Here is a 57590-nt window from a genome sequence, read left to right as displayed (position 1 = left end):
TGTATTGAAATGGCAGTGGAATTTGCTGGAAACTATTAAAGAATTGCAGTTTTGCACTTTTCTGTCATCTGCTTTTTTGTTTTATTAGGTAAAAAAAATCTGGAATGTTTTCTTCCAAGAGTGGCAAGAAACTTCTTGAAAAGGGTCGGGCAGTTTTTGAGGTGCCCCAAGTATGTCAAATCACCCACAATGTTTGTTATGAACACTTGGGCCTGGTCCCCACCCCAGATCTCTGCTATTAAAAAGCATTTCTGTGCATGGAGCTCCTCAGATGGTCCTGCTGCTTACCACTGGTTAGGGGAGGGAAGAGCAAGCCTCAATGATTAGAATCAGCTGGGAAAGTTTTACGATTCTGATCCCTAGGCTTCTCCTAAACCTAACAGATCAGAGACTCTGGGGGTGGATCCTGGGAACCTCTATGCTTAAAGTTACCCAAGTAATTTTGATCACAGGCCAGCTATGGGAGCCCCTGGTTTGGGGGTTAGAAGAAATGAATTCAGGGTTTGTAGGTCACCAAGGGATATGAATCATCATATCCCTTCAGTTAGCACTTCCTTGATTTATGAATTTATGACCTGATTCTTTGAGAACTCTAGCAAGACTACAAAGAATGTGAGCTCATCCCAGGACTCATACAATTTAAATAAGAATTAAATGAGCATTAATGCTTGACAAATCCTTTCTGATTACTTTTTTACTATTATTTAAATTTCAGGGAAGGCTTTTTCCTACTAATATTCTGTCTCTGATAGTAACTTATATTTGCTAATTATCTGGCATATAAAAGAAAAGCCAATCAAGAGACATATTAGACAATATTTCCTATACACATCACTGTTATCAGACTTTTGTCTCATAAATTCATTTAGAAAAAAATGTAAAAGGTCAGTTCACTTAAAGTTCAAAATCTGCTCCTATTTAACAGGACTTGGGGGTGTTCTGAGTTTTTGACAAGTCACTCCCCAGCCTATAGTGCACTGAGCACGCAGATGCCCAACTGCCCCCCATGCCTTGTCTTTCCTTAGTCACTTTAGCTTTTAGCACCGAAGTTTCCTTCTCACTGCTGCGCACACCTCTCCGCCTTTACACATGCTCTATGCCTGGAACACTTCCCTATCCCGTTGTTTCTCCCCATCAGACTTAAAACCACAACTCAAATGTCATGTTTGTATGAGCCCTTCCCTTAACACTAACCAGTAAATCACTCCTTCTGCTTTCAGTATTTTGTTCTTTTCTTTATATATTTCATTAAAATTATGTTTCCTTACCCATGTTAAGTCATAAAATCCTAGTGGGTGGGCAGTGTTTCATATTCAGGTCCGGACCACTGAGGCTTAGTGTGGTGTGACACAGACAAACAGATCACTGCAATATAAAACATCGTGCCTAACCCACAGCAGGGACTCAGTATTTGTTGAATGGATGGATGCTGGGTTTTAGAAATGAAGGAGCCAAATAAAGACATTTTAGCACAACAGCATGTCAGAGAACCTCTCTGAATGGGCCAGAAACATTTGTGCTTCCAAGTGAAAAGCAATAAATACAGTGTGGCAAACAAGCGTAGTAAGCTTTGGAGCTAGACTGAGTTCAAATCTTGACTCTGCCATTAGCAGTGTGGCATGGGGTAAGTTATTGGTGTCATTTGCCAACTACCAACCTATAAAACACGGGTAATAGAAGTGCCCTCCACAAAGGGCTGCTGTAAGGCATAAATGAGTCAATACACAGAAAATGCTTAGGCCGTGCCTGGCACAAAGTAAGTGCTAAACCAATGTTCACTAGTGTTATTTCTACAATGTACAAGGTACAAGTATAAGGCTGGGTTTCCACTCAAGAAACCAACAATCAAGTGGGGAGAAATGACAGGAACCCGTGAAAGCAGAAAATGTGGTATTAAATGTCAAACACTTAAGTACTGATGAAATATACAATATACTGGGACAACTATTTTCAATAAATCTACATTCATCTGTATGTTTAGGTTCAGGCATTTGTTCAAAATTAAAACCAAAAAAAGCAGGGGAGGGGAGGGGAGAGGGTAAATCTCCACCCCTCTCTTCCCTTGTATAAAATTACAGGTATTATCTGTGATTGTGACAAAAAAAGGAGACATTTATAGCCTTATTTGTTTGAGTTCAAGCCTATAGTAAAGATACTAAACTCATACTTATCACTTCGTTTTTCTATATAAATGTATTTGAGAGCCATCAACTTGCAAAAGAGCACAGCAAACTTAACTAATGTTACTCAAATTTTTCTTTAATTAAGAAAAATCAAAGGATTTATTTAACAATTTTGTACAACTATGCTCAATTGACAAAGATAATCTGTTTAGGAATATTAAGGATAGCAGAGACGTATTTTTTAAAAAAAGACAAATTCATTCTAAGACTAGAAAATGCTTAAAGATAAAAATATTATTCAATAAGAAAATATTTCATATTTCTTTTATTAGCAACTACTAATTTAATTAACTCATTTCTATATCAAGTTATGCAGCATATATTCCTGTCTCTAGTTTCTCATGCAAAAAGAGAGTTTATCTCAAAATAGCACAAGTAAGTGCTAATGGTTTTATGTCAGGACTTGGAGTCATGCTTGGCCATTTACACTCACCTGAACCCCAGCCTGATGCTTTCTCCTTTACATAGTCCTAGATCATTACCGAATGACCCTATATTCACTCAACAGATAAATTACTATACGTGTACCTAAAAATTAAAATGAAATTCAATGTGGAGGAGAGCAGCTGGAGCCTAATGACACCCTGGCAATCTCCTCACACTGTTTTTTGTGGCCTCAGCACCTCACCCCAGCAAATACATAAAAATAATACTTTAACAAAAAGTGTTCATCCTGAATATCTGCTTCCCCTAAAATGCTACCTAAGAAACTTGAGATTAAATAAAATTAGGATACAAGGAGTAATGAGTACACTTGGAAAGAGATAAGAAGTGAGGACTGCTTCCTGTAAGCCTAAGCACATTATCTCACTGGTAACTTTCAGGATAATTATTGTAAAAATACAATAAATACTATAATGGAAATATAGGGATTCATTTATTACTTTTTGGTTTACAAACAAAGGCACCCAATAATGCTTCTATTTACTTTGTATAGAAGATTATCAATTTACATTTAAAGCAAAGAGCAAAAAAACCTGAACCAGTTCCTATAGACAAACACAAAAAAGGGAAGAAATAAGATTTTTTTCTTCCCTGCTTCCAAGCTTTATTACACAGATTCAAAGAATGTTTATTAAACCATCCTCTAGTCAAAGAACGTATTGCCATGCTTCTCTGTGTTGAATTTTAGGACATATTAATGTTGCCAAGTCAAATTTAAATACAATGACGTCACAACTGATAAATGCATATGACAGAATTATAAGACTCAAGAATGAATGGGGGGGAAAATCAAATACTTTATAATACAACTTTATCAAGTGAGTTAAATGAAATATTAAGTTATTTAATAGGCTATCCTGTTAAAAACTGAGTTTGTGTAGAAAATATAATCAAACAGAACTAAAAACCATTTCTAGCAAATGACAAATGTAAATGATTCTCAAAATCTTTAAGTTCGAGTTAAGCTTGAAGCCTAGTTAGTGGGGATTAACAATCTAGGTGCACTTTATACTAATTTTAGAACCTTAAGTTCCAGAATAACATGTTAATTTATTCCTTAGCTTTCTTCTGACAACAGAATTCTGTTAAACAAACACACAAAATTAATGCAGTGGCCTCAGCACCCTCCTAGATAGTATTTCTTTCATTTCTTTAAGTTAGATTATAAGAACAATGACAGTGTATTTCACATGCCTAGCGAAGTTGTAGCTGATTCCTTTTCAAGATACAAAGACAATTCATCCAATTCTCAGTATATTTGGCAAAAGTATAAAAATCATACAAATGTGAGCATGTTCTCAGCACACTAGGGAAATGTATTTGGAAAGATGGAGCTCTCAATGTACACAGCACCTAGAGTCAATTACATGGGTCACTTAAAGGCATCATCATTCATTCCATCTTTAGACACTGTCACGGTCTCTCATACCTTATACAAGGTACGGTCCTAGACCAGAGACTTTAGTATCATTCCAAAGAATATATTTATATATTTATATATTTATATACATATTTCTTTTAAAATAATGTTTAAAAGTTTTACTACAGAAAATCTGGCTTCAACATGGAAGCATTTTTCCTTTTCAAGATTACACACCTGCATGGAAGTAGGTGATTTCCTTTACATTTAGTTTTTTCACAATAACAAAATAAACTTCTTATACATTGCATTTAAATTGACAAAGAAAATTAGGATGTAAAGTTCTATGTAACTTTTTGTATTATGAACTGACCTCATAAAACATATTCAAGATACACTGTTGATGATTTAAATATAGTACAACTTGATCAGCTAAATTAAAACATGTTATGCTGATCAATGTGTTAAATCAAATATATGTTAAAACAGTAAGGAGGGTTAACTACTATTAAGGTTTAAAGGGAATTATAATGTACATTAAAATATACATTAATTTTCTTGCTATTACTTGTTTCTATAATGCATTTCTTTCTAAAGCTAAAACCACATGCAGAAAAAATAATTGATATCTTCAAACTCATTCAACAGTTTGCTACGTTATGTGGTATGTAAATAAAGTCCTTTATTTAATTTTATACACATTATTTTATGCATTATTTTTCTTGAAGGAATTCAGTTCTCAAGGTCAAAAGTTAATATGTGTTTACACACATGTGAGAACATTTTCTTAATGTGTCTACCTGCAAATACATTCTTCCATAATAATGCACTTTCAGTTTTCATTGAAAAGACAGCATAAGCCTTTTTAAAGTCTCATTAAAAACATTTATAAAGGGAGGAGAGCACAAGTATGGTCAATCCCTCCCCAAATCTCCCCCCTCCCCCGCCCCAACCGTTTGCCAAAGTTTCAAGAATTCCTCCAGCCTCGAAACATGAACAACATCTCACAGGATTGATTTCTATTTGGTCATAATGTGGACAAGAAAAATGTGTTCTTATTTTTTTTATGCTAATAATCTTATTCAATTCATTTTAATTTTCCTTCAAAAAAGTATGTTGAGATGGATTTTCAAACCCATTTAGATCCAGTAGGATCTTTAGAACAATATACAGCCTTCTGATTATGAAAGCAACTGATTGCTGATAGGAAAATGATATGCATCAGACCTCAAATCAGAGAAAGAAAAATGAGAAGCTGTCTTTCACGGCTGAGACCACTCGATAACTTACAGGATGATGTGAAAAAAATTTGGCTATAATTTCAACCAAACTTCAACTGATGAACAAATCAAATACAGAAGAATCAAGTATCTACCAACTTAGCTAGTATTCCTATCCAAATAAATGCTTTCCATTGCACTGAATAGAAAATCAGAAATTCACTATATGTTAAGGCATATTTCAATTAATATGTTCCAGAATTGCACAGTTATACTGGTCAGTGTTCCCATATCCCCACTCCTACCCTCACCCCACCCCTTTTCCCAAGGGATCAAAATATTAAGTCATGGTTTTGGTGGCTATTGCAGATTTGAGCTGGCATACCACAGTGTGTTCACTAAGTTTTTATGAGCATAAACATTAAAATGTTACATAAAATGTACCATAATTTACTCCACACTCCAATCTAAGATGGTTTAATGTCTTGACAAAAGGTGAGATGACTTAAGTACATTTTACATTTGTGCATTCAGACCACCACATATGCATAGATGTTCTAATGCTAAATTCTTGTCTTCAGTATCTCATAGTGCTGGATGCTCGGAAGTATGACAGAAACTTGTAACACAGACTAACCACAAAGTACCAGATGTTTCTTGCCATTTGTGATCTTGCAATAAAAATGCGCCAGATCAGGATCACAAGTATAGTATTGAAACCGTAACGTATGTTCCTCAATCTGAAAGCAAATCAAGAGAAGTATTAAAAAATATTTTCTAGAATAAAATATTGTTGGATGACACATAATTAATGCTCAGTTTTTAACATAAAGTTCAACTTCATATTAATTTGAAATTTATTTAAAAACGAACTGAAAGTCCTTAAGTTAGAAAGTTAGCAGAAGTCAAACCTGACTGTGCATACTCTGGACTGCAGTCTGTCAAACAATGAATTACCTCTGTCAACAATGAATAACACAATGCTTTTTATAATAGTACATTTGGGATGCAAATTTATTCATTCGGTAGGTAATGAGCATACTTTTGTGTGCCCAATACTGTGCTAGGTAGCAAGTACACTGTACATAAAACAAACATGTCCCTTAAGTGCTTGGAGCTTTTTCCTTCTTAACTAAACTAAAAAGGCTTGTTCATTACATAAATCATCCTACAGACAAAATAAACATTTTCTGTGATATCTTCAGATGCTTACAAGTTGTCAGAAAACTGAACTTACTCCTTCCATTATAGCTGATAGTCACATGACCAAAGACCAACTGGACAAGAACTCATTCATGAATGAAGCATGGCACTAGCTCTAGATAGGAGACCCTCCCATTCTCAAAGTAACATGTACATTATCTCACTCGTTTCAAAACACCTTAAATGTTTTTTAATGGTGTTAGAAAGGAATGCAAAGCTTTAGGTATGCAGTAATGTTACATATAGTCCACTAACTTCAACAGGCAGTGTAAGATAGAACTACTATATACTAATGAACAATTGGTGTAGACAAGAGCTTTGATTTACATGCCAAATTTCACTGTTCGTTTGTTTTGCCACTTACCACATTATGACTTCTGCAAACACAACTTCCCTGAACCTCAGTTTCTCATCTTTACAACTAACTGCCCTACAAAGCCTCACAGAGTTGGAAGCATGAGAAGAATAATGGGAAAGTCCTGAAAGCTGTTATAAAAAGTGTGTTAACTAGGCCCTAGACAGGTAGCTCAGTTGGTAAGAGTGTCATCCTGACACACCAAAGTTGTAGGTTCAATCCCTGGTCAGGGCACATACAAGAATCAACCAATGAATGCAAAATAAACAGAACAAATTGATGTTTCGCTCTCTCTCAAATCAATTTTTAAAAAATTGTATTAACTAAACTACAAATAGAATAGTTTACTATTAAAATTTTAACTGCATTTCTGAATGATAGATTAATAGTGATTTTTCCTCTTCTATTTTCTGTGGTGTGATTTTTTAAACAACCCATATGTACTGCTTTTATGAAAGACTAAAGAGAGTAACTATAACTCTTTTATTATCAAAGAAAAATTCCATGTTAAATGATGTACTATCATATCTCTTTTCCTCTTCCAAAGATATATCAGAGTAGGGTAAAAAAAACAACAACAACCTTTAAATAAATAAATTACCTTCAGTTTAAAATATATTTTAATTTTCTCTTAATATCTTTAGTTCTTCAGTAGAAATATAACGGAAGATAATAGTGATTTTTAAAACTAAATTACATCTGTACATAGAGCTAAGGAAACATATATATTGATGAAGATATCAAGTTTCAACATTAGGCTAAATCAACACTACCAAAGTTCCAGTCCAAAGGTAAACACTTTTCCTAAATGCAATAGATTATTAGTAATATCTTTCATTCAATATACCAAAAAAAAACCAAACCCCCGTGTAACATTTCATAAGGAAGTCAAGAGGAAGTCAAACTCATGTAAAACTTACTTGTTCAGATGTTTCCTAGCTGCAGGAAGGCCGGACATTTCTTCATTCAAAACATATTTCTTAGTTCCCATGCAGTAGTTCTCTATGTACTCTGCCCAATGTAACTGCCTTACATCAATATTAAAGGTCTACATAAACAAAAAATTATTGGTTATTTTCTTAATTTTTTTCACTAGTCAAAAATTTATACTTTTTCTAAACGCTAATTCCAAATGACATAACAAAATGTTTACTGTATTAACTTTTAAAATCTTACTGCTATTCACAAAAAAGTTCTTATTCCTATTCCATACCTTCCAGTAAACAAAGAAACATTTGAGAAGATAATCTGAAAACTCATGTTAGCATTTAAAGAGTATATAGTGTGAGGAGAAAGAAGCCCGCACCATCCAAAAAAAAGAAAATCCCATTGTCCAAATAGACCTATGTATTCCTCACCACTCTATACACATATTAATGCATTTATTTCTAGTTTGTATCTACAGTATCTCCTCTCTTCTTGAACACCCTGCGTGCCATACAGATTAATCTTCCTAGAGAATAGTACTGACATCAGGTGAAAGAATATGTTACAGAAGCTGGCTTAGGAGTTTAGACAACAGTAACTAGGCCATCTGATGAAAAGGGTATACAAAAACAGGAAAAAAAGCCTTACAAAAATGCTATTTTGTGACAAAAGGAGAGGGCCATGCACTACTCAGTGCTCCTTCATACATTTGGATAAACAGATTATTCACTATATACATCACTTATTTGAAAACAGTAAGTTCTAGACAAAAAAATGCTACTATAAATAAATCACTAAAGTAATATCACCCTAAAGATAGAAGATATAAGATGGTCATTGGATTCCCACAGAAGAGTGAAAAAGAATGAAACAGAAGACTGGCTGGAAATCTTCCAAAATATGATGACACCAAGGCACAGATTTAAAACTCACATATACCATATGCACGTACACACATGTAAGTACTATCAGAGTAAAACTGTTCAAGGTCAGAGAAAAATTTTTAAGATGTTAGAAAAACATCATATAGACTACCTCCTCATCACTGAGGGAGGGCCTATAGAAACTGCTTAATTTAGACTTTGTTAGGTATGTGCATTAAAATATTTAAGGTAACCTCAAAAGGAACACACAGGAAGAGTTAAAGTTTTAAATTAACAGGGAGAAATGCGGCATGATAAAAAGAAAGAATATCTGAAAACCAATTTCTGAGGGAAGATTTTTCTCAAAAGTCAAAGAAAACAAAGTGTTTTGCGGGGAAAAAAATGCATAAAGAAGCTAAAGTTCTCTTTAAATCTGACATTAAAAGAGGAAAAAAATGAACATTTCAATCATATCTGCCACACCCAAGTACCTTATAAATTCTAAGGTAAAGCAATTGTACTTCATCACCAACAATTATGACTGAAGCTTTTAATAAGAGACTATATATAAATCAACGACTTTCTTATTGCATAATGATTATGAAAAGATCCAATTATTTCTCAGGTTGCTGATGGCTGTCTAATTAGTAAGTACTCATTTTCTAATATAAAACAGAAAATACTTGCCTTTTTATCTTCAGGATTTAGTTGATTCATTAACATATTGACATTGTCAGTGTTCCAAACCCAAGAATTACTTGTGAAATATTCAAGAAACATCATAGCTTTGTGAAGACGAGTTATTGTTTTCATCATCCTGTATTATAAGAAAATGACAGATTCATATTTTGCATATATTAGCAAAAAATCTCATCACCACCCACGGCACCAGTTTGTAAGCTGAGACATTAGCAGTAAAATCATAATACATAATTCAATAAGTGTACCAAACCAGCAGGTAATAAGAATATTTCTGCATCTTAGAAGACTAGTTCATAAATCCAAAATGTAAAAGAAAAAATTTTAAGCATCAACAAATAAATTTAATACTACCTAAAGTTCTGTTGATACATAAAATTAATTTTCAAAGGAAAGACAATGCTTTAAGGTCAAAATTTCTCTATATAATACTAAGCAATAATGGATTCAATTAGAATTCCCTTGCTTTTTGTTTCTTAAACCACATTTTACTAAGATTTCCTGTGAATTCATAACATATTGTATTACATTATACAGAAATATTCGTTTGCCATTTAGTCAACTCTCTCTCTATATATGTATCTTTACATAACTTTCTCTTTAACACTGGGAAACACCACTCTTGGATCATCTGGTTGTGCCATGAAATCAATGACTCATGCTGAAAACTTTCTAAAATAGATATTTACTCACTCCCCCAAATCCCTAATATCCATCCTTATAGAAATAAGGGAGTTTGATACTGTTTTGTTTGTTTCTTTTTAAAAGGGCAAGGGGCCCTAATCTTTAAATCTGTCATTGTATATATCACAGCTCACTGTAAGTCATTGATATCATAACGTTAACCCGAGCAGTAACATCTATACAATAATTACCTATAAGTAGGGAAGAAAGAACTTTTGAAAACAAAACACACACCAAAAATTCCTAACCCCTGATAAACAGAAAAATGATTTGTGAAGAAATATCAAAAAATGAAACAAAACCCAAACCCTCAATTTATAGTCCCACAATAAGGATTAGCATTATATGTAATTTAGAGTCCCAAATCATGAACTTTAGGAATAGGGGATAATTAGAACATTAGAAATGAGGAGGGGAATCAAAATAGTAATATAATTAGCTAAGCAATTCTGATGACACATTCAATACATTTAGAAAAATATCTTGAGTCCAGAATATTGGAAAAAATGAGGTAGCATGGACTATGTAAAAAAAAAACTTTAGTTCATGCAGAAAGCAATTACAAAATAAAACTTCCAATAAACATGAAATGAATTAGTGGACCTCAAAAGGCTATATTTGGACAAAAATGGTTCCTACAGATAGAAAGCACTTGGTGGAAAAAAATAAGACATGCTGCTTTTAGAAAAGAGATTAAACAATTTTTTTTCTAAAAAAAAAAACAACAAAAATATCTAAGAAATTTGTAATTAGATCAATATCAACTATCACAGCCAGTATAGTATACTTGAATCATACATATACACATATTTGGTTAACATGGTTTTCCAACATACATCATATTAAGTTTCCTTCCTAACTTCTTTTTCACTGACAATTCTCACCTAGTCTTCAGATTCATTCAAATAACAGAATTACCCTAACACCAATCACTGATTCAGCCATTCAAAAATAATCACAATAAAATACTGGAGTGGGAAAAGCAAATTTGAAAGGCTATACATGTGTAAAGTTCATACACTATTTATCAATCCTATGGGAGATAAAAAGAAACAAAACTCTGCACCATCACCCTTTGGTTAAACATGACATAAGAGGAAATGCCTGGGACTATACTGTCACATATATTCTAAGTATTAATTTATTCTTTATTATGGCAACCTGCAAAAAATAATCAATCACAATCCTTTAGAGTAGGGCAAGACCTTAATGGTCATCTAGCCCAGGGTTTCTCAACCTCAGCACTATAGACATTTTATGCCAGATAATTCTTCATGGTGGGGGCTGTCCTGTGCATTCTAAGATGCTTGGCAGCACCCTTGGTCTCTACCAACTCAATGCCAGTAGCACCTCCCCCCAAGTAGTAGTAACTGAAAATATCTCCAAATATTGTCAAATACCCCTGGGGGGGGGGGGGGGAGGCAAAATTGTCCTCTGTTGAGAGCAACACAGATTAAAAAATATTAGGTTCATAGAAGTTAAACTAGACAGAGTTAAGCTAAATAACCAAAAAAACAAGACTGTGGAATCATTTTCTAAAATGTCATTTTTAACAGTGATGAAATATCTAGTATATTTCAAGAGCTAGAGTGAATAATCTATACTGCTTCTATATGTAATACCATACATCCTAGTCCTTACAGAATATTAACCAGGAATCTGTATGATGCATACCTGAGTTATACTTATAAATTTATAATTACTGCATGTCAAGACATAAAGCAAGTCAGATTTTTAACTAGCTGACACTCAGATTAATGTAAATGGTAAAATGGACACCATGAATGATATGATTGACATTAGTTTAATATAGAAGTAGGCATTATACTAAGGCCCCAATATAAGGTATAAAGTCCAGTACCTTGTTCAGTAAACATCTGAACAAGTTAAATAATATAAATGACAAGACTTTGTATTTAACATTAATAAAATGGCCTAAATAAAAAGCCTTTGTGTCTCTTTTTGCTTTTAGACTATAAGCTCCCAGAGGTTAAAGATAATTCCTGATTTGAAAGCCTCACATAGGGAAAACCTCAAGATTCTTTATTTGATGTTTCCTATTTGAAGCAGATTTTAATTTCCAAAGGTGGATGTAATATTATCTTCCATTCTACATTCTCACTGATATCACCTTGACTATATTCCCATCAAGAGGTGAACGTAACTTATACCCAATAGAATGAGGTGGAAATAAAACTGTGATTTCTTAGTAAGAAAAAGGGAAGGGGCTTTCTGCCTTGCTTGCTGGAATACTCACCCTTGAAGCCTTCAGCTGCCATGTATGCTGTCCAACTCCCCTAGAGGCTGTGAGGAAGCCCAAACTAGCCCATCTGAGGAGACCACATGGAGAGGCTCTGAGACTACATGTAGAGAGAAAGATGCCAGGCCACTCCAGCTGCTCTGAACCCTTTCTCTCCTTTACCACTCCCTCCAGTGTACCCACTCCAGTTCCTGTCTGACTGCAAGTCCTTGAAAGACTCTGGGACGGAAACATACAGCCAAACTCTTCTAGAATACCTGGCCCAGAGAAATCATGAGATTAAAAAAAAATGATTGTTGTTTTAAGATACTAAGTTTGAGGTGATTCACCATGCAGCACAGATAACAAGAGGAGATCTTAGTGCTGGGAGTGTGGGGGTGCTATAATAAAAATCTAAAATATGTATTGGCTTTAGGATCAGGTGGTAAACAGAATCTAAAAAAGGGCTCGTGGCTCAGTGGTTGAGCGTCGACCTAGGATCCAGGCGATTGGAGTTCGATTCCCAGTCAGGGCACATGCCCAGGTTGTGGGCTGCAGCCGATCAATGACTCATTGATGTTTCTATCTCTCCCTCTCCTCTGAAATCAATAAAGATATATTTAAAATAAATAAATAAATAAATAAATAAATAAATAAAATAAAATAAAATAAAAAAGGGCTGTTGAGGAGACAACTGGTAAAATCTGGACGAACCAAGAAAATAATTTTAGTGGAAGTCTTAAAGGGCTTTAACGAACCTGTTGGTGAGGCCTTAAAGGAAAGTGACAAAAATATTGTTGGGAGATGGAAGAATAAAACTGTCACCTGTGGTAACATGAAAAATAGAAACTGCACCTAACTCAATGATCTAGTCAAGAAGATTTCCTCAAAGAGGACAAAGATGATCTTTAAAACCTGAACAATTTGAGTGGAATTTAGAGGAAATGTAAAATGCCAGCCAGCCCTGGCTGGGTAGCTCAGTTGGAGCATCGTCCTGATATGTCAAGGTTGCAGGTTCAATCCCCAGTCAGGGTACAGCAAGAAGCAACCAGTGAATGCATAAATAAGTGGAACAAATCAATGTTTATCTCTCTCTCTCAAATCATTAAGTAATATTTTTTAAAAATAAATAAATAAAATAAAATGCCAGCTGGGAATTATTTTTCCCCCATTAAGGAACTTTATTTGCACATTTGTATTACATCGCTAGAAAAAGAATCCCAGGATTTTCCCTCCTGTGTGTTTTCATCTTGCTTCTTTATAGTCCATGATGCCCACTGAGGTTGTCAGTACAATGAAACCAAGGTGGTGGGACGAAAGCAGGTTGTTGTGCCATTTTTCTAGATCTTGGAGTTGCACATCAAATCTGGGGCTGATTACTCCACACTTGTTCAACCTGCCTGTGAGGTTCATGAAAATTTCCCCAGCTCTGTGATCATCAATAATTTCAAATTTGTCAATGTAACCATGCTTCATCATTACAGTTAGAAATTGGACCATGGCTTTGGAGCACGGCCTAAGAAGAGCCTGGTGTTTGCCTCTCTTTTCGGCATTGCTGATACTCTTGAGAGCATCAGCCAGGACATTCAAGTGCACCATTATGGTAGCACAGAAAGATGGCAGAAAGAGCCGGGAATTCTTTAAAAAATGGGTTCTGGGCATAGGTCAAATCCCGAATGCAGATGTAAGATTTGTGGTTCAGACCTCAAAAAGATCTAAGGTAGTATCTGAGGAAAATAGTGAAGAAAAAAATGAAGTCACCATAGTCAAGCTGCTAAATTACGAAAATCAACGAGGTTCAAGTATGAGGGAACAATTCTATTATTTTAACTAGTCTGGGAACTTAAAATGTGAACTTTTCAGTTCTGTGCCAATGTCTGGATATATATAAATTTGTTGTGTCAATACCTGGACATACACCAGACCTCCAGACAACCCTCTGATTATCCCCCGAAAGACTCACATGTCCAGACCAACCGACATCTGACAAATAACTGTCCTGGACCAATCCTAGGGCTAAGAATGCAGGACTGACTCTTCTCAAGAATGTACTTTTTACTATAAAAATCTCTTAACTTTACTTTCTTCTTCAGAATATTCTGGGTATTGCCTAGCTGTGTTTCTGGTTTGCAAACCCTAAAACCCTTGAATAAGTCTTTATTGTTCCTTTCTAGCCAAAGCCTCCAGACTCATTTTGAGTTTGTTCAACATACCTCATAGAACCTTTCAAACAAAAGGCTTACTCCAGATCTTAGAGACATGTTTCATAGAAACCCTACTGTTTAAGAGGCAGGATCTAAGAGTCTAATCTAAGGATCTAAGATGCAAGAATCTAAGATGTAAGGGTGTTGTCCCACCTATAGTAATCTATAAAGAATCCAAGACAGAGAAGGACATGTCTCAAAGAGATCTGTGGATATGGCTTTGGTCTAATGGAGATTGTTTTAAAATAGATACATGGGAAAACTACAATTTTAAAAGGAATCATAGCAATTTACACTTAAAGGGATAGAGGCAGTACAAAATGAAAAGCTGCCTCTGGATCAAGGATTAGCAAACTAGAGCCTTGGGGCCAAATCCACCTGTTTATGCAAATAAAGTTTTATTGGAACACAGTCATGCTTATTCAATTACATACTGTCTATGGATATTGAGCTGAGTAATTGCAAGGTGGAGGTTACAATTAACAGTAGAGTTGAGAGCAGTTGCAACAGAAACAATATGCGGCCCTTTAGAGAAGCTGGTCCCTGCCCTGGGGACTCCCAACCTTTTATGGGCAGGAAGTAGGTTAAGAAGGCTACTCAGTTACCAACACAGGCAGAAAGAAATAATAAATAGTAAAATCACTGCTGTGGTTTTAAGCCACTAAATATGGGATGACTTGTTATGTAGCAACATCTACTATAAATTATTTAATTAACTTTGGTTACTCATTTTTTAAGTTTACTAAGCCCCTTTTTTTCTGTAAGTCATTGTGATATATTTAACCTGTTTTACTTTTTTGACCTAATTTTGACTTTTCTGTTCTAAATTGCAACAACTTTATTAATATCAAGAATGCAAGCAGTCATCACTCATAAATTTACATCTACTCTTTAGCCACAAAGAATGCTGCCAATGACAAATATTACACTTTTCAGGTCATTCTACAAAATTTGAAAATAACTTGGATATATTGTAGATCTTTTTTCCATTAAGTATTTCTTTACCTAAAGTTGTTCAACACCTCTCACATATTTCAATATTAAACATATAGAGTTAGAAACATAATGGAAAACTGAATCCACAGAAAATCCCTAAAAGTAACTCAGATCTTGATACACTATAACTGGCAGATACCTCACTTTTATTTTTTGAGCAGTTCCAACTCTCCAATCAAAGGCTCCATTGTAATGCCAATGGAGTTAAAAAAGTAAGTATTTTTATGGGACATTTCACTATAATTGTGGTAAAGACAGGACGACTTTATATAAGTTTGTGGGGTTTCAATAAAAAAGAAAAGAAAGCAAAAAGAAAGGCTATTAACAACTATAAGAATACAAAAAGTTTTATTATTAACTTCTTAAAAAATATGATATTCTCAACCTGGAAATTAGTCAAAAACTGTAATTAATGTATTATAAGCTGAATGGGCAGCTGAGATAATTCAAGCAATTTTCTAGAAGCATCCTATGTTTTTCATATAAAACTGCACAATCTACATAAAGCAAAACATTTTAACCTTAATCTTCTACAAAACTACCCTATGTTTTTAAGGGGAAGAGAAGAGCTCAATTTCAGCTTATAATAGCAATGACAACCTTGATGTTGGACATTTCCTATATTATGGGATTTTGGAGGATCAATGGCCCAATAAGCTGAGACCACAGTTAGTCTCTCAAATATCCCCAATATCTAAGAAATGTCATGGCATCCTGATTGTGATTGTGATTAATCAGGTTAGTAATTCTAAAGGTAAAGCTCATGCTAGTGACTTTTTGTCTCTCCAGCAAGCTTCCACCACCTTACCAATACATAGTGTATTTACTGCTATTCTTCTTACCGCGGTTTCTGACCTGTCAACCTGAGTGCAAGATCGTGCAATAATGCAGGTACTGTATGTCTGACACCCCTCCAATAATGAAGCAATAAGTTGTTGGAATACAACTTAATATTGGGGCGCCTGAATACTTGGTTTAAAGGATTCATCTTGAAGAAATGATTTATATAATATCCTGTAGGGAAAATAAGCATCAAAGCATTTTGAATGTTATTTGTTATTCAGAAAAAATACCTAAAGTTAGACCTAGAATTCAGCACATGACAATAACTTATCACCCAAACTTCAGAATAAATTAAGAGTGAATTACAACACTACCTTTGCTTTTCTGACAAAGTCTTAAATTCGAGAGTCTTCTCATTCATGAAAGGCCATTAAGCCTTATCATAAGCATAAACAAATACAGAGTTAATATGCATTTTTAGTGTAAGCACGGGTTGTTTAACAGTCAGAGGAACAGATAAGACAGAGCTAGTCACCATTACCTTGGGCTTCTTCCAGTCATCCTGAGGTAGATATCATACAGGAATGCTGGGGCCTTATGGCTTACAGCAATCCAGTAATGATATAAAAGGTGATTGGAGGTTAGATTTACATTGGGCCGTCTGAAGGCCTGTTCGAGAGGATTCCTCTTGAAAGTGGAAATTACATGGTATTCTGAGGAAGAAAAGTTGTGTAACAGCTTTGATAGTAACCATGTAATGAAGTGTTGAAAAAAAATCATGTTTTTACACAGCAAAATATTTTACCAAAGATGTCAAAGTTCGCTCATTTAAAAGACAAACTTTTCTACTCTCTAGTAGCTAAGAGAATCTCAGTATCAGACTGCTGAACTCAAGTGGTTTTAGAGCTGCCGCTGTTTATGAATTTCATTTAGATGAATGAATTTTTGTCACTCTTAAAATCCTTTTAATGTTTTACCGATGGCAGTTTACAATGTCACTTTCTCTATTTCACCTCTCACGATAGCTTCTTTCTTTCTGTTCCTCTTTTCAGATTCTTATTATTGGACTTACTTAAAAAAGAAAAGGAAAATCGTCATCCTTTGCTTATGAGTAATTAAGTTGCTCAAATTAATATACATCAACACCTTAAAACAACCCAAATTAACTTCTGTCTTAATTTATGTAGTCTATTCGATGTCAACACATTCAAATCTATAATCATCTTAATACTTTATGGAAATGTGTATTGAGATATTCACTAAAAAATGACATTCAACTTAATTTTTACTGAACTTCAGAATACAATGACAGATTACAAAAAACACCTCTCATTTTAAAGTGTTTTAAAATTATTAAAAGAGCACTATTTAAATAATTATCATAAAATTAAAATCTCCCTAGATTTTTTTTCCTTATGCTCTAACAATCAATCTTTAAATTGAAATAAAAATGCCCTAGAAAAACCTTAGAATAAAGTACATAAAAGATTTACTTTAAAATCAAAATTGATCTACAAGGATGACAAAAATTGTTTAGTTAGGGGGTAAAATAATACCTATTACTAAATCAATGCCATAAATATATTTTACTTTAAATCTGAAAACATAAACCAACAACTTAAAAATGATTCAATATCAGTAGGCTTTAAATTATACTATTCCCATTTTAGGGCAAGTAACAGCATACACACTACCTGCTGTGAATTTGTAAATTTAAATAGATTAATTAATGGGAAATATTCTAGCAAAATGTATCCATCCTACTTGCTAATTCCTTCATTTATTACTCTTTGGACCACTAGCTATTTTCTGAGATATACCAACTCTTGTAGTTGAAGTGCTATTGCCTATGGATACGCAACATCAGCACTGAGTGTGCCCATGACAGAAAAAAAGCACTGTTTCCATGCCATGGGTATCTATCGGGGCTGCTGCAAAAGGCAGCAGAAAAACCAGTAAGGGTCGGAAAAGGGTGGGACGTAGGACAGGGAGGGAATACACAGCAGGACATTTTTAAATTTGTAAAACACTATTAAGAATAAGGCAATATTGGTAGATATTCTTAAGATGGCAATTAAAATAAGAATAAATTGGTAACTCAGTGGCCTTAATGTCTCATGGGTTATTCTGACATAAGAACTCAGAGAATATTTTAAGTTCTTTAAGATTTATTCTAGCATTCAAAAACACAGGTAAAATCATACCAACTTCACCCCAGTGGAAAGGGTTAGTGCTGCCTGTTGTGCAGTTATACACCATGATGTTCCTTGGTCTGCAAAAACAAAGATCAAAGCAATGAAATATAAAGAGGCCAAACTTGTCAAATCTAAATCTTATGATTTCAAGTAGGAAAAAAAATGAGGATGGGTACCTTTGCTACATTATTTTTAAAATTATCCTTAAAAGATTAATGTTTGCATGTAAATGACTATTTATACTTTTTCCCTCCCCTGCCAACAATATTATTTATTTTAAAAACACAGACTTTTTATTTTCATATTTTTCTTCCTTGTATAAGTGTCAATTTTCAAATTAAGAAAAACAACAAATAATCTCAGCTCTTCCTATCTCCTTCCCATTTTCAGAGGCTCTAGTTGAAAATATTATGGACTGAATTCCCTTTAACCAGAAACCATATATTCATATAATCATATCCCTCCTTTTTTAAAATATAAAAAATACTGACTTCATAAATAAGAGCAGTTTATTAATTAGAAAACAAAAGTTATTGAAAAGCTTAAAGTGTAGGTGTTACCTATAAATGTCACTACCCCCTTTTAAAAGGAGGCCCATGAGTTGATTAAAACTGCTCTAGTGTAACATGTTTGATATGTGTAAGCCATTCTCTGTGAATTTTCAGCTCTTTATGCCAAGTTCATATCAAGCTTTAGTTTGGATTAAAATAATCATCGGTTGGGGGGGAGGGAGTTCATTTTTACTGCCCAATCAACTTGTCTATCCTGTAGGTAGTACATGAGAATTAATGTTAATTCGTAATTACTGCTGATAGGATCACTTGCTATTATTGCCTGTAATAAGCCAACTCTCGCAGTTGGAAGTGATAATGCCTATATATATTGGTATGGGACTATCAGGATTGAGAGATTAATATTAGTCAGTAGCTCTGTTTTTCCCTTCTCAGTTATCATATATTTAACAAGCAACACTGTCACCTCATGTACCTATTAACTCCGGAATACCAGGCTGCCGCAAGACTCGTGTTGACAACTACATCTACAGGAACAAGATCTGCAAGGGCATTGTTGGAGGCACGCATTGTTCGAAGAATTCCTTTCCCTGCCTTTGTTAAAATTAAAAACAACACCTTAAGATATGTAAGTCAGAGTGCATAAATACATATAAAGATATACAGAAAACAGAAAAAATATAGAATATTAAATAAATCAAAAGGTTTACTTACCGCAATAAAGAGACCACTTGGTCCATTAAAGTTATCAATCCATCCCTAATACCAAAAATAAAAAAAGGTAGAGAGCTTATAAATATTATGAAATTAAAGATTTATTATGTGAAATCTACAACTCCAGATATATACTTGGTAATTTTCTTCTAAAAACTAAATATTAGACTAGATTCAGGCTAGACTGTTTCTCCTGGCCCCAAATAGAAGCAGTATTTCTCTGGGATTGCAAATGGCTAAATAAAATCATTTTCAAGGGGTTACCTACTCTTCCTTTAACCCTCTGCAAGAATTTTATAAAAAGGAGTTTATACCTGTCAAATATTTTTGTTAAATAAAACCTGTTCAAATTTGATTTATGCGACTTACTGATGCACTATTCTGATTAGGGGGAAATGGTTAATTATCCTCAAAATTACTGAATAAAAATAGGAAAGCAGAATTGTCAAAGCAACAAAGGGCATGCTATCACTTACTACCATTATAGAAACCTAGGTTTTTCCTAAATCAACTTATCTGTTAGTTTATATCTATGTTTGCTCCTACTCCAAGGATTCACAAATGCCATAATGCCTTCCTTTCCTAGAGCAAATTATCATAGGAATCTCATATTCTTCTTAGCTCGTGATCTATACAGGAAGGAGTCTACCTCTTGGGAGGCTTGCCTCTTTTTGGTACTAAAGAGCAAATGAAATAAAATAAGATCCTGAATATTCTCATCTCTATTCCCTTCACTTTTTCAAGGGAAGCTAATCAGCAAATCATTTTAAAAGCCAACAAATGCTGAGGTGTCAAAAGTCCAAGCTCATCAATCACGAAGAAAACACATAGGGCAAGATCTTCTTTGATCAAGACAACATGATAGTCTTTTGATTTAATTTTCAATTAAGATCTTTAAAATGTTGATCTGCATTCCTAAACACAGCATTAAATTAGAAATAAAAATATGATGAACGTGTCCTCTTTCTATAGCCATCTTAAGCCGGCTATATTCAGTGAGGAACATCGCTTAAATCAAACAACTGCCAACTCTTTGAAAATTTTCAATTCCAATTATTTAAAATATTTCTAACAACTTACTGGAAAAGGTTCTTTCCAACTGGCACCAACAATCGATGGCCTTACAATTGCCACATTTAGTTTTGCTCCTTCTTGTTGTACAACATATTCTGCCAGTGCTTTCGTGTATATGTATGTATTAGGTCTGTCTCCTATCAATTTGGGAGTGATATCATTTACGAGGCCATCATCCATCCACCTGGGAAACAAAGAAAGCATGCAAAAATATTTTCAGATGTTTTCCTATAAAATAAAAAACCACCTACTTTGCATATTCAAACATCTATTCTCTGACCCAATGATTTGACAACTTTTGCTAAAAATATGGGAGTTAGTCTTCTTTTCATTATACATCAACTACAAGTTCACATCTCTTATACCCAATTTCTATATCCAAAAAGGTCTGAAAATCTAGAGTTCTTTCATAATCATATGGTAGGCAGCAAAGCTGATCTGAACTGATTAATGATCTTTCTTTTTTTTTAGAGAACTCACTTAGTATGACTATTCATATACTTTATTATGTGCTTGATCAGGGTTGCTACCCCAGACCTAACTGAAGTTATTTCATATTATATAGTATATAGATTCTATTCCTTTTTAAAATCCAAAAAAATTCCAAAATACAGCTGGCCCCATGGGTTTCAGATTAGGAATTATAGATGTATATATAACCACTGAACACCATATTAATTATACACATGTGCAGTGAACATAATTTACAATAGAAAAAGTCTAATATTCTCAATATTACTGGAAACAGTATGCCCTCACTAGTGAGACTAACAAAAACTAAGATGAACAATAAAATTGAACCATGCTATAAAATTTATATAGAGTATCATCACCATCTGCAGTTATTCTTTCTGGGAACTTCTCAGTCTTTTTTTGTTTTGTTTTGTTTAAATCCTCACTGGAGGATATGTTTTTGTTTTTTTTAAGTTGATTTTTAGAGAGAGAGGGAGAAGGAGAGAGAGAAACATCGATTGGTTGCCTCTTATATGCACCCTGATCAGGGGTCGATGGGGGATTGAATATGCAACCTGGTACGCTCCCTGACTGGGAATTGAACCTGTGACCCTTCAGTGCATGGGACAATGCTCCAACCAACTGAGCCACACCAGCCAGGAAACCTTCTCAGTGGTTTACATGCCTCTGGTGCAATATTTTGGTTGACACTTGTATTCATCATTTAGAAATTAGTGAGGACTGCAATTTCCTACCATCTTCCTCTACCTCGAACATGACTGCCAAGACGTGGGGTCTTAGGGATTTGGCTTTATTCCACTGCTCAGAAAACTTCCATTCCAGCCTCCTCGCTCTTTTATGCGGGAATTATGCCTTCCCACTTACCCCCCTTTTACCCTTCACAGCTTTTCAGCTGCAGTCCAAAAGTACCTGAGCAATGCCTAATATGAAGAAGATCCACCTGTGAGCTGGTTCTGTTGGTAATGTGGAAATTACAAACTCCAGGGGAGCAAAGGGGCTTTTCAATGTCGTTTGCTTTCAAAAACAGGGACTTTCTATTCTCTCTAAGGCCTTGAATTGATGTTTTCCCTCATAAAATAGTCTGATAAACTAATTTTTAAAAAGAAACGCCATTAAGTATGTTGCACTGTGGTTTACAATTACTAATGAGTTCATGCTTTATACAGGTGGCTCAGCTGGTTGGAGGGTTATCTCATACACCAAAAGGCTGTAGGTTCGATTATCAGGCAGGGCACATACCTAGGTTTTGGGTTTGATCCCCAGTCAGGGCACATAAGGGAGGCAACCGATGGATGTTTCTACAACGATGTTTCTCTTTTTCTCTCTCTAACAAATATGTGAAGATATGATGGATCCTGGAAGGTTTTTATAATAATAAAGAAAAGCTTTTTGTTTTTGCTCTGATCCTGTGTTGTTTCACCTAATAAGAGAGCACAGGCTGAATGAAGTAAATGAAATGCTGGTCATGGCATAAGCATACTTCACTTAATCCATATCCAAATATTTCTCATGCAATAGTTGTTGATAGGATCCTAGACCTCAGAAAGATGACAAATAGTAACGCTCAGAGTGTCAATTAAAGGACCATGACTCCTCTGATTCCCTAATAAAGGTACCTCTACAGATATACTTCATTGGTCAAAATAAAAAGAATAATCTTTTAATAAATTAGAAACTTGCTAGTGAATAGGCAGTCATTAGTTCCTATGGGTATCAAGTACTTATTCATTAAGACTGATTCTCTGGAAAACAGAGGCCCTAATATCATGGATCAGTCTGTTCAAAGGCCTTCTTCCAACCACCACACTTGGTCAAAAGTGAAAACTCTACACTGACTTCATCAAGTTATTTAGACATAAATCTATACAATAAAAAAAACATAGATATGCAATAATTTGTTGAATAATGGAGATAAATGTGTTTGTGTACATATACATATATATTATGTGTGTGTATCTATATATGTGTATGTGTGTGTGGGTGTATATATATTTTTATGGAGTAGAGAGAAACAGAAATTGACCAAGAGGTACATATAGATAAACTTGGATCCAAACTTTTAGGATCAGAGCAAATGCATATAAATTTCAAACCAACATACTCTAAAGAATCAATCAGTTTCTTAGGATCCACAGGGGGTGGATAGACTACTTCTTCAATATGCTTTCGGTTGCAGTAAGCATATGCTGTTGACACATGCATGAACACATCCAGATTCTTCATTTGTTGTGCAAGGAGAATAAGCTGTCGTGTAGCAATCACATTTAACTGAACAGCATCTCTGTAAAAGAAAAAGTGACAATAAAAAGTTAGGAAGTTGCCCAGCTGGCGTGGCCCAGCGGTTGAACATCGACCTATGTCCAGGAGATTGAGGTTCGATCCCTGGTCAGGGCACATGCCCACGTTGCAGGCTCGACCCCCAGTGCAGGAGACAGCGGATCAATGACTCTCATCAGTGATGTTTCTATCTCTCTCTCTTCCTCTTCTTTTCTCTCTCTGAAATCAATAAAGACATATTTTTTAAAAAAATTAGGAAGCTATGTCATTTATTTCATCTGCTAAAATAAATCTTATTTCCATTAAAGAGAGACATTTTCTTTACAACTGATCCCTTAGCTCTGATTTTGTGTATTTTATTTCAATATGAAGTACATCCATTCTATCACTCATATTTAAAAAGAAATATTTTCTGATTATAAAATAAATCTCACTAGAATTTTTAAATTGCTCAGAAATAAACATAGATCATTTCTGTGTCTCTGGCTTTTCAGTGTCCATTGTGAAGTCATGTTAGACTTCTTTTGCATCTTGACTATTAAAAGTATATTGTTTCATTATATGGCTGTATCACAAGAAGAAAATATTAGAATTGTTAATTTTATTTTATTTTTTAATATTTTTATTGATTTCAGAGAATCGTTAATTTTAAAATGCTAAAGCAGAGTCACCAATAAAACTCAGAAGCATTAAATTATATTAACATATAACCAAATATGAATGTTTATTTCCTTCTTTGTAGCAATTAGTCCAAGCCTCTTAAGATTAGTTACAAAAGGGGTATTATAATAAAAGTAGTACATATGTTACAAAACATACATGCAAGACCCCAAAGTGACCTATATATTCCCTTCTTAAAATTTATTAGAAATAATTTCACAAATACAAAGTAAATATGAAGGAAAAAAATCAATGAAGCATCATCTATTAACAGTAATAGCCTAGGGAGCCCAAATATTCACTATGAATGATTTAATAAAGTAGGTATTTTATCACAATGAAAGACTATAGCCATTAAAATAATTATGACAACTATAAAACATGGAAAATCTAGATGAATATTGAAAAAATACATACATTATGAAGTGAAGTAAGATTAAGAACAAGACTCTGGAATACGCCCTGGGTTCAATTCCTAGCTTGGGTTACCTATCAGATAGAATAGGTGATCTGGTAAAGTCACTCAAGCACTCAGGCCTCAGTTTTCTCACTTATAAATGGGAACAATAATGGAATCTATCTAATAGGATCTGTATAAAATTAAATGAAATAGATAGCTTGCTAAGTAATAGTATTTAGCAATACTAAATAATGGTATGTAGCATTATTCCTAATGCAGTCCCAAAACAGCCATTCAATAAATATTACTTAAGGTAGTAAGATGATGGATAGTTTTTGCTTTCTATTAAACTTACGTTTACAGCTTGAGGTCTGAGGGGGGGAAAGAGTTGAAATACTCAATACCAGTAATACTGTGGTAAAACTGGCATAGTAATATACTGTAGGTGACACTGATACAACTGATCCAAAAGAGCCTAGGACAAAGTACCAGAAAGTATAGAAATGATAGTTACTAATCTAGTTAACATATTAAAATTAACTTAGAGAAAAACTTGTTCTAACCCAAATTTTTCAAACAAAAAGAAATTAAAATTCCCTAAATTTGCTATACTAAGTGAACATTACATAAATTGTTATATCAACATGATGGAATATCATCACATCATGAAAATTATAACAAAGAAAAAATTAGAAATATGGAAATTGTTTCTATAAGTAAAGTAGAAATTCTATGTTTACATTTTATGTAAAACAATATATGTTCAATGACAGACCACAATAATTTTTCTTTAAACATAAAGTTTTGAGTACTTTCCAAAATTCTTACACTTTCAGTATTTAAGAAAAAAATCCAGCCACTCTTTTAAGGGGCCAGGATTGCCACAGAATCTGGTCCACTGGTCTGTAAAGCAGTGCTTTGATGTCTATCACATTTACAAAACAATGTTTGGAAGAGGTATACAGAGAATATTCTGTTACAGGTTCCTAAGGACAGGACAACAAGTTCTGGGTCACCAGGAATAAGAAATAATTCATGAAAGGAAAAACTCCTGTGCTTTATTTTTTTTTCTCTTAACTTAATAGTATGCAGGAGCCTAAGAAACATACTAGAAGTTAATTTTTTTAAAACGAAGTAACTGGATTGGGGTCTTACAATCATGAGTGTATCTTTTTTCTTCCTTATCTCAACTGAGGGGGAAATGTGTTCAAATGGAAATCTGGCAGCAAAGACATTTCACAGAGAGGATACTATCCGCTAGACTGTAAGGCAATGTGCTATCTTCTTTTGCATTTGCAAAACAATAGGGGTAAGGACAGTAACGTTTTTTGGGAGCAGAACACAAAGGATATTCTGTTACGGGATCCTGAGGATGGTGACAGAGTTTCTGGGTCACTGAAAACAAGAAATAACTAGAGAGGAAACACTCTTGTGCCTTTCTACCCCTTCCCGCCCTTCTGTACCTGAGAGCTCAAACCTAAAGGCATTTTGTGCCAACATAAGTAACTCTTAGTATCGTTGCCAGGCTAGTAACCTCACTCTATTTTACCACCATCCAATTTCTACTCCACTGAAATTCAGGCTAAGACCCTGACATGTTAGATGAGAAAGTATTTAATACTAAACAAAAATAATGTTCTCATTATGTTTTGGTTATCTAGAGTCATAAATGCATACTAAATAATAGTGGCTTTGGGGTAGGGGTGGGGGAAATTAACAAATCTTTGTAATTATGATCCATCATTAATACAGACATAGAAACAAACCACTTTAAAAAAAAGAAAAGAAAACCTGAGCTGTCAGTAAATGTTCTTGTTCACCTGTCTTCTACAGACATGCTGGGTTGTTCAAAATCTATGTTGATACTTCTAAGACTTTAAACCAGAGATCTCATACTTGGCATGACAGACACCTGAGTTTATTAAAAATGCAGATTGCTGGACCTCAACCTCAGACACTTTTTAATGTCTGAAGTGAAGACTCTGAAACTGCATTTTAAGTAAGTTCCCCTAGTCATTCTGATCTCTCATTCCCCTCTTCCCCACCTCTGAGAAAATACTATCTAGATGAGACCTCATCAATATTGCTGATTTTTAAAAACTTAATAAAGCTATAAACACAGATGTCTAAGAACCAATTAATCAATCTTAGGGTAGGGGACCCAGACACCTGTAATTTAAATCACATCCAATGCTCTTGCTAAAAATGAGTAGTCTCTGGGTATCATCCCAAAACTAAAGGATCTAAATTTGGCATGCACAGTCCAAGACTGTGCCTTTTTAATACATCTTCCAATTCTTAAGATTCAGAATACATTCTAAAGTTTGAGAATCAATGCCCTTAAATGCAACAGTTTCTAGATCTTTTCTAACCACCAATCTTTACTTGCACTTCTTTCTTAACACCTACTCACAGTCACTAATGTATACTTTTCAGAAACTCCTTATTTTCTATCCTATATTATGGTTATTTAAGCATATTCCTACTCCTCTATTAGACTGTATGGACTTAGCAAATAGGATCTGTGGGCAATTTCTCTTGGTTTTTCCCAAAATAATGAGCACAATGTGCCATTTTTTATTTGTGGGTTAACTTAAAAAGTAGTTATAAAGAGTAACTGTTTTGTGAGTAGTTATTATATGCCAACCCACAGTATTTTAGAATGTCTGGCCCAAATCTAATGTAGTATCACCATTAAATGTGCTTCACAGAAAACAATAATTTTAATGATGAGGCTTTGGTCTGCAAACCTGCATGCCTTGACCAGGAAGAACAATAAATTTTCTTGTTCACCTATCTACCACCCCCTCTATGGTATCTCTAGTACAGAAGAAAGGATAATAATGAAAAGATTTCTCTTTCATTAATGGTAGCCTTGCTTACCCCAGGGGAACAGAGAGAGAGAGAAGGCACCCTGAAAGCACTGTACTTTGATGAGTTTCACCCTAATTACTGTTGCCTGTTCCAAGGACTATACATACCACAATTACCTACATCTATATACTTTTTTCTTGAAAACAGTTTCTTAAGGCTGTGTGAACTCTTTCTTTTGGTTATGAAAAAAGTAATAAAATATAATAAAAGCTAGAACTGTGGAGGAAAAATATCCGTTAGATTGACTATTTCATACTAAAAACCTACCTGTAATTGCACTATTCAAATATAATTGGCAAATATCTAAAGACATGTCTATAAATACACATATATACATTTTATGAAAATGTGATTATACAATAGTTCTAACAAGATTCTTTTGTCACTTTTCAATCATGAATACCTAATAGCTGCATAAAAAGAAATAAAAAGTAAATAATTGGTTATTATTACCCAGTAATAAAGTCAAGATTAGAATTAAGGTATGTAATTCCAAAGCTCATCAGCTTTCTATTACACAGTGCTGCTTCAACTTCCTCAAGTATAAACTAGATTTGCCCATACTACTACAGTGGGTAATGTTAGCATGGAATAAAATATTGGATGAGAAAATACCCTAAAAACGATAAAAGACTATTACATGAATATAAGGGACTATTTATAGTGCCCTCACCTAGAATATAGGCAAAACACATTGTGATGCTTTGGCACTGAACTCTCACATTATAGAATGTCGATTAAGGTTTACACTTTCATATTGAAGGCAATATGGGGAATAATCTCAATTTAATTAATCAGAATTTAATTTAAAAGCATTTTAAGAAAAGGGCCTTCATGTAATTGTGAAACCTAAAGAAGTCTGTACCAATTTAACTGGCATAGACAGTACAATTAGATTAACATTATAAAATTGTATTTTGAACATACCATCAAAAAGAATGCTCTGAATTAAATGCCATTATTTGAAATGCATATTTGTTCATTTTTTAAAATAGCGAACATCAGAATGGTTTTTTTTCTTGAAAGAGGCATCTTGAATTAAGTCCAAATTATTTTTTAAATTAAAATTATATCCAGTGTACCTTGCCCCTAACACAGCTAACAAAGTTTTAAAACAAAAACAAGGTATGACTTAAATTTGTAAGCTGCTTTATCTTCCTCTGCAAATCTGAGCTGGTTTTAAATTTTCAGATGGATATATGTGAGTAGAAAAATAAAGCTGCTGAGTTATAGGCTTCTCAAAGGATGGAGATAAGAAGAAACAGACACTATTGGTTGTTAAGGCTAACACTCCTACCCAAGGTGAATTTTCCTTTCTTCTACTCTCTAACTCCTATTTCTTGGCTTTCCCCTGTCCCATATTAACATGCATGGCAACTTCTACTAAATATACACTAGCTATCCAATGTTTTTAAACTGATAACAAGAAAAAGGAAATTCTTTTCACACTGTGTAGGACATTGAAAGCTACAAGCAACTGTTTCAAATCACTTTCAAAACAACTTGACTGAAAAGTAGAATTCAAATTAGATCTTTTAACCATGTTGAAGTTCAAATATCAGAAAAATATCTTTACTTACCTTAAATTTTCATTAAACCTGACTGTCGCTGCACAGTGAAATATAATATTGGTAGAATCTATGATGACCTCTTTATCTTCTTCACTAAGAGCCAGCTTAGGCTGGGTAAGTTCACTGTTGATTGCTATAATTTTCTCCCTAAAATCTGGATTTTCATCTCTCAATCTGTCAAAGAGCTATTAAAGGGGGGAAAAAATAGTTTAGGGCAGCATTTTTCAACTTTTAAAACCCATGATCATCTCCCTCTTCCCCACGGCGGATCACTATTTTTAAAACTTCGACTATGCAAATCCTAAGGTTGCTATTCTTAACTGTTATCATTCCATAGAGAAAACACCTTATGAGGCCCACAGTATTATCTTCATTTCACAGGTGAGGAACCTGAGGAATCGGGGAGGTTAAGTAACTTGCCCAAGATACAGAGCTGGTAGTTTGCAGTTAAATTTGAACTGTCCATGCCTTTGTTGATTAGATGATATTATCCCTCAGAATAGACTTAAGCAGAACAAATATCAGCACAATGTTTAAAATGGCCATTCAGATTTCTAAAATCCAGACTTTAATTTACAAGGAAAAACTAGATAAGTAAACAGACGATTAAAATATAGTGTTATAAGTAATAAAATAGGGGTAATATTACAGTGCTATGGGCTGCACAGGAAGAAACAACTAACTCAGCTTGAGAAAGACCTGAGATTATAAAGTAGAAGAAAAGTGTTCCAGGCCGAGGAGCAGTGTGTGTAACCATTAGAAATGAAAGAGGATTGATATATTTGAGACATTAAAAATAACTCAGCAAGGCCTGGCCAATGACTGGGTGTGAGGGTTAAGGAATATAAAGTCCATGAGGACAGGGGTCGCATCTGTTTGCTCAGTATGTGGGCCCTAAATATAAACAGCAGAGTGCTGGGTGAGACAGACATGATAACCATTTGTTAGGGAAATAAGTTCAGTAGGTAGAAAACACTGGAAGTGAAAGTAGTACAGTTACAAAGATACAAGTTTGCAAAGGTTTTTCAAAAACTGTTTTGTGACTGTTGAGTATAAAGTGCCTATGTGACCCCAGAAGACAGGTCTAGTGGCGGTCACTGGCTCTGCGGGTATGGAGTTCAGAGAAGGGAGCGCCAGACTGACACAGATTTTACCAACCACACCCCGGTAACAGCAGTGCTGGGTAACCACGGTCCAGGCCACATGAAGCTTTTTCCAAATCTAATTTGAAGCACAGCTATTCATCTAACATAAAACAGACAGTGCCGAGTAATCACCTAACTGGACCTAGTAAGAAGAGATCAAGCCTAGAACCAAACTTTGAAGAGTATCAATATTTAAGGGGCAAGCAGAGAAAAAGAACCTGAGGAGTGACCAAAAAAGTACTTAACACCTTGAATACATACTTTTTTATTTCACATTTTTTCATTCTCTCAGATTGCTAATAATCTTTAATTCCCTTTCATATGATATATCTCCAACCAAGACATGACCATGCTGCTTCACAAGTTACATCACAAACACGATACTCTTCCCTCCTCTAGCCACCATCTCTATTCAATACTCCTTTCCCCCACTGGTACCCCAATTAGTTCCTACTTTATTACATTCACTAATGAATGCCCTCTTTAATATACTTTACTCCCCCTTCCAGAATTTATTTCATGGTCAACTATTTTAATTTAGTGGAGTTTCTTTTCCCAGAGACATTCCTATAAATTAGCGGTTCTCAACTTGGTGCCATTTTTGCCTCCAGGGAACATTTGCTGATGTCTGTAGACATTTTTGGTTGTCACAACTGGGAGGGTGAGGGAAGGAAGCAGCTGGCATCTAGTGGGTAGAAGCCAGGAATGCTGCCGTCATCCTACGATGCACAGGACAGCTTCCCATAACAAAGAATTATCTGGCCCAAAATGTTAATTGTGCTGAAATCGAGAAACTCTACTATAACACAATGTCCCATTATGGTGTATGCTTTTTGCCTATGTTCTTTACATCTGCTTGAAAATCACTGTAGGCTTACCTATAAGTTTCTTACTAACTTTAAGTGTACATTCACTGCTACCTGCCATAAAAACTACTCATTTACTGACTCGCCAGTAACGCTATACATAATGGAGCATGAGTGGCCCTAGGATTAAGTGGCAGGATGTGTGAGACGGGAATTAAACATATAAGAAAAATGTATAATTTGTGGAGTATTCTAGTGAAATATTTTAGACAAATATTTGGGGAAAATGCATTTTTATGTTGAAAATAATGTCCATATGTTTAGGCTAAGCCAAAAAAGTTCAATGAAATTTTGGCCTTCAAGTAGAAGATACTCTTTTTCTTAACAAATTAGACTTACTGTGGAGGGAAAGTTTTAGAAGCACTGCCCTGGAGACCCCAAAGGGGAGCCCCAAATCTTTCATATTATACTCAGGCCCTTAATTTCAACTTCTACACTCTCTCTTCCTTCCCTCCTCCCTCTTAAAAACTCTCTAGACTATAGGCACCGTTAAGGCAGAGACTGTCTTATTTATCCTTGAATTCAACCCCCTGCATCAAGTCAAGTGCCTAGCACTAAGTAGGCACAATAAATGTTTTCTGATAAATAAATAAAATGAATATGAATAAATACTATAATTGAAATTCCTTTTGGGGATATGCCTACAGCATCAAATTCCTTATGTGTCCCAAATTTGAGCTCATAGAATTCTTATAACTTTTGCTTCTGACCCTAACTTCATTCTCTGAATCCTTACTGCCAAGCTTAGGTTCAAATCAATTCTGGGTGTCTGTAAAAGTTAACTCTTTCCTTAAAGTATGAACATTTGCCCCTATTAGGTATATCAATAAGAATGTACCAGCAGGCTGTCCTCAAATGATCTAAGCAACACTGTACACTCTTACTCAGCAGCAGTTCTCAAGTGTGGTCTAAGGATCCTAGAAGTCACCAAGACTATTTTAGATAGTTCACAAGGTCAAAACTATTTTCATACTAACAGTAAGACATTATTTGCATTTTTCACTTTCAATCTCTCACAAGGATAGAGAGGAATTTTCCAAAGGCTACATGTGTGATGACATCATCACTTTGATGGCTAATGGAATATGTGCTTGTATATTCTTTACTTTACAAATTTGTTTTACTTTCTAATATGATAAATATCAGTAAGATAATGAAGCAAAACTTCACAAAACAAAACCTCTTTGAAGTCCCCAATAATTTTTAAGAGGATAAAGTGGTCTGAAAATGTAAAGCCTGAGAATCACACTGCCTTTAATGAACAGAATCTTTCAACCTATTTGGCAGATATGAAAAAGTATAGCCACAAGGTAATGATATAAATCTGCATTACACTGCAGTCAATCTATCAACTCAAATAATTTTCTCATGAATTTGAGCTCAGTCCATCTTCTCACTTCTTGGGGGAAAAACTGAAAATGAACTTTGTACCTATCATACTTTAAATGATGGCAAATACTTCAAACACAGTTATTTTGTTTATGTTGATAAATGAAATATTAACTCCCATCTTACTTTTAAAAGTAAGTACCTAGAAACTTCATGTGATAATTCTTTGAGTTTAAAGTTAATATCAGCTACACTTTTCTCATGTGTAAGTATAGGTATTTGTCTGAAGTGCTCTTCCTCGAGTCAAACAAGCAAAACTTTTAAGTAATAATAAACTAACAATTTTATTCTATTTAGGAGGCAGAAAGATCACCTAGAGAGAGGAGGAGCGTTGGTAGGGAATACCCTAGCACTTAATATTCACTTTACACGCTTTATACAGAGCCCAGTAAAATAAAAATCACAGCTTGCCCTGATGTTCTTTCCACCGATTGAGCAGTTCCCATCTCAGAGCCTTTGCTCTTGCCATTTCCTCTGCCTGGAACACTCTTCCTCCACATTCCCACATGGATTCTTCCTCATTCACTCAGGACTTTGCCCAAATGTCACCTCAGAGAACTTTTCTGACCATTGGACCTAAAGTAGCACCTCCATCACTCTAAAAACGATTTCTCCCATTGTACAGCAAAGCCTTCCATCATCTTTCCCTTACTTTCTTATCTATTGGGGAAGAAATGTTATGAAGTGGAAAAATAATAGGGATTTGTTATCAAGTCACCTGTGTTATCTCCACCATCAATCAGCTACATAACCTCAGATAATATTATAAACTCTTGAGACTCATTGTCCATATTTGTAAAATGGGATCTAGCAACATCCGCCCCTACCTGAGCATAAGCTCTGGGTCGACTGCCAGAATTACACATTGGCTCAAACACTCACTAACTATATGATCTTATAAATGGGAATAACACCAGACTTACCTTAAAGAGTTATTGTGATAAACACATGTGACATGCTTTGTACACAATTCCTGGCACAAGGTAAGTACTCAACAAATGTCAGTTACTATTAACTAGCTACTTAATGGATTTCTCATAAAGATCAAAACCGACTGGAAAACAAATCATGTCTAATAAATTTTTTATTTATTAACTCTAGAGAGTTGTAAGTCTATAATTAATCATTGTATCTTTTTACACTTTTCAGCAATCTTTAACTCAGAGTGATTCAGAGGTTTCTGGTTTTGTTTTTGTTTTTCAAATGTAAGTCATTAAAGGTTAAAAGGTACCACTACCACATACCTACCCAATAACTAAAAAATTACATAGCTAACTACACTAAACTTACTATGAATGAATGTCAGATAAATTCATTCATTTTGAGAGTATTCAAAAGCTTATGACTGTGAAATAATTTTACTCCAGCTCATTTCCATTTTTTCTTAGCAATTCAGGGGTAGGCAAAAGTAGGCTTATAGCTGTTTGTATGAAAAACAATACAATAATTAATTAATAATACAAGAATAAACTGTTTCACATACTCACAACTGTAAACCTACTTTTGCCTGCCCTGTATTTTTCTAAAGGTTCAAAATGTATGACATATTCTTGTATTCTATTTGACCCTTCTGTCATGTTCTTATTTGTCAAATAGGAGTATGTGACTTTGCTTCCCTTTAATACTGTTGTGGGGAGCAATCAGTGCTTACAAATTTTTAAGTGGTATCAAAGTATATTGTCTCACGGCATAGGAGGTCGTTAGAAACTACCTCTTAATTATGATGATATTCTGAAGTCTACTTAAAATACCTAGTAGTCACAAATAACCTGCTCAAATTTTCTAAAAACACATTAAATACCTACCATAAAAGTAATTTAGAACTTGTTATACAATTTTACCCATCATAGAGAAAAGCTTTTTTCTCCTACTGATCACAAGTCATATCCAGTTTACTGCCATTCTGTAGGGTATTTTTTACTAAATTTTTTCAGAATACTGAAGAAATATATACACAACCACCACTTTTTCCTCTCCTCCAAATTATTATTTTCCACACTTACCTTGCCACTGATGACTTCTTCTACTCGCTCTTGGGGTGTCTGTCCAGCTTTCTGCCTCACCAAAACATACACTAAATTCACCTTAGGACAAGACCTCAGCAACTTTTCCAGAAGCACCTTCCCTAGGAAACCAGTAGCTCCAGTGAGGAGAACATTCTTGCCTTCATAGTATTCTGGTATTGAAACCATTCTGATCCTAAGGAAAACACAACAAGTAGGCATTAATTCAAAGATGTATGTTCATTCTTATGTACTAAAATCTCTTGGCATTCAAATAAGTATTTTAAAAGACAGGCAAAAAATCAAAGTTGAATGTTAACAAAAGAAGACTAACTTCTGGTTCACTGTAGTAAGGTAGAAGAAAATAAGGAACTGCAACTACGGCTTCTAATCCCTGTGTTTTCCCCCGATCACCTCAGACAAGTCACTCACCTTTTCTGGGCCTGGGTTTGTTTAGTATAGTTTGTAATAAATGGCTTGTAAAAAGTCCTTCCAGCAATAAGAACTCAACTCTTCATTTAAACCTCAGTTAAACCCTAAACACGAATGAATGGTGTCTGTCTCCAAAAGGATTTATAACACCAAATAGAGGTCAGCAGCAAGACTCAATTGCCTGGCTTGTGTAACGTGGCAAGGTGTCACATTCACCTATCATTACCAGTTGAAACAAGAAGAGGTAACACCAAGTCCTTTCTCTGACATGTCTATAGTGACAATGTATTCAAAAGGTGCTTCAATCTCCCTTTTTAAAAAGCTATACTAGAAATACATGGCCTGACTTCTCCTCCTTATCCAAATTCCACTGAACCAGCAGGAAAGACAGTATGCTAAGAGAGTGAAGAAACAAAAGAACCATGATAAATGGAAAAAAACAAGATGCAGAAGGATTCATGCGGTATGTCACTATGCAAAGCTCAAACACATTCAAAACAATGCTCTTTATTGTTTAGAAATACACACAATATTAATAGATGCACGAGGGGGCTGCGATACAATCAGAGAAAAGCATAAGGAGTTTCGATTGCACTTATTTTTTATTTAAGCTGTGGAGTAGATACATGTGTTTTGTGTCCAAACTTTTCATAACTGTAAGAAGAATTCATGATAATCTGAAAATAAGAAATAGACCCAACAATAAGCAGGAAGGAAGGAAGAAAGGGACGGATGGGAAAGGAAGGACAAGGGGAAGGGAAGGGAAGGGAAGGGAAGGGGAAAAAAGGAGGGGAAGAAATTCTAAAAGAAACAGATGAGATTGATTGGCCAAAGAAGCCACAGCATAGGAAATAACAAACTGAGCAAAACAAGCATAGGCAAGGACTATAAGGAAACAAGAGCTGCCCCAGCCCCCTAAACAGAAAACACCAAACTCAGGAAAAGAAGCTGAATTAAGGGAAATCAATGTAATTAAACGATTGCTCACAGAACAGCAGAGCCACTCACGACAGTCTTACTTCCTGTATAAACTTTGGTTCCCCAGGCTTAGTATCCAGATCTCGGAGAAGAGCATCCAGCATGGGGGTGCTAGGGATAAAAGAGAAGTAGGGCTGAGCCTGAGGCTGTGCCAAACATCCACAAATGGAGGTGGGAGAAGAGGGGGATCAGGAGAAAGGAAACAAAAACAACCTAAAGAAAAGTCTTCATAGCACTGGAGCCCCAGAATAAGTTTTAGGTCTCCAACCTAACTGGCTGCTTCTGGCCCTTAAAGCAAACTCCCGCAGAGCTCTCAATCAGTAATCCCATTTGGAGAAAAGTTCTTTTAGAAAAACAGACCTCAAAACACTGAGAGGAAGCCAATGTCAGCTACCAAAACCAACCATCTTAGTCCTCTGTAAACATAAATAGATAACCAAAGATCACCAGATATCTATAAAGTACTTACAAAATAAGAGGGACCAAAACAAAAAGCAATAGAATCAACCACAAAGGAAACTAAGGTAGTGAAAAATTTAAAGAGAGTTTAAATTCTAATAAATATCCTCCAAACCACTCACAGAATATTGCATCCATAAGATAACAAACTACTATGAAAAAGGAACAAAAAATAAGATAGCACTTGGAAATCAGAAATTCAGATACACAAAGAAAATCCAATAAATACACAAACTATCAGAATTATCAAGTGAATTTTAAGGTCACTAGATACAAGGTACATAGAAAAAAAACATATTCCTGTACACCAAAAACACACAGAAAATTAAGTCAAAAAACAAACAACTATATAGACAATAGTACCATTCAAAACACCAAGAAATTATGGAAAATAGAAAGTATTGATGAGGAGGTAGAAAAATTGGAACCCGTGGACATTGCTAGTGGGAATGTAAAATGGTTCCACTGCTGTGGGAGTTTGGTGGCTTCTCAAAAAGTTAAACACAATTATCATATGGCCCCGCAATTTTACTCCTAGGCTTATACCCCAGAAGAACTGCAAACAAGTACCCAAACAAGAACATGTGCGTGAATGTTTGTTTACAGCAGCACTGTTCACAAGAGACATTTATCTTGGTAGTGAGCTTACTTACCTGTTTGGTTCTATAGTCCCCTCATCTCTAGAATATAGACAGCATACCCACTGCCCCCTCACTTTATAGCATTTGTGTGAGGGTAAATGTAATAAAACACAAAAGACTGGGCACATAATTACACCCCTCTACATCTTTGGCAGTGATTCTCAGTATGATCCCTTGGTAATCAGTCTAATCCATAATATTTCAGTCTGAAAATCTTTAATGGTCCTTTTTTTTCTGGAGTCATTTACTTATGATCATTATTTTTTGACTAGGAAAAAAAATTTTATTACCAAAGTAAGACTAATAGTTATTTTATCTCTGGATATATATTGGTATATTCACATGCACAGATACCCATTTTTTAATTTTGGGAAAGAAATTAATGATTTTAGTAGAAACAGGCTTAAATCAAACTTTTGAGGGCTTAATGCAACAAATGATGAGCAATCCCTTCTAACTAGCTGAAAGAAGGGTTAAGAAGCCTTCGAATGCTTTCTAAGGTAGGAAATCACGCTATAGTCTCAGCACAGCTTTATTAAGAGCAATATACCCAGGTAATCCCTCTACCCTGGATGGTGGTATAGATCTAGAGCTCTCCTAAAACTACTAGTACAACGGAAATGGGTGCAGTCACTTTGGAAATCTGTTAGGTGATATTTACTGAGGCACACCAAAAGATGTGAAGAACAGGAAATTCATAGAGGTATTATTTGTAACATCCTAAAAGTGGAAAAATTTCAAATATCCATCAAAGGTAAAATGGATAAATAATGGCATATTCTATCAGGAAAATTCTTAAATTTTAGCCAAAGAACCCAGATGCAAAGACACATTTAGTGTGATTCCATTTACATAAATTTCAAATATAAGCAAATTAATCTAGATGTCAGAAATTACAATCAATAGTGGTTACCTCTGGGGAGGAAGGGTGGACCACTAAGTGGGTCTTCTGTGTTCTAATATTTTCTACTTCTTGACCTGTCTCTGATTACACGAGTGAATTCACTTTATGATTATTCCCTGATTAAGCTGTACTTGCAAACTTCTCTGTATTAGACTTCAAAGGAAGTTTCTTTTTAAGATGCTCTTTCCAACATCATTAAAAGGTGTTTTGTTTTTTTAATGACCTTCCTAGAACTCACCATCAGTTTTAAATAATTCTAGAAGAGCCATCTCCAAATTTAAGACCCACAGTTGATTTAAGGCAGGTTGCTAAGAACCAAACTTTGAGAAACACTGCCTAAACCATTTTCAAGGTAAAATGGAATAACAAAACAGGATTAAAAAGTCTTTTGACCTAACCATGAGAATCTAGTACCTGTCCAGCTCAGGTAATAAAGAGCTTCTACCTGAAGACCCCACCCAGTCATTGCACTGAGAAAAGACCTGGCAGAGCTTTACAAGGCCCGACTTCACCAGTAATGTAGGAGGTACATAGCAGCCCATTGCCTTAAATCTGAAATCTGTTACGCAGCAGAGGAGCCTGAGGCATGTACCTGAGAAGCTTCAGATTATTCCCTATTCTCACAGTGTGAGTCTAGACCAGAAGCTGCAAACTACTGACCCGAGACAAATCTCTCCTATTCCATTTTAATAAGTGAAATTCTATTAGAACACAGGCACACACAGCCTTGGGATTATCCACAGTTGCTTTCTGTATTATTGTCATTTATAATAAAAAATACATATTTGGTCTTCATCCCCATTCCTGGCTCACAGCCCCTAAAATCCTTGGAATTTCCTAAGGAGGAACGCAAACAAAACAGGTGTTTCCTGTTATGTTAATGAGGTGACTTCTGGACCCCATCCAAGGGTGGAGGCTGGTTGCTTTAGGAGCCAACCCTGTGGTCAGAGGATTGGAACTCTTAGCCCCACCCCCTAAAATCCTGGGAGGAGAGAGGGGCTTGAGGTTGGCCAATAACTTAGTCAATCATGACTATGTAAAGAAGCCTCCATAAGAACCCAAAAGGACAGCTCATGGGCCCCTTTTGGAGAGCTTCTACAATGGGGAACTAAAACTCTTCCATGTGCCACTGTACTGGGCGTCAAGCTACACAAGAGCAGAAACTCCTTTGTTGGGGGCCACACCCTATGTATCTCTTCATCTGGCTGTTGATTTGTATCCGTTAATATCCTTTGTAATAAATCGGTAAACTAGTGAGTAAATGAGTTTTCTTGAGTTCTGTAAGTCTTCTAGCAAATTAATTGAAAGCAAGGAGAGGGTTGTGGGAACCTCTGACTTGTGGCCATACTGTGACAAGAACAGGTAACAACCTGGACTTATAACTTCCATCTTGAGTTGAAGGGGTCATTGGAACATCAAATTTGTAGCCAGTAGATCAGAAGTACAGGTAACAAACTGGGCTTGTGATGGGCATCTGATGTGGAGAGTGGTCTTATGGGACTGAGCCCTTTATCTGGGCAGTCTGAAGCTATCTCCAGGTAGATAGTGTCAGAATTGAGTTGACTTCTCAGACACCCTGCTACTGTCCGAGTATTGCTTGTTGGTGTGGGGAGCCTCCTACATATACTTTGGAATTGGGTCTAGGAACCCTTTTCACTTTTATATTACAAGAGCAGAGTTGAGTAGTCACAACAGAGGCTTTATGGCCCACAAAGTCTAAAATATTTACTGTCTGGTCCTTTACAGAAAAAGTTTGTGGACCCCTGGCCTAGACCAAGATCCTGAGTTTCTGTCCCAGTTCCTGGGTTAATACTCTGCTTTCCCACGGAGCTTTAAATGCAGACTTAAACGCTATTCCTCCTGGCTGAACTCCTCAGTCTGCCCAGCTCTCATCAGTTTCCTCTCCCCATAACTTGTCCCTAAACCTAAAGCCTCTACCTAGAAATTCTATTTAAATCCTAATAAATTCTGGACCCTCAGGAACCCTATGGAAATGAAACATTCCAGTGATAAATAAAGCCATATCCATAGACATCCTGCGACCAGTTCCTCCAGGCACAAAAACCCACTCAAATATTTTTAGCAGTCCAATTTAGAACCAAGTTCATGAGACCCTAGCCCCCACACAAACAGTAATCTGTATACCTTCTTTGGGAGGTTACAGCCTTTCAGGCCAGGCAAATTCTCTACTAGCACTTCCCTAACTTTAGCGTTCACACAAATGACCTGAAGACTTTAAAACACAGACTCTAATTCAATAGGTCACACACAAGCAAGATTCTACTAGACCACCCAGCCAGAGTGTCTCAATTGGTTGAGCGCTGTCCTGTGCACCAAAAGGTTGCAGGTTCAATTCTCGGTCAGGGCACATGCCTGGATTTCGGGTTCAATCCCCGGTTGGGGGTCATAACAGAGGAAAACTGATTGAAAAACACTGATGTTTCTCTCTCCTTCTTTCTCTCTCTCTCGCCTCCCCCCCCCCCCCAAGCACGTCCTCAGGTAAGGATTAGGAGGAAAAAAAAGATTCCACTAGACCACAGCCCACTATTAGCTTACCACTGAAGCCCAGCTTCCTGAGTGTCAAGATTATTTAATAATCTGCTTTACTGAAAAGGAGCAAAATATATATATACATATATATTAGGAATATTCCACTTTTCACATACACACAAACACATACACACACACCTTTACATTACATATCAATGGTCTCAAACATAAAATGCAATGTTTCAAAATGCTACAATTGGCCAGAAAAGAAAGTATATCAGATCAAAGAGAAAGGGACAATTCCTGTTAACATATAAAGATCATTTGTAATCTAATAAAAAAAGACCAACAATTAATTAGATGGACAAAAGATATAAATGGAAAGTATACAGAAAAAAATATACAAATGGCTCTTAATCGTTAGTAGACACTCAACCTGATTCATTCAGAAAAATCCAAATTAAAATGACAAGATTCATTTTTTACAAAGGCCAAAAAAACTGATAAATCGACAAAGGTAATAGAGATTCTTATATTGCTCATAGGGCTATAAATTAGCACAACCTCTAGGAGGATGGGTGGGGTAGGGTGGGGGTTTTGAGGGGGATCTGACAGCACCTATCAAATTTTAAATGCCCATTACCTTTGACCCTGCAATTCTATTTCTAAAGATTTATCCTGAAGTTAATCTGTAATGTGTAAAAAATGATGTGTTCATTGCAACATTGATAGCAAAAGACTGCAAACGAAACGTCCACCAATAGGACACTGGGAAAACTGGCATATTTCTGTAATGGTATACTGTGCTTCTAAAAAAAGGAATGAGGTGGTTTAACATATATTGTTATGGAAAAGCATTCATGATAAATTTTAAAAGCCAAGATGAAATAATGTCTAATAATACCACCTTTTATGGAAAAGGTAAAGGAATAAAAAAAGAGCATGTATATACTTATAAATACATAGATTATTTCTGGCAAAAAAAAAAAAGCCAGAAAATTGATGGTTGCCTCTAGGAGGGATAAATGGACAACTGAGCAACAGAGCTGAGGGGCAGTTACTCTTCATTATATATCCTTTTGCACATTTTAAAATTATGTACTATGTGCATGTATATACATTTTTTAAAACTACTATTTTTGTAAAATAGAAAAATCAGAGGATGCCAAAAAACATATATATATATATATTTAAATATATCTTTATTGATTTCAGAGAGAGGAAAGGAGAGGGAGAGAGAGAGATGGAAACATCAATGATGAGAGAGTCATTGATTGGCTGCCTCCTACACGCCCCAGACTGGGGGTCAAGCCCGCAACCCGGGCATGTGCCCTGACGGGGAATCGAACCCCAATCTCCTGGATCCTAGATGCTCAACCGCTGAGCCACGCCCAGCTGGGCCAAAAAACGTATTTAAAAGAATAAATGTTCCCCTCAATTAGCCAGTCTCCACTATCTTTTGTCTAACATTTTACAAACTCATTTTCATGTTATTAGAAAAAAACTGACAAGTCTTTTTTAAAGTAAAAATAAAATACTAGCATCATGTTAAGAAAAAAAGGTATTATCTTCTGCTAATCTTAATTACTTAAATTTTCATTCCATTTATCTATTAGATGAAAAATCTATTAGATTAAAAACCAGATGACTACTTAACTATGAAAGTGTTGATTTCCTAAATGGAATGTGAGAAATTCACCCTCCCTCAAGATAATGTTGATCTTGAGGATCAGATGCCCCTCCTGAGAGATCCCCTATGTTCACCATGTTTATCAAGCAGTCAAGTACACAGAACTACCAAATACAATTCTGCAGTAAAGTCTAGACTAGCTCTACCTGTATGTTTCCTTCTGTACTAATAAATATTGAACACAAACAGTAAAATCTGACAAATAGCATTTGTAAGGACTCTTAGTTCCTTGTTTTAGCTACTACAAAATTTCCCCCACCTACAGCTATAGGTCCATTTAGTTGTCTATTAAAAAAGGTTCCTGCCGCAGCCAGTTTGGCTCAGTGATTAAAGCGTCAACCTGTGGCCTGAAGTGTCCCGGGTTCAATTCCGGCCAAGGGCATATACCAAAATATTCTAAACCAGAAGTTGGCAAAAATTTCTGTGAAGGGTCAGGTAGTAAATATTTTCAGCTTTGTGGGCCATACAATCAATCTTAGTAACAACTACTCAATTCTGACACTTGAGGCACAAAATCAGCCATGGATAGTAAGCAATCGAATGGACGTGGCTGTATTTCAATAAAACTTTATTCAGAATAACAGGTCGACAATTTGCAGGACATAATTTGCCAACCTCTTTTCAAATAACGATTCACAATATTCCATATTCTGAAAATGAACTACAAATGAGAAAGGCATCTATGGCAAACCAGTAAGGTCTAAAAATTCATTGCTTATGATTTCAGTATTATTAGTTACTGTGCATATCATTGTAAAATGAACAGCAAGTACTTGTTTGAGATAATAGCTTCAAAAACAAACCAACATTTCTGAACGCCAGGATTCAGAAATATCAATATGCCACAGACTAGATGCAAAATGAAGACATGATCTGTAGTCTTTTCAAGATGTGTAGAAAAATCTGTGTTTTCAAAGGAAAGCCCATTAAGATGTTCAGGGGTGAGGCTTGGGCAATATTATTTTGGAGAAAAGGATACAAGTGAAGAGCACAGAATATAATCCTGTCACAGACTCAGAAACCCTAGACCACTACCCTGTTAAAAAACATCTTGATAGAATAATTTAAAAAAAACACAGAATTTAAAGAGGTCAAGAGCTAACCCAACACTCTGACAAGAGATAAAGGTCTGTTTACATACTGTATACAGGTCTAAAAGAACCTAGCTTATTCTTCTCTACAGGAAGGTATGTTATTTACAATTTTATAAATTGTATATTTATATTTATAAAAGTTATGTATGAGGGATGGGGGCAGGAATAGAGATACACACATGGTAAATATCACATAAATATGAAAATCCCCCAGAAACTGACCATGAAGGAATCCTATATGAATATACCTCTGCTTCCTCCTCCCTGCCCCCCTTTTGTATATTTTTCCACTAAAAGGGAAATAGGGATTAGGTATCTCTAACCAATGGAAATGAGTAACTGTCTAATCCAGAAGTTCATGAACTGGGGGTGGGGGGTGGGGGGGGTGTCTAGGACAGTGTTGAAGTTTCATCCAAAACATTACTGTGTTTGCATGTGTGTACTTATATGTGTGTCTCTACCTTTTTCTAGGGGAAGAATCCAATGTTTTTATCAGATTCTCAAAGGGGTCAACGAGCCTAAACAGTTTAAAACTATTATCAAATCTTATGTGTATTATGTGTGTTACACTGGAGGGAAGGGAGACTTAACATGAAAAGAATAGAGCCTCATGGGCACTGATTAAAAACCCCATTCACATCTAATCTGGTGTAAAAATGTGCAAATGGTTACAACATAATTATACCAACCTCCCTTTAAGCCTGTTTTGGATTTAACTGTCTTCCCCCAAAAAAAGACATATTGAAATCCTAACCCCCAGTACCTCAGAATGTGACCTTATTTGGAAACTGGGGTTTTGAAGGTGTAATTAGTTAAGGTAAATGATGTCACATTAGAGTAGATGTCCTTATAAACGGGCCATGTGAAGACACAGAAATACACGGGGAGAATTCCATGTGACAACAAAAGCATATATTAGAAGCAGATGTTGGAGTTATGTAGCTACAACCTAAGGAATACCAAACTTACCAACAAAAAAAGGTAGGAAGAGGCAAGGAAGGGTTCCCTTACAGGTTTCAGAGGGCACATGGATTTTTTTACTTCTAGCCTCCAGAACTGCGAAACAATAAATCTGTTGTTTTTAGCTACCCATTCTGTTATAGCAGCCCTAGGGAACTATCATAAGGCCAAATATCATAGTAACAAAAAGTAAGGCACAGAGCAAAAGGCCTTCTAAAGATATACATATGCTCCCATGCCATAGTAAATATATCAGGGACACTTTCCAATACACATGACATAGTTTCAATTACCAAAATGACCTCTTACTAAATACCTAAGATGGAATAGCTTTTCCAAATGGGTATACGAAAGAATGGTTAAAAAAAAAAGTTTATATAAAAAGAAGTGTTTTGATTAACTATTACTATATACCAAAATCACTCTAAAACTCAGTATCTTAAAACAATAATCATTTTATTCTCTCTCACAGTACCTGTGAGTTAGAATTTGGGAAGAGCTTGATTAAGCTCTAGCTGAACAGTTTCTAGCTCCTGATCCTAGATCCTCTTTAGATGTTCTCTCCACCTGCTATAGCATGAGGATCTGAGGCTAGACTGCTTACAAAGCTGCTAAACATTTCAAGACCAATATTCTAGCGAGCTAGGTAGAAGCTATGCAAATCTTTTTTCTGACCCTGCCGTGAGAGTCATACAGTATAACTTCTGCCTCGTTCTACTGGTTACAAATGATTCAAAGACCACCCAAATTCAAGGAGAGGGGACATAAACTCCACCTCAGGGTGAGAGGTGTGTCAAGGTCACCCTGAAAGAACATGTAAGATGGGAGATACTGTTATAACCATCTTTAGAAAATACAATCTGCCACTAAGGGCATGGTGAAGTCACTGCTTGTTACTCCTGAGACAGTCAACCATTTAATCCATGTTAAACCTACTTCATGGGGCTAAGAAATGAGTTGTTCCTGACTACATTTTTTAGTTATCCAAAACACCTTTTTAAAAAAATAGTCCCATGGGTCTCACACTTGGAAATATTTTTCCTATCAAATAACCACATTTACTGAATAAAAAAATGTCATCCCATGTTCGCTTAATTATGAGCTTCTAGCCAGTAAGTTATCACTTGAAGTTGACACACTTCTAGGTAAAAGAAAACCAACTCATTTTAGTTTAGACTATGAAGAGGTCTCACCTTGTAGTATATACTTTTAAGATTTTTGATAGACTCCCATCTGGAGGCATACTGGGAACCACTGGTCTAGTGGTTCTAGTAACTCCAGAATCTTTAGTGTTTTTATTAAGACACAACATAAAAGAAAACATCCTCTGGCCCTAGCCAGTTTGGCTCAGTGGTTAGAGCGTCGGCCCTCAGACTGAAGGGTCCCAGGTTCAATTTCGGCCAAGGGCACGTAACTCGGATGCAGGCTCCATCCCCAGCCCCGGTCAGGGTGCATGTGGGGACAAACCAGTCAATGTGTCTCTCTCTCATCGATATTTCTCTCTCTCTCTCCGTCCCTTCCACTCTCTCTGAAAAGCAATGGAAAAATTATCCTCGGGTGAGAATTAAAAAAAACACACCATACTCTCTGAGAGTAAGCTGTAAGCAGCAAATAAAAAGCCAAATGCACACTCAAAATGTACAAACTATTTACTGTAGTCAAACTAATAGTGGGTTCTTTTTAAAAAATTAAGGCTTACAAAGCATTTTTCCACAAACAAAAGAATAGCTGTAGCATCTTGGTTAACATTACTTTTTCAATAAAAGATGCTAGTGTCCAACTCTGTTGTAAGCATCCATTGAAGTAGGTATAATGGCCTCTCTGTTTGCCTACACAGACCCTGATACCAGTATTTAACTCTCTGTATCCTATTTTTCTCAATGTCAAAGGTAGTTCTTCATAATAAGTAATCTCAATAGGTTCATTAGTTCTTAGGGCACTACACAAGTATTTTGTACACTGATGTTGCTCCGTAAGCATGGCACTTCAGCAAGAGTTAAAAATGTCTCTAAGGCCTCTTTATTCTGGAAAATATTAGACACTCAGAATTCCTCCGAGTGATGTAAAAATCAAACACAAAGACATCTTAAGAAGTTCTATTCCATCAGAGAGGAAATATCAATTGTACAGCATCAAAATTATCTGCTGACAAGAAAACAAATTTTTCAGCATTATCTACTATCCTTTGTTTATGTTTCTGTCCTCAAGGCCTATATCAATAGGGTAACTTCTCTACTTTAAAGCCTAAAGAAGAAGGGCTGTGCTCTTGTTAACACAGAGTTTGGTAATAAACTGTCCCATTGCTTGCAAAAACACGTATTCAATGCCATTTTAGGAGAAAATAATTTTTAAAAGTAATTTCCGTAAGTCACACAATTCTTTTTTAAACAAACTGTTGTAGTCTAGTCTCTCCTTCCCATAATAAAAATGTTTTCAAGCTAAGACATAAAATTTTTATACTAATACTTTCAGACTCAGAAAAGTGAAATATAGTATTCCAAAATACACTGGATTGCCTTCTAAGGTAATGACCTCAAAATGGGCCAGACTACCCATGGACAAATTGTTTAGAAAGCATGGCCTTCCTTTGATTCATAAGGCTCCTTCTGAATAAACTTAAAAGTCACATGTTAAGAGTTACAAAATGAGCATACTATCAGATGTACCAAAGACTTTAATTTGTATATAATTAATAACTCTGGTTGCCGTAACCCACAATACTGCAAAGTTCCTACCACATACACACATTCAAAAGATTGAATTCTTTCATATTTTTTATTTTCTTATTTATTGATTGATTTTACAGAGGAAGGGAGAAAGAGAGAGAAACACTGATTTGTTGTACCACTTATCTATGCATTCACTGGTGTTGCATTCACCGGTAACCAGCTGAGCTACCAGCCAGGAACAAAAGCTTGAATTCTCTTCTTCTTTTCTTTTTTGCTGCCAAAAGCTTTATTGCTTCCATTTGTTCCAAAGCATGGGAGAGGGCTCCAGGGAGGTTAAAAGAACGGCTAGTGCTTTTGGAGAGAGGCTCAGGCAAAAGCCAGACACCAGGGGAACGCAAAGGGGCCCCACAAAGGCCTCTGGGCTCCAAAGGCCCCTAGTCGTGCTTGAGGGTGAGCCTTTCAAAGAGATATTCGCCCTGCCCACCCTTGGGGCTGCCCAGCTTGTGGAGGTTAGTCAGGTGGTCGCCCATCTTCTTCATGAGTTTCACCTGTTCACCCAGGAAGTGTTTCTCCATGATGTAGCAGATCTGAGGGTCTGCGTGGGTAGAACCCAGGGCATGCAGATCTAAAAGGGACTGGTTCAGGTTCTTCTCCAAGGCCAAGGCAGATTCCATGGCATCCTGAGTGTCACCCCACTCATCTTGGGAAGGCTTCAGCACATCCTGGAGGACAATGCGGCCACCTCGCCGGTTTTGCAACTTGAAGAGATGCGTAGCGCTCTGGCGCTTCTTCTCAGACAAATCGCGGAAGAAGTGGCCCATGCCCTTCAGAGCCACATCGTCTCGGCCAAAATAGAAGCCGAGAGAGAGGTAGGTGTAGGAGGCCGACAGATGCTGGTTGGCCAGGCGGTTGACAGCAGCCTCCACTTCAGAGGAATAATTCTGACGAATTTTGGAGCTCATAGTTGTTGGGCAATAAGGAGTTAAGGTAAAAAAAAAAAACGGTGTTAACTGGTCTCAGAGGCTGAGGATGACTGAGGTGTTTCCAAAGGTGGTGACTGAAAAAGAGGTTGGAGGGTGGTCAGAGGCTGGAAGAAGGGGTGTCCCTGGGTTTGTTCCATCCAAACACTGTTGAAGCAAGAGATCGATCTGGAGGAACAACGAGGACACTGCCTTGAATTCTTTCATTTTCAAAAGGGACACTCACTGCCAGTGAAGTTGTGTTGTCTTTAGCAGGTCATAGTTTTCAATTACCATTATTCTTACTTTTTAATTAAAAATTACCATTAGGCCCTGGCCTGTGTGGCTCAGTGGTTAGAAAGTCGGCCTGTGCACTGAAGGGTGGCAGGTTCAATTCCCAGTCAAGGGCATGTACCTGGGTTGCAGGTTTGATCACTGGCCCTGGTTGGGGCAAGTGCAGGAGACAATCAATCAATGTGTATCTCTCTCACATGTTTCTCTCTCTCTTTCTCTCCTCCCTCTTGCCCTTCAACTCTAAAAAAAAAAAAAAAAAGGAATATCCTCAGGTGAGGATTAACAAAACAACAAGCACACAAAAAAATTACCATTAGTTGAGCTTCATTAATATCATTTAAGCTTTAGTTGTTTTAGTAAAACTTCAGAGTGTATTATACAGTTGTATCACTGGGATTTTAGGCCTACAGTTTTCTAACTAGCCTAAACTTTAGGACAAGCGGTATATTCTGTGTGATTAAACGAGGAACCATCCCTATTCCTAACTGCTGAAGAAAATCCCTCTTCCCCCAAAATGCTTGTAGTTTGACAATTAGTTATTATTCCACTAGAAAGTGGGAATTACTGAGCTGAAGAATAACCCAGCTAAAGGGTCAGGATTAAGAAACTTTGAGAGTCACTGTTCTAAGGGTCCTTACCCTGGCTCTGGGGTCATTAATTGTAAGAGCAGGTCTTCTCCCTGGCCACCAGGTCTACACCAACCAAATATGACATAAGGACTTGGAATCAGGGCCTTTCATGGAAGTAATAACTTCTCTGAACTTGGATGTCAATAAGCCCTCCAGTCTCTAGTTCTGAGTGAGAAGCTTCCAGAAATGTCTTAAAATGACTAAATCTCATAACAAACCCTCCTCTCAAAAATCATTTTCTGGTTTGTCTTTAAAACTTTACCAGGTTTATAGATACAGCTTTCAAATGAATGCTGTCAGGCAGAGATCATCAACCTAGAAAGGTATAGAAAATATGAGGAAAGTGATGACTTTCTGGATTCTCAGTATCTGTGTCCAACTGTGAACTTGACTCAAGCCCCTAAAAAGCCTACCCCAATAAGCCTTATAACTATGGGTTACTGTGCTAAAGATGGAATGAGAACATGCATAGCAAAGTAAAAACATTACAGTATAAAAATTCAGGGAATTCTTAGTCAATTTATCAATTGAGAATCAAAGTCACAATGCTAAAAACCCTAGTGTTAAGATACTTCCTTCTCCGGAAACTGAGATCCAAAATGAGAAGACAGCCAAAATATGTAAGTGCAACAGACTAACAAAACATCAGAAGGGTAATGAATACACTAATGGGACTGCCACTAACCACCTCACCTTGGGCAAGTCAATTAACTGCTCTGATCGTTCGTAAAATTCATTGAAGGGGAGGCCAAATCACTGATGGTTAAATCCTCTTCTAGCTCTCAAAGTCTATGTATCTATTACTGTGTAACAGAATAAGTTACTTCCTAATAGTACATTAAATACTCAGAGAATTATTAACTCTAATAGGTCACAAGGGTTATCACTTTAAAGCAATACACCTAATATTCACTGATCTTCAAACAGCATATGTATTGCTCTGCAGAGTCAGATGTCCCAATAGCAGCTAATTCACCTGTTTCTATCTCCTGAGGATTCTGCATATACCAATAACCATTATTTTGATTACATTTATGTACAATCCACATTTTTAAAACAACATATTTCTAAGAAACTTATTTAGGACCATCCTTGAAACTAGATCTCTAGGCTCCACTGAGAATCAATCCAATGTCAGCCCAAAATACATTTCTAAACCCCTGTATCATGCCCAGGAGTTATTTTAACACAAATGTGAACCACAAAATACTTTAACAGACTCTTTCCTCCACAGATCTTAACTATGTAAGGGCAAGATAAGTAAAAGAAAATTTTTTCTTTACCGGTGAAAAAACAGTATCTATGCATTTCTTCATTCTTACATCATATATTGTACTTCCTGTTAACTCAGAATAAATAGCAGCCATTATATAAAGTACCATATACTTATTCCAAAATCTTTGGTAAATCATTCCTACATATTTATTAAACTGGCATAACTTGTTTTCCCCCAAGAATCCAATTAAGAAGTGGTATATTTTTAAATTAAGCATTTGCATAATGAGTTTTATAATTTTATCGCTCAATGATAAAAAAAACACAACTGCTTATAAAAGGTGAGCAGTACACAGAAATAAATTTGAGTTGAATTTTAGCAGTAGGCTTTCTGCCTATACATTAAAGAACGGCTCATTAAACCAGAATCCACAGGCCCCCAAGGATATTTGAGTAGGTTCTGAGAGCCTTATTAACCCCCTGAAATTATATGAAAAACTAAGTATATGTATATTTTTCTGAGATGGCACAAAGCTTTAAGGAGATACTCAAATAGGTTCATGACCTTTGACTAAGAATCTCTGCATTATGAATATATTTTAAGATTTTATTTCCAGTTAATATTTCAAAGTATTTAAGTCAATACTCCAAAATAATAAGCTATAATGGTAAGAATTCTTTAAATTCAAGAAGGATTGCTCATGTGACTAGCAAGAATTCCATAAAAGACAAGAATAATGTAAACTAAGTATTTCAAATTCTAAAAATGTCACATGGTTAACAATTAAACACACACATTCCCGCCACCATCTAAAACCTCAAAACAACGTACTTGAAAGCTGATGATACACACAAACATTCTAGATAAAATGGATCCAGTAATACATGTGGGACTAAGATACTTATAATGGAATGTGTCAAATAATGCACCATGGACAGTGATACATTCACAAAGTAGTATGTCCTAATTTGTAATACAGCAATTGGCTTCTTTCACAGCAATTGGCTTCTTTCAAGTACTGATGTGAGATCTACAGTATGTCAATAACATCCTGCAGGGGTCTAAAAGATATACAGATTTAGATATAACTTATTCTATAAATCTAAAATTAAATTTTTCTACTTGCTTTCTCCATGTGATCACTCTTAACTCCCCCTCTAAATGTTCTCCCTGTCTAAATCCTTTCATTCAGAAATAATATCATTTCTCACTTAGAATCTCTAGAACCAATTTTGACGTGTGATCTCACTACATTCTATTTTATATATGTATATTCAGTCTCCCCAATTACATTATCCCTGTCCTGCAGATTATTATATCTAATTTCTCTTACCCAGCACAGTATAATCCATAGTCTCAAAACATATATAAAACAATTTCCACTTCACTTAGATTAGCATGTCTATTGTTACACTTATCATACTACCTGGTAATAATTGGTAAAAATGTCTACGGATTTGCTTCAAAATAAAATAATGGGGAAGTGGGTGGAGGTACAGATGAAACAAGCTTGACCACAAATTGATAACTGTTAAAGTTGGTGATATGTATATTATTGTATTTTTATGTGGGCAGTTTCCCTTAATACAAAGTTTAAAGAAGTTTGCCTCTTCAACAAAGAGCTTCTTATAGACAGGTCCAGTAGTTTTCTTCTGTGTACACCTGCCCAGTAGAGAGCAGATAAATTTACTTTACAAAACACATTTCATTCTTTAGGCAGAATTACTTTTCAATGAAAGTTCAACAGCTTTTGGATGGTATTCTATTTAAATGATTCTCTTATTAACTCAGATAAAACATATTTATTCATTCATTAACTACTTATTAGGCACCTACTTTCTCAGATATCCTGTCCTGGTAAATGTAGGATATCAAAAATAATTCACCCTCTCTAATAAATTAAAAATCTAACCCTCAAGGGTCCATGGGAAAAGGGGGCAGGGCAGGAAGACAGAGAGATGAAGAGAAAGAAAAAATAGTAAAAAGCAATAAATACAGTTTTTAAGAAAGGGATTTATGGCATCCACATTTTTTATGAGAAAAAGGGCACACACTTTGTTCAAGCTAGACAGGTCTAAAAGTTCCCCACTCCACTCCAATTTACAGAGGAGGAAACTAAAGCTCAGAGAGGGGAAGTGACTTGTCTCAAGTCACACATCAAGTTACTAGCAAAACCAAAATTAAAACTCAGATCTGCTGATTCACAGTGCAATGTGGATTTTCTACATCACAATATTTTCTTCTACACTATAATATTCACTAGCTAAAGGGAATGACTATTTTATTATTAATATATACTTCAGTTCTATATTATACCATACTAAAAAAGAAATTGGCTAAGTAAAGAGAGGAGGTAAGGAAGAAAATGCATACAACAAGTTGCTAAAAGAGTTATACATGAAGACTATATGCATATACCACACTACCTCAATTCTGACACACATTAAACTTTAAGACATAGTATCCATTTCATAAACACTTTAAAATAAATATAGCATTGAAAATACATCATTTCAAAAAATACTAAAATGTGAAAACATGCCTCTAAATGTAATATAATGCACTCTATAAGATACAAAAATCACTATCACTTAAGATAGTCATAAGGCACAAACAGAGCAAGAATCCCTTCTTCTAAGGTAACAAAATACCTAAGGCTATGTGGCATTTCTTTTAATTGCAGGTATTCACATAAACAAGTTCTTCTTGCCATTTGTCTCATATGCATACGTTCTGGAGTTTGACAAAGCAAGGTTTGAATCTCACCTCTGTCACTTAGTTCTTCAACCTTTGGAAACTTACTACTCTACTCTGAGCCTCATTCTCTTCATCGGTAAAGTGGGAAAGCCACCTTAGAGAATTGTATGAAAATTAAATGTGAAAATTTAAGAGAAAAAGTATAGTACCTAGATGAAATACCAAGTTTTCTCCCACAATTCCTATGGGCCAAATGAAACTGAACTAAAAACTAGAACCTATTCTTGACTTACAAGATTCCTCCCCTCTCCTTTAGAGATTGAAATAAATCAGTACTGTGTCATAGAGCAAATCCTTCCAGTTTCCTTTGGAGAAATTTGATGAAAAAAGCTTACATCCTTGAAATTTGTCTCTTTTCTTCTTCAAATTGCGAACAGAAAACAATGACAAATTTTCAGTGTTTCAGTTAGTTTTATGCAAATTTAGCACTTCCATATTGTTTTACTGAACTGAGACTCTAAGCCCATTACAAACCCACTGGAGAGAGGAACTACAGAACAAATGTGTGGGAAGGGGCAAGAGTATAAGGCCAAAACACAAAGTTGAAATGACTCAACTTTATGGGTGGTTTGGTGTCTTTTTAACCTATAATTCAGTCATTAATCACAAAGAAAACAATGTTCAGAAGAGCCCAAACCGTATCTTCATGATTCAGTAACCTGATCCCTCAGATTAAGCACACGCTATCTTTCAACATGTAGTTTCAGGACTTTTGCACAGGTAACAACACAGTCTTTCCAAGATGGGAATGTGCCTACCAAAGAGGCTCATATGCAGTAGGCAGTGAAGTAAGGTAGTCTTTTTCTCTGACCCCAAACATAGTTCAGATTAGCATTAGCCCACCCACATACTCCCTATTACCTCATTTCAGGTGAATAATTTCCCCCCACTAATTACAAAAATAATAACGCTCATTTTTTTATTTGAAAAAATACTAAAGTACAAGCATTTTTAAACCACCCACAATCTTACCAGCCAAAGATTAGAATATTACAAAGGGACATGGCAACATCTTTTCTATGAATTTGACCATAACTGTGATCATACCAAATTTTACACTTGTATAGAGCACTTGTCTTAAACATGATGAACTATTGGCCTTTATTTTAATATCTTCAGGCTTTCTTGAGACTAAATTCACATTACTTTTTTCCTTACTTAACTCAATGGTTTCTTCTCAATCCTTATTCTTCTGAGTCTCTCAGCTACATAGTTTGCTGCTACTTCCTCTTTCTTAAAATTCTAAGTTTCCCTAGACAGTATATTCCTCAGTGTCTACAAAAGTCCCTCCAACTAATCTTTCTTCCCTAGCTCTCTTCTGTTAACTCATGACAATCTCTAAAAAAATGGCTCAGACCTGACCTTTGGATTTGCTACCAACTTTGAATCTCCAGCACTTAACACAGTACCTGACATGAAACAGATGCTCAATTAATGTTTACTGACTGCCTGTGCCAATCCTGACCTTTATTAGCTATGTGACCTTGGGCAAATTAAATCTCTCGGAATCTCAGTTCCCTCATCTATAAAATAGGGTTAATCAAAGGAAGATGATGCTTAGAAGGCTCAAAACAATGTCTGGCACCAAGTAGCATCCAACAAATTACAGTACTATTATCAACATAATCTAGTGCAGGACACAAAAATGTTTGATTATTATACATAGTTGAACACCCAATCTACCTCTCAACCCAAGTTACTTTCACCATATTCTCTTATAACTATCAAAAAATATTTTTGTGCTCTTTCCTTTACTACCTATCTCCAACCCATCATCAACTATTCTAATTCTTCTCTCTTACCACCACAAAGAATCATCATTTATCAACTAAGCTACAATAGACTTAGTTGAAGTCCACACCTTAAATCTTCATTCAAACTTTCAACAATCTTTTAAAGCCATTTTTAATTTGTCACTCATTATAATTCTTATGTCTTCCAATACCCATATCCCAATTCCTAGTTCAAAAGACGGTTCAAAACTCACCTCTTCCGGGAAACCTTCCCTGATTAACTCCACACCACTCAGATTACTTCTCTGCTCTGAGTCGCCTCAGCACTGAGGTATTCTGCTATACTTAGAGTAAAATGTGATCAATGAATAGCATTACCAAGAAATGCCTTCCACAAAATTATTTCTACATCCTAAAGAATTATCCATTAGTTATAATGCTTTGATCTAGTTAATAAGGAAGCACACTATATAACGAATGCCCTCTTTGGTTTATATCTTGACCCTACTATTTTATGTTTGTCAAAAGTGCTGAACACTTCACAATCTTTTTGTCCTATCCTCAAGCAGAAATTATACCTCAGTGCCTACCACCTCCTCCGACTTAAATCTACTGGAAATTTGGTAGTGAGCCACTCTTTCTTTTTTATTACCTCATCTCTGACCCCAACCTCTGCCCTTACCCCACAAATAAAAATTCAAAAGCTTGAAAAAGGAAAGGCAGTAGCAGTGATAGACACATACCATGCCTGTCTTTGCTCTAAATGAAAAGAACTTTGAACCTATTTCGCTATAAAACTTCCCAAGGCTGAAAATTTTCCCAGCAAGCATGATAACCAAATGCTACTACATCAAAACGGTTGATCCTATTGAATAACAGTATTGTACTTACAGTTAACTCTCACTTGTGTTACTGTAAGAGATCTTGCATCATTTTTATGCTAATATTACACACGCCCAACAAGATAGCTGAGAAACTCCCCTATAGGGCAGATTTTCTAAAAGTATCTTCTGACACTGTTTTAACCAACATAAACATTTTTTTTTAACGTAAAGAATTAAGCGATTCTTCACTGCCATCCAATCAAAAGCAAACAACTTGTGCCATTAATTCTGAGAGTGAGCGTGTGGGCTGCAGAGGCAAAACAATTAGATGAACTGTCAAGAAGGGTTGGGGAAGGAGATCGATCAGCCTCAGTACTGAGAGTTAATCAAGTCTGAGCGTTTAGGCCCTCGATGCCTACAGTGAATGAACCCAGGAACCTGGCCGACTGGCTCCTTCCTGAGGCATTTGGCTCTCCTTTCTCTGCCAAAGCCGACAGTTATTATTACTCACTCAAAAGATCCACACCCTTCAGCTACCATACATAAACCTACCTTGACTGCTCCTCGTATACTTTCCCTTAACTAGCCACCTCACGCTTGCTAGTTAAACAGCCATGGCCACATCTCACCTAAAATCTTCTCTCAGTCACCTTCCGGTTTCAGTAGGTGCCTCTTACTCCAGATCCACGTGTCCCCAATTGTCCACCTCTCTTCACCTTCCTGTCGTCCCTTCACTCCCAGCTGATTCTCCCCCCCCCCCCAACAATGCCTACTTCCAAGAGGCCAACACCACTCCCCAGCTCCGCGCCTTCTCCTCGGGCACCCTCTTCGGTGCATCACCCTTTTCCCATCCCTCTCCTCCTCCCTATCCCTGGAATCCTGCAATCACAGGCCTCCTCTCAGTGCCACCCTGGAGTTCACCAGCCCGCTCCTCCGAGAACTGCCCCGCCCCACCTTCACCAGCTCTAAGCGGCCTCCCCACCCCAGGAGGCGCCCCCAGGCTCCGCAGCAGCACACCAGGCCCCTCCCCACATCCCTACCAGCGGTCCCCGCCCTCCGGAGCGCGGCCGCGCCGCCCAACCGAGCGGAGACCATCGGGGCAGAAGCGGGCGCCCCCAGCTCCGGGAGGCCTGGGGCGAGGGCGTGGGCGGGGCGGCGGGTGTGACCCCCGACCGGGCCGGGCCTGCCTTCCCCGCGCCCGCAGCGGCGGCCCGGTGCAGGCGAGCAGGGGCCCGCAGCCCGCGCTCTCCCGCCCGGCGTCCTGCCTCTCACCTAGACGCACAGGCTTGGGCCTCGCCTTCCCCCGGCAGTCCAGCGATGGCTCCGCCGCCGTCGCGCTCTCCTCACTACCTCTTCCACCACCCCCGGCCGGCTGCTGAAGAGCGGACGGGTAGCGACACGCCCATTGGCTGCGACCCACACACGCGTCAGCCGGCCCCGACCGGACCGCGGGATGTGACTGGCTGGCGCGGCGCCTCTTTTCCACGTCTTGTCCTGATTGGCTGTCTCGAGTCCCCTTACCAGTAGGACCGCTCACCCGCCTCCCCTCTTCGGCCTCCGACCCCCAACTCCTTTTTTCATCCGGGAGGGAGAGGGGGCGGGGGCGGGAGCGGGCGCGGGTGGAACGCGAGCTGCCAATGGGAGCGCGGAAAGAGAGCCGGGGAGGTGGGCTCTGCGGCCGGACCGCCCACGGGGGAAAGTTCAGCCAATGGGCGTGCGCCCCACATCCCGGGCTCGGGAGCGCCTCCCCTGGCCGCTCACGTTCAGGCGGGTCGCGCCCAGAGCCACGCCCGGCTGCCCGTCCAGCTGCGGGGGCGCCCACTCGCGGAGTGGGGAGGCTGCGGCGCGGCTGGCGCGGGAGGCCGCCGGCGGCTATTGTGGCGTGCTGCGGCAGCCTACGCGGGGCCCAGCGCCTTCTGGACGGGCTGGTGGGGATCGGCGAGAGCGGAGCCGGCGCTCCCGTGGACCCCTGGAACCTCCGCGGGGCCCTTTGAAAGGAGGGAGCCGAGCGTCCGCCTTCTCCAGCCCCGCGGGACTGTGGGCCAGGCCATTCCACTTTCTCCAGAATAATTTCGTTCAAAACTTTTCGGTGGTGTAAGAATTTAGAATAATGGTTACCCCTGAGGGGATGGTAGGGGCACAAGGGAATCTGATGCAAGTTTTAAAAGCTCGGTGTCTTGATCTGAGTTACGGAGATGTGTACGTTTGTAAAAACTCATTGAGCCTTGCATTTAAGGTCAGTGCACTCAACGCACTTTATATCTTAATTTTTTTTAATAATAAAAGGATTGTGAAAATAGCACTAATACCATGACCATAACCTTAGGCTCCTTGGGACTCCATGGTATAAACAATCCCACTAGGAATTACCAATCATTCCAAAGCCACAACCTTCAGGAGGAAATAAAAAGGGGGTTGTGAGAATTTTAAATGAGTGAAAGCTCCTAGCGCGGTGAATAACACAAGTTGTTACTTTAAGGATGAGCCAAGATGAGTCAAAGTGATTTTCTTTGAGGATTTAGAGCTGGTTTCAGCGCCTGGCCCTGT

The 57590-nt window shown here is 36.6% G+C and overlaps 1 protein-coding gene and 2 pseudogenes across 5 annotated transcripts; all 3 read right to left on the bottom strand.

Moving 5' to 3' along the window:
* Positions 1-4641: 4641 nt before the first annotated feature.
* Positions 4642-56405, bottom strand: FAR1 (fatty acyl-CoA reductase 1). 2 transcript variants are annotated; one of them, XM_081154571.1, is made up of 12 exons: positions 56316-56405; positions 34315-34510; positions 28921-29096; positions 23231-23410; positions 20662-20839; positions 19582-19626; positions 19343-19461; positions 18365-18432; positions 16702-16873; positions 9243-9372; positions 7686-7813; positions 4642-5947 (listed from the first exon to the last, which is right to left on the bottom strand). In XM_081154571.1, the coding sequence occupies exons 2-12, from the start codon at positions 34501-34503 to the stop codon at positions 5785-5787; spliced, it is 1548 nt and encodes a 515-aa protein (XP_081010697.1). In that variant the 5' UTR covers positions 34504-34510; positions 56316-56405; the 3' UTR covers positions 4642-5784. The 2 variants fall into 2 exon arrangements, with proteins under 2 accessions (XP_081010697.1, XP_081010698.1); XM_081154572.1 differs by lacking the exon at positions 16702-16873 and adding an exon at positions 16220-16391.
* LOC308565420 (small ribosomal subunit protein uS8 pseudogene) lies at positions 13423-13902 on the bottom strand (annotated as a pseudogene). Its single transcript has one exon. The product of its transcript is annotated as a small ribosomal subunit protein uS8 pseudogene (transcript).
* On the bottom strand, positions 46755-56420 carry LOC308565419 (ferritin light chain pseudogene; annotated as a pseudogene). 2 transcript variants are annotated; one of them, XR_014000644.1, is made up of 2 exons: positions 56316-56420; positions 46755-47779 (listed from the first exon to the last, which is right to left on the bottom strand). The product of XR_014000644.1 is annotated as a ferritin light chain pseudogene (transcript). The 2 variants fall into 2 exon arrangements; XR_014000645.1 differs by having other exon boundaries at positions 46755-47688; positions 56316-56400.
* Between the last annotated feature and the right edge of the window lie 1170 nt (positions 56421-57590).

This window comes from Miniopterus schreibersii, assembly GCF_964146895.1.
Source record: "Miniopterus schreibersii genome assembly, chromosome: 12".
Lineage (NCBI taxonomy): Eukaryota > Metazoa > Chordata > Mammalia > Chiroptera > Miniopteridae > Miniopterus > Miniopterus schreibersii.
The sequence above is the reverse complement of the archived record's forward strand: the minus strand, read 5'-3'. Positions and strand labels throughout refer to the sequence as shown.

Excerpts from the sequence above, each read along its gene's own strand:
- FAR1 (XM_081154571.1), bottom strand. The coding sequence starts at position 34,503 with ATGGTTTCAATACCAGAATACTATGAAGGCAAGAATGTTCTCCTCACT. Across the intron at positions 29,097-34,314 it reads AAGAAGTCATCAGTGGCAAG|CTCTTTGACAGATTGAGAGA; the intron begins GTAAGTGTGGAA and ends CCCCTTTAATAG. Across the intron at positions 7,814-9,242 it reads TAAATCCTGAAGATAAAAAG|ACCTTTAATATTGATGTAAG; the intron begins GCAAGTATTTTC and ends TTGTTTATGTAG.